Source organism: Fundulus heteroclitus, unplaced genomic scaffold (assembly GCF_011125445.2).
Source record: "Fundulus heteroclitus isolate FHET01 unplaced genomic scaffold, MU-UCD_Fhet_4.1 scaffold_98, whole genome shotgun sequence".
Taxonomy (NCBI): Eukaryota; Metazoa; Chordata; class Actinopteri; order Cyprinodontiformes; family Fundulidae; genus Fundulus; species Fundulus heteroclitus.
In genome coordinates, this window is record NW_023397450.1 from 835,892 (window position 1) to 907,980 (window position 72,089).

A 72,089-nucleotide genomic window follows, 5' to 3' on the forward strand; every position below is an offset into this window, starting at 1 on the left:
AGATGAACCGTGTCACAGTAGCCATGAAACATATGATGATAAATTTCTATTGCAGAGATCTTTTCAACTGTTGGACAATTGTAAGTAAACAAGGCCTGGTGTCTGCCAACCATCTCAACAGAGCATTTTCCTGGGGATAAAATGCTTATTGCCTGAAAAAGGACAGGACTCTCATTACCATCCAACTAAATCGTTTTTGTCCATGCGGAGGAACCAAGAAGAGGACTGGGGATGAAGAAGCCAGAGAACTCTGATTCCTTATTCTTCAACGGGAGGAGTTGCCTGAAGAGACCCTAAGCGCGATTAGATTATTTTCTGCCTTGTGCCTGAATGGCCTGAAGGCTTCCTTAACTTTGCGTTATTGACGTACAGACTCTTGTATATATCACTATATATTTATATCACTATTTATATCACAAAACTGATTTTTTCCTTTCCCTTCTCCACTGACTTCCATCACCATGTTTGATTTTATGTGTTATGGTGTTTATACTGTGATGTTGCATTATGTTGATCACTATGGCTTTATGACTAAGAATGAAAACTCTCTGTTACAGACACACACACCAAGACCTACAGTTCTTGCAATCTTTTTGCTTTGTTATATAGAAAACCAGGATCTGATGGCTATCACAGATCCATAAATTACTTGGTAAGGCTAATTTTTAGATTCAATACAGGGTGTCTTCTCGCTCAGATTGGCCCAGAGTGGGATTCCCCTAGACTGGGCTCTATCGGGTTTTTTACCATTTCTTAGAGAGATGGGGTTTTCCTGCTTGAGGCTCAGCCTGCCCTCTGATGCCCCCTACTGGTACTCTTGGATTTGTGAGGTATGAAGGTGATGGATGGTTGTCCATAGGAATGGAGAGTGGAGGACCGAGTAGGAGGTTTCTTGGGGTGGGGGTAGAGTAGACGAATTTGGCCTTGATTAAGGTACATCTTTAGCTTATCTAGTCTAAAGTAAACTTAAAATAATGTGCGCATAGGAACCTAAAACAGGCCTAGCTCAAATAGCTGAACCCTAAATTGTAGTTAAAATGCTTGGACTGTGGTGTTGAGTAAAAAATGCTGAATTATGATGTATTCATGCTGATTGATGCTAAGATGTTACCATTGTGGTTTGTCCGGCCCATTCCTTGGAACTGTTTTCGTTGTGATGTGCCTTTGGGGCACACCAACAGGGGGGGCTAACGGACAACTGGACTGGTTTTTACAAAGTGCTTTTCAGTCACACCAGCAGAGATTGTGTGACCCCAGAGACTGAACCGCACTATCGACTGCCATGGAGATCACAGATGGATGGACTCTGGAAGCCGGAAGCTGACGTGATTGATTGCTTGGACTGGACGGAATGACCGACTGTTCTGGGAGAGGGACAGACTGAGAGTTGTCGTTCCACTGGTTGATCATCTTTGGTGATGTGCCATAATGACACATCATCAGGGGGACTGTTAGGATATCAACAAGGTCAAGTGGAACGAGCTGTTTATCCCAGAACTGCATGGCACACTTAGATGGCACTGACCCAAAAGATTGGCACATATCTATCAGATACCACCCCGGAGGTGACACAGCTTCCCTGCTGATGTCACAGTTTGGATGTGTACCGCCCTTGTATGGGTGTGTCCCGAGATCCCTTTATAATGTTTGTGTGATGAGCACTCGGGGCCTCCTGCCGATCAGGGGCCCATCAGCGCTGGTGTGACTGTAACTATTTCTCTGTCTTTACTTAGATAAAATATAACTAAAAGCATACTTGTCTGTTTTATGCGTCCTACATTCAAGGTAATAAGTAAGTGGGGGTCGCCTGACTGGGTAAAACGAACTGGGTCCACCGAGGGTGCTTCACCGTAGACGGGACACGGTGAAACAGTAACACTGCCATCTACAGGGCATTTCTGCAATACTGAGGATATTAAGAAGGGGACAGACTCTTTAAGTTTTGATACAGCATTATCCGATAAAAATCTACTATAATGGAACCCTCTTTTGGGGGTGGAGAATTCAGTTAGATTAAACTCAAATGTTATTAAAAAATGATCAGACAGGACAGGGTTGTGAGGAAATACTGTTAATTCTTCACAATCAATGCCATATGTCAGCACAAGGTCTAAAGTATGGAGCCGAGAGTGCGTCGGTTCATGCACATTTTGAGCAAAACAAATTGAATCTAGGATAGTTTTAAAGGCTACACTAAGGTTATCACATTCAGTGTCAACATGGATGTTAAAATCACCCACTATAATAACCTTATCAGTATTTAACACCAAATCAGATAAGAAATCTGACAACTCATCCAAAAACTGAGTGTAAGGGCCTGGTGGACGATACAAAACAACAAACAGAAGAGGTTTTATTGCTTTGCAGTTTGGATGAGGGAAACTGAGGGTTAAATGTTCAAAAGAACTGTAATTATTAGTTGGCCTGGGACTAATTAATAAATCAGACTGAAAGATAGTTGCCACTCCTCCTCCTCTTCCCACAGATCTGGGAATGTGGAAATTTGAATAACTGGAGGGGGTTGACTCATTTATACTAACGTAGTCCTCTTGTAGCCAGGTTTCTGTGAGACAAAACAAATCAATCTGATTATCAGAAATCAATTCATTAACTAACAAAGTCTTTGGAGGGAGAGACCTTATATTTAATAGACCACATTTTATTATTTTATTTTTAGGTTCAAGGTGAACCATATTGGTTTTTATTAGGTTTTTATGATTTGTTCCTTTTAGATCAGTTTTTGATCTGTTAAGTTTTGGCCGTGGCCGTGGGAAAGACACGTCAAAATATCAGAAGGCCACGTTACATGCGTCATCAGTTACAAAATCATCTGATGTTATTAGTTATGCTGAGCTGAGGCAAGCTTCAGAGGGACAGTTTAACCTGAAGCAGGACAAAAGATATGATAAACAAATCTGACCATGATGTAAACATCTGAATGTTTATGGCAAGGCTGGGAGCACACAAAGTATGTCAGAGGGAAAAAATAAAATAAAGCCAGCTTGTGAAGGGTTAGATTCTACTTGTAATCTCTTTGTTTTTGGGTAGCCTTCTCAATGTGCTGAATTACGGGGAAAACTCTTATCATGTATAGAAAAACACTAGAGACTCAAAAGCCTGAAAGAGAAAATGGTTGCTTTAAAGTTTCACCCTTGACCATTTAAGATTGAAAAGCATTAATAACTAAGTTTGCATGATCAAAAGAGCTAGAAAGAAATCAAAAAGAATGCTATAAGATATTGGAACACACAGATTGCACTCCTTGGGAGACTTTTTACTTTCGGGTTTTTATTGTTTTGTGCATTTTTGATTATTTCTTTGTTAAATGATTCCTTTGCTTTAATTTTTTTCACCAGTGGCAAAAAAAAAAAAAAAAAAAAAAGTGACAACATTCAAGGTTGTTCGGCAGATTATTTAAGAAAAGGAGTTTTAATACAAAACGCTGAAAGAAAAGGAACAAGAGATTCCTACATCCCCTGGACCAACCAAGAACTTAGACACATCACATTAAGAACCGAGACACTAAAAAGACCAGGTTTTCTTTTGTCACCTAATACACTAACAGAATTGTTTTTCTCTGAGTTACTCCTTTCAGATGATGGCAGATGAGGCCGCTAAAACCACCTTTGTTCCAACAGAAGACTCTGGAAAGTGAGCTCTTTCAGGTCGTATGGTAAGAAGTTATGATCTAAAATTGACATGCAGGGATTGACAAAGGTGACTAAATTATGCTAAGCTTTAACAAACTTAGAAACCAGGTAATATGGAGACCTTCTGGAAGAGAAAGGTGGCTTTAGAAGTTTTTTCATGTACCCCTTCCCACTGTTCCGCTCTTCACTGACTCACATTAACATTTCTACCCTGTTTTCTGCCTTTTTCTTGCAAAGAAACCTGGTCAAATACATATAATTGGAATGTGCTAACAGAGAGATTTTAGTCTCTTTTCTTAGGCATTCTCAGAGACAAGTGAGTACCAAGCGGTGCCACAGTGGTCCAGGGGGCGGAGAGAAAAAGGTGATGTACTTGACTCCTGCCTAATCCAGTTTTTAATCAAATTTTGGACAAAAAAATCAGTAATTTTTGCAGACGCTGCATAGAGGTTTAATGGGGAATGTGATGCTACAAGGTTAAGAGAAATGTTTTTTATTATTGAACTTATACAAAGAGGTTGAACTGTCTGTAAAATATTTTGCTTGGATAAATTTGTAAGGGATCAAGATCTGGGGTAAAGGTGAAGAACTTCAAGAATAATTTTGTTTTAGAAGGAACGATGTGGTTGATTTTGTTTTGAGACAGTTTTCTTGTAATTTTTGTTTTGATTTTTTCTTTTAAACTTATTTACACTACACTACGGATGAAGATGGACAATTCTTGTATTAGACAATTTGATTTTGGACAAAATCCATATTGGCAAAATACTGGCAGAATTCCTTGTGGTTTCAGACACAACGATTGGAGAAAGAAGATTTATAAACAATGATCGTCCTGGAACGATGTTGTTGTGCTGAACTGAGACATGAGGACTGAAAATGGACAACTAATTGCGGGGGCAAAGACAGAGGCATCGGATAACCTTCAATGGACCGCAACACGAAACAAAGATGAGTTGGCAGACACCCCTTCTGCATTTCACATCAGATTTTCCTGCACATAATTAAAACACAAAACACACATTAGAAACATACACATTGGCGGATGCGCTTAGAAGAAAACTTTCAGATTCAAAGCAATCAAGATTATTATTAAACCCCTAGGATGTTAATTGTTTTAAGTCAGAGCTGTTATTAGCGAGCGATAAGAGGGTCAAACGCATTCGGACAAGTGGTACTGGTCTGGAAACAAAGCTGGTAGAGATTTTGGGCCGCTGATAAGAAGGATTTTCTTTTACTTTTCTAACAAGGTTTTTATTTAAATCATTTAAAATACATATAGATATGTTTTGGAATTTTATTAACCCCACAAGGGGTTTTGAAGTAGATTCAAAGAGGCACCTTTAAGATACAATAAGCTTCATAAAATACATCATGCATGAGAAGAAATAGGGGGAAACCGCTAAAAGACATCCATTTTGCACCAAAATATTAAGTTACGGGATGAGAGCATAGAGCTACTTAAGTAATTATGCTAAACCTAAACAGGTTCAACAACTTCTGAATATTGGGGATTACAGTAAGGAGTGGGATACATAGGGGGGCCGTTTAATCGTAAAAGGAATATGGATGAGGGGCGCGTTATGGAGTAGACGTGCAAACCACGAGGTCCCAACATTTTTGTAAAAATAGTTTAAAAATCGCCCAAAATAGCCCAACTCTTGGATATTCTGAGTTGTAACCGGAGAGTCGACGTTATTGTGCATACTTCCGTCTTTTCTGGATCAAGATGCCACCTAAATCTTCTGCTAAAGGAGCGCAAGCTAATAACCCGGAGGGTGCTAGCAAAGCGGCTATAGACCAGGCCATGTTGCTTACATTCCGCGATATTGTTAAAGAAGTAATTTGAGAGGAAAACAAAAACCTACGAGGTGAAATTAAAGAAGAAATCGCCAAAGCCGTTTCACCCATTCAAGCTGCTGTTGACGAATTCACAAAGAAACTGGGTGAATATGACGAAGGCCTGGAGAATTTGGACAAGCGCTTGGAAGTTGTGGAAACCAGCTATGCGGACCTAAGCAACCAATATAAGAAGTTATTGGCAAAAACAGACGACTTGGAAAATAGGGGAAGACGTTGTAACCTTCGCATACTGGGAATACCTGAAGGAATGGAGCAGGGGAATCCCACCAGATTCATCGCAGACCTGTTATTCGGCGTGCTGGGAGGTCCCGACGGCCTGGAAAAGGCTCCACTCCTGGACAGTGCTCATCGGGTGGTAGCACCGGTACCTCCGAAGGGAAAACGCCCGCGGGCCTTTATTGTGCGGATCCATTACTACCAGGAGAAGGAGCGGATACAACAGCTCGCTAGACGGAAAGGCAAGTTGGAGTTTCGAGGGGAGCAGATCTTTATCTTTCCCGACTACAGCATCGACCTGTCCAGACGTCGTGCTGCCTTCAGTGGAATAAAGAAGCTACTTCAGGAAAAAGACGGAGTTCGCTACGGCCTTATCTATCCTGCTCGTTTTCGGATCTCCATGAATGGCGAAACAAAAGTGTTTGATTCCCCTGAATCAGCGAAATCCTTTATTGAATCCAAGTTTGGTCACCGTCCTGAATGAGCAGGATACAAGATTCGTTTGGAACATTTTGAGCGACTCTCCTGCATCTGCAGACTGATGCATACGGATGGTACGTTTGTTTGTATTTCTGGGCAGCTGCAAACTAGTAGTGTTGTTAAATTGGGCACCAAACGAACTGTACCGTCCGAACTAGCGTATATTTGATGTTAAACAAACGCATCATAGGTTATGTTGTTTTAGTTGTTATAGAAGTTCGTTCTGGTTTTAAAAGTAAAACTACACACATTGTTTGATGTGACTTTCTCTAATACGCTTCAGGGCAAATGGGTGATTTATAGTTTAGATTCCCCTTTTTTTTTTACTTGGGACAGTGGTTGAGTTTATGGTGAGAGGTTCCTACAGAAAGCAGAGAGGCTTTGGGGATGTTGTGTTTGTCAGTTGGGGACAACACTGAATGTAAAAGGATGGGTGGGTATTTGTCTAGGTACTTGTCTTTGGTTTTTTTCTTTTCTTCTCTTGCTTTGTGTGTGTGCTTTTTGTTTTCTTTTTGTCATTTATTATTTGTACAGATGCTGGCTAACTACAAACTAATAGTGTACACCGTGGACAGGACTAATCAATGTGATCTGGACCATTTTCTCTCATCGTGTATGTAGATGTCAAGTTCCACTAACTATACCTCTGTGAGTAATGATTGCAATGTTAATTTTATTAGTTGGAACGTAAAAGGATTGAATCATCCAGTGAAACGAAATAAGGTGCTCTCTCATCTCCGCCGCCTTAAGGTACATATAGCATTTCTGCAAGAAACGCACCTTAAAGATATAGACCATTCAAGACTTAAAAGAAGTTGGGTTGGGCAAATTTTTCATTCTAGTTTTAATGGTAAAGCACGAGGCGCAGCAATTGTGGTCAATAAAAACACTCCATTTATAATGTCAGATATAATGACTGACTCGAATGGCCGGTACGTAATTGTGACCGGGTCACTTTTTAACACTCCCATTATTTTAGCAAACATATATGCCCCTAACTTTGATGACTCTAAATTTTTCAATAACCTGATTCACTCCCTTCCTCTAACTGATACCCACCAACTGATACTTGGAGGAGACATGAACACTGTCATGGACTCAGTTTTAGATCGCTCTTCGACCAAAAACTTTTCACTCCAGAAGTCTTCAATAGTTTTACAATCTTTTCTGCAAAATTACGGTGCTGTAGATATTTGGAGATATTTATATCCACATTCCCGACAATATTCCTTTTTTTCTGCAGTCCATCAAACATATTCACGTATAGATTATTTTTTCATAGATAAAAAACTACTTCCTAATACAAAAACTTGCAGATACGATAGTATTATTATATCTGATCATAGCCCACTTATTTTGGCTTTCCAGACAAACGTTCAGTGTATTCTTGGCGACTCAATCCTCTTCTTTTGTCAGATAAGGAATTTGTACAATATGTTTCGGAACAAATTGAACTTTTCTTAAAAATAAACATTTCACCGGGTATAGCTTTTAGTACAGTTTGGGAAAGCTTGAAAGCATTTTTACGTGGTCACATTATTTCCTATTGCTCACATATTAAAAAACAAAAGGTAAAACGTTTATCTGAATTGACAGATCTGATTTCACAATTAGACAAACAGCACTCTATAACTCCGTCTCCGGATTTATATAAACAAAGATTGACCTTGCAAACTGAGTTTAATCTAAATTCTACTGATAAGTCTGAACGTGCGATCCTTAAGTCCAGGAGTATGTGGTATGAGCACGGGGAAAAAGCGACTAGACTTTTGGCACACCAGCTCCGTAAATCCGAAACTGCACATTTAATTCCTGAAATTAAAACCCAATCTGGACAGATTACTACAGATCCACAAGACATAAATGAGAGTTTTAAAATGTTTTATTCTAACCTTTATAAATCAGAGTCTTTAAGAATGCCTGGCTTGTTTGACGAATTTTTTGAAAAAATGACGATCCCAACTTTAGACTCTACACTTAGGGATCAACTGGAGGAACAGATTACTGTAGAAGAAATTTAATTTGCAATTGGCTCAATGCAGAATGCAAAATCTCCGGGACCAGATGGTTACCCGGTTGAGTTTTTCAAGACCTTTAAAGATAGTTTGTCTCCTTTATTACAAAACGTGTTTGTTGAATCATTCAATTGGCAATGTCTCCCCCCAACGCTTCGTCAAGCCACTATTTCTTTGTTATTAAAGCCAAATAAGGATCCAACTGAATGTTCATCATATCGTCCAATATCGCTGTTAAATGTGGATTTAAAAATATTATCTAAGATCCTGGCTCACAGACTAGAACGATGTTTACCTCATATTATTTCTTCTGATCAAACAGGATTTGTAAAGGGAAGACATGGCTTTTTTAACTTGCGTAGATTTGTGAACATATTATACACGGAGTCAACTGCAACCCCTGAAGTCGCCGTGTCACTTGACGCGGAAAAGGCTTTTGATCGGGTGGAGTGGGACTACTTATTTTACTTACTAAATAAATTTGGATTTGGCCCTAAATTCATCTCTTGGGTTCGTGTACTTTACTCCTCACCTATGGCGTGTGTTCGAACAAATTCATTATATTCCTGTTACTTCCCACTCCATCGTGGGACAAGACAGGGGTGCCCTTTATCCCCTCTTTTATTTGCGTTAGCAATTGAACCATTGGCGATTAAGCTGCGAGCAGAAGATAAGGTTAAGGGCATCTACAGAGCTGATCAGGAGCACAAATTATCTTTATATGCTGATGACCTCCTGCTGTATATTTCAGATCCTCTGAGCTCTCTTCCCCATGCTCTTACCATACTTGAACAATTCGGCACTATCTCGGGTTATAAATTAAATTTACATAAAAGTGAACTATTTAGTATAAACTCTAAAGCCAGGAATATTTCATTTGTAAAGTTCCCTTTTAAAGTTAAATCGGATTACGTGACCTATTTGGGGGTCAAAGTTACTCGCAAATATAAAGATCTCTTTAAAAAAAATTTATACCACTTCTTGAGCATACTAAACTAGATTTTCGGAGGTGGAGTGATCTGCCACTATCGTTAATGGGCCGTGTCAACTCTATAAAAATGAACATACTGCCCAAGTTCCTTTATTTATTTCAGTGTATTCCATGTTACATCCCAAAGGAATTCTTTGTGACACTAGATAAACACGTTTCAGCTTTTATTTGGAATAGCAAATCCCCCAGAATTCGTAAAGATTTTATGCAGAGACCTAGACCTATAGGCGGTTTAGCTTTGCCAAATTTTCAGTCTTATTACTGGGCAGCAAATATACGAAACATGCTATATTGGATGAGTGACTTTTCTACAGAAACCCCGTCTTGGCTTCAAATTGAGTCGTCTTATTGTGGTCAGACTAGTTTACCTGCTTTGTTGACCTCTGCTCTCCCGTTAGAGGTTTGTACCTATAAATGCAATCCTCTGCTATATAATTCCCTGAGAATCTGGGTGCAGTGCAGGAAAAAATTAGGACAACATTTTATGTCAATTAAAACTCCTATCTGTTCAAATCATATATTCCCACCCTCTATGTCTGATTCTGCCTTTAAAATCTGGAAAAGAAATGGACTCAGTGAAGTTAAACACCTTTTCATTGATGGGATTTTTGCTTCGTTCACACAACTCATGGAACAGTTTAATATTCCGCATACACACTTTTTCCGCTATTTACAACTGCGGCATTTTGTGAAAAATAGATATCCCACATTTCCTGAACTACCTGAAGAAACAGCTCTGGATAAAATCATAGGTATAGACATCCATCAAAGGGGGGCGATTAAAAAGATTTATACCATACTGCTAGATCTACAATCTCCTTCTCTCTCTATTATTAAGTCGCATTGGGAGAAAGACCTTGCAATTACATTAACAGATGAGCTCTGGCAATCCATTCTTCACAGGGTTCACTCTTCTTCAATATGCGCTAGACATGGACTCCTTCAGTTCAAAGTCTTGCACCGGTTGCATTTCTCTAATGAAAAGCTAGCTAAGTTTTATCCAGGGACTGATCCCTTATGTAATCGATGCAGGTCAGAGGTCGGCTCCCTTATTCACACTTTCTGGGCATGTTCAAAACTTCACACCTATTGGTTGGCTATATTCAATACATTCTCAGAAATATACAATGTTGCATTTGAACCTTCTGCTCTAACTGCAATTTTTGGAATCATACGCCCCCAATAGTTTACTCTCCAAATATAATTCAAATGCAATAGCTTTTGCTACGTTGATTGCGAGACGCCTGATACTATTGAGGTGGAAACAGAAGGCCCCACCCACACATGAACAGTGGCTCTCAGAGCTCATGAGGTTCTTACATTTAGAAAAGATGAGGTGTACACTGGCAGGTTCAACTGCTAAATTTTTCAAAACTTGGCAGCCATTTTTACTATACATGGAAACATTTAAAATGAGTATTTTATCATAACTAAACTACTGTTATATTCTTTTAGTCAGCTATGAACAAATTTTTGTGTTTTTGTCCTTTATTATTTATCTATTTATTGTATTGTTTTTACTTTATTTTTTACTTTTTATTTTTTGGGTATGTGTGTTTTGTGTAAGGGTTATATATGTTAAGTAAGGCAGCGCTGTATAAAACATGAATGCTGTAAAGAATATGCTGTGAAAATTGATAAATAAAGTTTAAAAAAAAAAAAAAAAAAAAAAAGGAATATGGATAAGAACAATGTATGCAATTTAGACAACATGAAAAAAAAAAAATATATATATATATATACACATCTACATCAATGAGCGATAATTATGATCATGAAAAAGACTAGTGGGCGAAAAAGTTAAAGTAGGCATTACAGCAACAGTTAATAGCATAAACGAATGAACGAACGAGTGAGCAAGCTAATTTTTCAATATAAGCAGAATAAACTCTAAACCTTTTAACCTTGTTCAAGCAAAGGAGAAATTGTGAGCACAGCATTTACTGGGTATCTTAAAGTAAGCAGAGGCGCAACTAAGAAATTAATTATTAGGATGTAAAGCACCACAAAGGTTAAGGACTTAAATGGATAAAACTGCAAGTTTAGAATAATGCCTTATTCTAATAAATAACTTGGGTAAATTAGGGATTAAAGCACCAGTGTAAATAGTTTGGAATTGTACGCAGTTACCTAAAAGGTGTGAGGAGACTTAACAACTATCTGTTTGAACACAAAATAGCACAATAGTTGTCCTTTAACTAGATGTTAAAACATCCAGAAGGAAAAACACATAAACAGAGTTTAGCCAACTATTTTCGTTTAGACCAGGATAATCTAACGATTGTCTTCTTGCGTACATGCAGAAAAGTAATGAGGTCAATTAGATTAGTTGTACATTTGGTATCTGGTCAGGACAGCAGAAGTGACTCCTGGACACAAGATGATGATGATAGGAGGATAACAGCTTCAACATGATATCAATGCATGAAGGTTGGCTCTGAGGAACATCAGAGCTGCAATGGCATCCGACAGTGAAACTCCTGCTGTGATAACAAAAAAAAACAAAAAAAAAAAACATCTTGAACAGGACTATGCATGACTGCTTTGCTTCACAGGTGATGGAATTCAACTACAAGGTTTCACGAACATGACATGGAGAGGTTGGCGTTCAGGAAACGCACCTAGAACACAAACTTGGACTCTTTGGGGTAAATGGGCTCTAAAGGGGGACACTTAACAGGAGATAAACTGAAAGCCTGGGCTTACGACGAGAGACAGTTCACAGACAAGGGGTGTGGACACCCAGGAATTGCTGCTGTGGTTTGAAAATGTCAGAGATTTGTCGCAGGTGGTGGAGTGTTTCGATGACCCAGGCGCTTGGAACCAGGTTGAACAAAGGAGACGACGTCGTGTTCCCACAGGGATTACCTGTAACCTAACACTGACAGTGAACAATTTTATGTTTGGGTTTGCTGGGATTGCCAAAAGGAGCATCGGAGATGACTTTCTCTATCCTGACCAGGTTCACACTTAAAATGCAAAGAACAAAATGATAGAGGCCTAAACAAATACGGAGACAGAGACGTGTTCAAACAAAGAATTAAAAGAGGGGCAAAACTTATTGCTGATCATTTATCAACGGGTGGTCAATATTTAAGAGGGTTTAAAGGAACTGCACAATTTCTTCAATAATCACAACAGACAGTGATTGATGAAACAAAAAAGCAAATTCTAGAATGGGAATTTTTAATCTGCTGGGACAAGACGGTGCAAACATAAAATAAGGATTTATAGATCACTGGGCGATATAAGATCACAACGGTAATAATAATAAATGTATGAAAATGTAAGAAAATCATTCGGAATAATGTCTGCTTAAAGTTTTTCAAGGATAAACTAAACACATGAGAACAAGAACTAGATACTTGTTAAAGGGTTGATTTACTTGGGGATAAAATTATGCTTGGAAGTATTATCTATTAAACTAATGTTGGAAGACTAAAAAGGGTTTAAAGTCTCATAAAAAATCTATTTAGAAGCAGCATGGAGCTTCTTACATGGTCAGGGGGCGATGTGTTTAATAAGCAACAATGAGTTACTCATAGCTCTCAACTCTCACGCATTGACCGTGTGACACACGCATTTCACTAACTTCACACGCTCACACGCAACACAAGACATTTCACACGCAAACATGGAATTTCTCACGCATAAAAATCACAAAGCCCATCTGGGCTGCGGACGACAAAACTCCGCCTTCTGCTGAGCTGTTTCGGCTTCTTTCACAACTTGTGGCCATCAGTAATTCCTGCTGCAGTTCGTGTTAACAGAGCAGCAGGAAGAGTGATCAGAGTTATGAATAATTTTAGTCTTAACAGTGGTGAAAGTGAGCCGGTAAGGTCCTGTACCGCGTACACCGGAGGGGAGGGGGCGGAGGGAGAGCTGCTGCAAGATGACTGGTTCATTCAGAACCAGTCATGGCTGCACACTGATCATAAAAACAGTTCTGCTAACCAGATGCAGTTTAAAACGCCACTTGGTCAGTTTATAAGTTTCGTTTTTATTAATTCTGCATTTTTTAACTACATGCACCGTATTTCTGTGCCTCCGCGCTTGCTCCTCTCCCTCCCCTCCTTTCCCTCGGAGCAGGTGCTTTCTGGGCGCCCAGAGCGCACTGACGAGAGCAATAGAGATTTGTCTGGTCAGCGCGGCGACTGACTGAGAAACCTGTCGCTGTGAAAGGTGATGAGAATGTTATAAACTGTAACAGTCTAGAAGTGCATTGAGCTGAAAAGAGGGAGAGATCAGCAGCTGGATCGTGTATAAAGACGCAGCGGGAACCTCTGTGTGCTTCAGTGTTGCTGCTGAGGGGATCATAAAGGCTTGATGAAACTCAGCCTGATTTACCAATCAGGTTATAGATTTACAATGATAAACAACCCATAGATGAATGTGTAACAGTATAATAATTCGGTCAATAATTAAAATCTACTTAATTTTATTCAGTATTATTTGAACAATTGTGTATTATTTATGTTTTAATCCATTAACTGAACAATAAAGTATTAATATGTCTCTTTCTCTTTTTAACACAAGTAATACATGTCTACTTCATTGTCTGGTGGGATAAAAATGAGATGGAGTTGACTCCACCGACTCTTCCAGGGTCCGGTTAGCCCCGCCCCCAAATTAGCATAATCTCACTCCTAACTTTTGATAAAAGTTGAGAGGTCTGGTTACTGCTCACAGCATACTACAGTTTAAAGGTTTGTTTCAAACAAGATTCAAACAGGGGGACATAAGATAAAACCAGGGTTGTTTACAAAAGCTGTCTGTTAAAACAAGCAGACGTGATTAAAAAATCAAGAATTAATGGGGTTAGAATTGCTCTTCGCTTCAGGTGGAGGGCGCATTCAACTACAAGTCTTTTGGGTTGATGCACATCAAGCTGAAACTGATTCACAGAACTACTTCCTGTCTCCGCCCTGGGCTACACCCACTTCCTGAATAGCAACCAATCACAACTCCGTGTGGGCGAGGGGCATGCACACACTTCCTTTTTCTCAGCTGAGCTTTTCAAAATAAGATAAGAAGTACATAGGGCTGCTTCTGATTAATATCACAACATTATTCTGCAAATATACATAGTGGAGCTTTCTTTTACAAACTTAAGGGTTTTTCTGTTGGGCTTTTTAGAAAAATGTGAAGTATTGTAGAGCTGGTTCAGTACGAAGTTTCTGAAAGGTTTTAGTACAATTCCCTGTGTGCTAGATAAATTGAGATGAACCGTGTCACAGTAGCCATGAAACATATGATGATAAATTTCTATTGCAGAGATTTTTCAACTGTTGGACATTGTAAGGTGAGACACACATGGGAAAGAATTATAGAGAAATGCTGCTGCAGATAATGTTGAACTTTCAGATTTTTTCTTTAATATAAGAGTAAATGCAAGATCTAATTTTTACAGTAAAGGAGGTTAAGCTAAGAGCACAACAATTGTGAACGGAAATATCTGGATGTGAATGTTAATCCAAAGAGAACTCCACTTTAAGATGAGTCCAGGAAAACTTTTATTTTCTTTTTACTCCAACATACGTACAGGCAACGCCGCCATGTAAACACCAACAACGAACAAGGAAGCCGTAGGCTATCCTCCAGAGCCCCCTAGTGGCCTGGCATGATATGTGAACATAAACAAAAGACTAACAATCTCACTCTCTTCTTTAAAAAAATAAAAAATACTTAAACAAATGAATGAATCAAATAAAGAATGTATGCATGAAAACAACACATAGCAAAGCACAGCTATTTAGTGCTACTGTGAAGCCAACGTTCCTTTTTTACAACATAGTTGAACAACACAGCTTCTTGTTAAATTTATGATACAGTCCAACAGCCTTCATAAAGAGCCTTAAGTAACAAGGTTGTGGATGCTCCCTTCTTTGTCAAACAGTCAGCGAGCTGTTCTTTTGTTTGTGACCACAAAACCTGATGAACTCTTTTAGTTTGGATCTGTTCTTTAATAGAACTGATTTCCAGGCGTAGCCTTTTCTCAGCAACAAACTTAGTTGACTTAAGTGCATCTACAAGAGAGAAGTTATCAGTGACACATGTTATTGGCAAGGATGCGTGGTACTACCAGCACTTAGTTCAGAAAACAGTGTGGAGATAAAAATAGCATTATCAATCCCCTCTGACATTGCCAATGTTTCACCTGCAAGTGTGCTTCTGACAATTCTCTTAATCCTTTTTGATTGCCATGAAATGGGAGAGAATCGACCATTGTCACCCATCAAGACAATGAGATGCCCACCCTGAGTACCTCCATCTGAAAGGTTTCCAAAAGACGCATCAGTAAACATAACTATCTTTAAGTTACTGTTTTCTCCAAGATGCTGAAAATTCAGTTCAACTGACTTGGCTTTGAGTTTACACACAACTCTGTTTGCCTCACATATGGTCTGTACTGTGGCCTGTTTGAGACTAGATGCCAAATGACTTGCATCAAACATGACATCAGGCCTGCTCTGTCTTGCCACCCACAACAGTTGGCCTATCTTTGACCTGAGCTGCTCTCTCTCCTCCTCAGTGAGGGGGGAAGCTGTCTCTGCTGCTCTAGAGGGTGAGAGGTTGATAGGTTGCAGGTTTTGAATGTATGTCTTTTGATGTATTTTTACCTTGGTACCCAAAGTAACAAGGTCCACACCTACATAGGAGAAGGTATCATGAGCTTCATGACCAACATTAAACTGTGATCTAAGGTTTGGTATGACTGACTCTGAAAAGAATTGGGATCCTCCCCATATAAAATCATCAACATGACAAGCAAGAACACCCATAACATTGTTGTTCTCATCAGGCCAGTAGAAAACTGCAGGATCAACCTTAGACACAACACCCCCTGCTTCTAACATGATGCTCTTTACTCTGTTGTACCAATACAATGAAGCATCTGCCAGACCATACACACACTTTCTCAGTTTCCAAAGCACACCTGTGCTATGAGCCTCCGGAGGTGGTTTGATGAAAATGTCTCTGCACAGTTCCATTCCTTGTAGGAAAGCAGATTTAATGTCCATGGAGTCAAGTTTCCACTGTTTTTGACATATCACTGCCACTAGAGTCTCAGTGACTCTGAGGCACAGGTAGGTGAGTCCTTTTGTAAGTCAGAAACTTGTAGTTCCTCAAATCCTCGTGCAACAAGCCTTGCTTTTGGTACTAATCCATTTTCACCTTCTTTCATAGTGCACACCCAGCGAGTGGAGATGCACTTTTGACCTTTGTCCTCAACTTCTTCAAACACTTGGTTTTGTTTCCAGCTTTTTATTTCATCCTCTTTTGCTTCATCCAGTGAAATATCTTTGCTCAGGAAAATATCCTCATGTGTATCCATTTCAGCAACATTAGGCTGAATACAGAGGTTTTCCAACTGTGATAGATCAGCTGATTTACAGTTACCAGCCCCCTCTGTAGGCTCAAGTTGTTCCAGGTTAAACCAGTTCTTGTATTTTCTTGTTGTTTTACCAGCTCGTCCCAACACCTTTGCTGTGTGTGATACACCCTTTTCATTAGTGAATGTCACAATCTGACCAGGCTTAATGTTGATGCTGTCAATCTGCTGTCTTACGTTTGTCGTGTGCTGTCTTTCCATATCCACAGCGTCTCTGTCCATGTCTGCATGCTGTGTCTCTGTGCTTGTATGTCCAAGATTTCCTTCTGTCTCTTCTTCATTAATGTCCATTGTAGGTTGTCCTTGAATGTTTTCATCACAAGTGGTCTGAGATCCTTCATCCTCATGAGTAACCTTTCTCAACCTGAGTCGGTGCACTCTGACACAGGTGCCTCCATGTCTAACAAAAACAACTGAACCATCCTGCCCAATAACCACTCCTGGTCCTTTCCATTCTGGGCTGTCCACTCGTTTGTAGAAGACTTTGTCTCCAGGTCCGTATTGTTCGTCTGTGGGTCGCAGTTGTTTCTTTAGAGCTCTGCGTATTCTTTCTGAATACTCTGCTTCTGTAAAAGCTCTTCTTGCAGCATGTAGGGCAGAAATGTGCTTGGCCACCCATTCACTTTTAGTGGTTCCTTCTAAAGCTGGGGCTTTATCTATTAACACTGAAGGTAGGTTGGGATTCTGTCCAAACACTAGTTGATGTGGGCTGTATCCATGGACGCTTTGCATACAGTTCTTTGCCATTAGGGCCCAGTCCATGGCTGTGCTCCAGTCGCACCCAGTACTTGTTTTTACTTTCATTATGATCTCAGTCAGAGTTTGATTGTGCCGTTCTAACAGTCCATTGCTCCAGGGACTGTAAGCAGGTGTTGTCTTGACTTCAATATTAAAGTTCTCAGCCATGTCTCTCAGTTCTTCGTTATTAAACTCACCACCATTGTCGCTGAATAACTTTTGTGGTGGTCCATGTACACTAATCCAGTCATGAATAAGATGTTTGATGATCTCAGAGGATCTTTTGCTGGTCAAAACACTACCAGCACTGAAACGGGTAAACTGGTCAATAATGTGTAAATACCACACTCCAGGTTCAAGCTCATGTAGATCTACAGCTACAGTCTCATTATATGTTGACGCTAGCGGCAGGCCAACAGCGGGCTTAGGTTTGGTCTTGCGGTATTTCTGACAGGCTGCACACTGGTTTATAATGTTTTGCAGGAGACTGTAACATTCTGTGTCTTTGTTGCCAGAATTGTTCAAAAGCTGTTGCAGCTTGTCAGCAGAAGCATGTCCAAACTGTTTATGAAGTTTCTCCAGAACTTTGATCTTCTCACTTGGGTTCATTTTATCTGTTATAGCCAGTATTTCTTCCTCCACCAATATTTGCTCAGGGTGAATAGGACTTTTACTTTCTTTATCCACAATGTTCACACAGTAGTGTCCAGAACTGGTGAAGTCCAATTGCACAGGCTGGTTAAACATCACTGCTCTGTCTCTTTCCATATCCAGAACTGTTTTTGCTCTCTTTAATGACGTTTTACTCAAAAGCAGTGGAATGTTGACAGGAACAACTTCAGTTTCGATGTTACACTGCGTGTTGCCAATCTTGGCTGGTATCTTTACCTTTTTGATGGAGTAGACTATTTTTCCATCTCCAAACTTGAATGGCCTGCGGCTTTTCGTTTCTGTTTCTCTCATAGTCTTGACCCCTTTTTGCTGCAACGTAGTTCTGTAGTTATCCAGCCATTCTTGTCCACAAACTGTTCTAGTGCAAGCAGTGTCTATAATTGCTGAGCCAAAACATTCAGTCATGAATATTTCTGCATCTGTTGGTGATTCTTTGGTGTACAGAGTAATATTACATTCTTCCACATCTGTGTTTTCTTCAGTGATTTTTACACTTTCTGCTTTATGTGGACAATCTTTGGCCCAGTGATACGTACTTTGACACACAGCACATTTAGATCGTTTTCCATACCTGTCCAATGGGTTGGTGCCAGGCTGTGGAGTCTTTTGCCATGGGTTGGGCCGCCAAGTCCTGCCCCTTTGTCTTTGTTCTGTTGCAAATACTGACTCCTGGTTGATGCTCTCTGCTGATCCACCTTTTTTCTTATCACCAAATATTCTTTTTAAAGCGGATTTCATTGAAGCAAATGTCACGTCTGAGCATGCTGTTAAAGCTAACTGCCTGTCTTTCACATCCAAGCATGAAGTATCCAAAAGCTTAAATGCCAGAACTGCATCGGGTAGCTCCATGTTGTATTTTTCATGCGCAAATAGCGCTGTTCAAAGTCAATAATAAAATCCACCATGGATGTGCTTGCATCTTTTTTGATCCGATCAAACTCTGCATATGCTTCGTAGATCATGTCCCTTTCCTCTTTTAGGAACAAATCATCCAATTTATTCAACAACGTGACCATTCCAGTGTCTTTATTTAAATCATCTACCGGAATTTCCATCGCCGTGTCTCGCGCCCTCCCGGATAGCGCCAGGGCGACTGCGAGAGCTTGTTTCTTTTTTTCCAAGTCGGTAACTCTCGTCCACATATTGACTTCATTCTTCCAGCTTTCATAGGACTTTCCTTCTTCAAATGTTGGAGGAACTCTGTAGTTACTAACCATCCTCTGCTACCAGTGTTAATCCAAAGAGAACTCCACTTTAAGATGAGTCCAGGAAAACTTTTATTTTCTTTTTACTCCAACATATGTACAGGCAACGCCGCCATGTAAACACCAACAACGAACAAGGAAGCCGTAGGCTATCCTCCAGAGCCCCCTAGTGGCCTGGCATGATATGTGAACATAAACAAAAGACTAACAGTGAAAGTGTTTGAAGAAGGTAAATGAAAGAAGGATTGGGAGTCTTGATAAGAACACTAATTACACCTTGTTTCTGTTATCCAACAGTAAACAAGGCCTGGTGTCTGCCAACCATCTCAACAGAGCATTTTACTGGGGATAAAATGCTTATTGCCTGACAAAGGACAGGACACTCATTACCATCCAACTAAAGCATTTTTGTCCACGAAGAGGAGCGAGAAAAGGACTTAAGAAGTTTGGGAGTAACATGCCAGAGACCTATGGATTTTTTTATGTTTTCTTCTTTCTGTTTGCCATGAAGGAGCAGTGCCTGAGAACTCTGAGCTGACCACTTATGCGCGAATAGATTCATCTCTGCCACGTGCTCAGACTGGCCTGACGTTTTTACTTGCGTTATTGACGTACAGACTCTTTTTATATCACAAAACTGATTTTTTCTCTTTTCTTTCTCCTTTCTGTTTTCGACTGACTTCCATGTTTGATTTTATGTGTTATGATGTTTATACTGTGATGTTGCATTATGTTGATCGCTATGGTTTTATGATTAAGAATGGAAACTCTCTGTTACAGACACACACACCAAGACCTACAGTTCATGCAATCATTTTGCTTTGTTATATAGAGAACCAGGATCTGATGGCTATCACAGATCCATAAATTACTTGGTAAGGCTAATTTTTAGATTCAATACAGGGTGTCTTCTCGCTCAGATTGGACCAGAGTGGGATTCCCCTAGACTGGGCTCCATCACTTTTTTGCCATTTCTTAGAGATGGTTTTTTGTGATGAAGACTCAGCCTGCCCTCTGATGCCCCCTACTGGTACTCTTGGATTTGTGAGGATTGAAGGTGATGGATGGTTGTCCATAGGAATGGAGAGTGGAGGACCGAGTAGGAGGTTTCTTGGGGTGGGGGTAGAGTAGACGAATTTGGCCTTGATTAAGGTACACCTTTAGCTTATATAGTCTAAAGTAAATTTAAAATAATGTGCGCATAGGAACCTAAAACAGGCCCAGCTCAAATAGTTGAACCCTAAATTGTAGATAAAATGCTTGGACTGTGGTGTTGAGTAAAAAATGCTGAATTATGAAGTATTAATGCTGATGATGCTAAGATGTTTCCATTGTGGTTTGTCCGGCCCATTCCTTGGAACTGTTTTCGTTGTGATGTGCCTTTGGGGCACACCAACAGGGGGGGCTAACGGACAACTGGACTGTTTTTACAAAGTGCCTTTCGGTCACACCAGCAGAGACTGTGTGACCCCAGAGACTGAGCCGCACTATCGACTGCCATGGAGATCACGGATGGATGGACTCTGGAAGCCGGAAGCTGACGTGCTTGGATTGCTTGGACTGGACGGAATGACCGACTGTTCTGGGAGAGGGACAGACTGAGAGCTGTCGTTCCACTGGTTGATCATCTTTGGTGATGTGCCATAATGACACATCATCAGGGGGTCTGTTAGGATATCAACAAGGTCAAGTGGAACGAACTGTTTATCCCTGAACTGCATGGCTCACTTGGACAGCACGGACCCAGAAGATTGGCACATATCTATCAGATACCACCCCGGAGGTGACACAGCTTCCCTGCTGATGTCACAGTTTGGATGTGTACCGCCCTTGTATGGGTGTGTCCCGAGATCCCTTTATAATGTTTGTGTGATGAGCACTCGAGGCCTCCTGCCGATCAGGGGCCCATCAGCGCTGGTGTGACTGTAACTATTTCTCTGTCTTTACCTAGATAAAATATAACTAAAAGCATACTTGTCTGTTTTATGCGTCCTACATTCAAGGTAGTAAAGTAAGTGGGGGTCGCCTGACTGGGTAAAACGAACTGGGTCCACCGAGGGTGCTTCACCGTAGACACGGCACGGTGAAACAGTAACATTCCCTTATATAGGATTTTTTTGACCAATGTGTATAATCTGACCCAATCTGTACAATCTGATTGAGTTTGACTTTGTAAAGTGCCTTGAGATGACATGTTTCATGAATTGGCGCTATATAAATAACATTGAATTGCATCATCTCTTTAGACCAAGTAAACTATCACATTTTATCAGACAGTTATCTCATTTTAAAGATATAATCATCTAGCGTTATTACTCTTAGCAAGTTAAAGCTCCATAAAACTTTTAGACCAGGTTTTAGTTCCACTCTTTTATTTTGCACATCTAGGCTACCTATAAATATAAAGTATGGCATGCCAAAAAACATTTTCAACAAAAGGCAATTTTAGTAATTGCCTTGCAATTTTATATCTAAGCATTAAAAATGATATATCACCAATTTTCACAGCAAGATGGAAATAACGACTATCCAACATTTTAAGATTTTATAAAAACTTTTTTCCTTTTTTACCTACCTTTTGAAATTAATACTTGTTTCTACTTCTCCAAAATTATACCTTAAGAAAACTATTGTGCTGTCCTGGGGCCATATGCAGCTAGACAGCTAGGACAAAAGTTCCCCACACAAAGCTTCCTTTTCTTGCGTTCTCTGAATAACCTTTATTCACAAATCTGGCTTTAAACATTCTTTTTGTAAAAAGACGAATATTTTCCAAGGCAGAAGCGTGTAGAACAAATTCAACTTCAACAGGTGAGAGCACTCAATCTCATGTAATTCACATAGAGATCTAACAAAGTTGTGATGTCTCATTGATTAAATATGAACCCAAAACGTTTCTAACTGTTTTGACCATGGATTTCCTCTGACTAAGAATTAATTAATATCTTATTTATGTAATGTATTCACGACATGAATTCCTTACTGTCTTAACAAAAGGCAGAACAACTATAATGTTACTTTCTATAATTATTACAGGTTCTGCTGAGATGTCAAATTCTGGAGAGTGCTTAGACACCCTGACACACAAATATGGGTTAACTTAATTTCATGTGCACTCGTGAACTTGTTTTAGTTGATTTAGTTTTCTTGATGTACTGTAGAGCGTGATGAGGTCTGTTGTGGTATTGTGTGCACTGGATTGAGGGGACAGTTGGTGTTGTCTGTCAAACCCAATCTTCTTAAGCTGCAAATTCAGTAAAGTTACAAGATTTCTTGCAACCTCTCATATGGAACTAGTCTAAAAAATAAATTATGCATTTTATTGTAAATATAAAATACTTAAAAACAAGATAAACATAGAGTATACAAATGTTTACAAATAATTATAAACATTGTTTTGCTTTGAGTCAATCTCCAGAAAAATATTTTACAATTCTTTTTAAATCTTTGTTGTGCTCTGCTCCGGCCTATTGGCCACCGCAGGGGTTTGCGCACCGCCGGCCGCCAGCCACGGCAGAAGCTGTCACGCATTTTCCCCGCCTGTCCACCGGGCAATACACACAAAGGCATTGAGCAGCGCTCCCCCATGACTCGCAAAAAATCTGGTGCAGATCAGTTGGTGCAGCGATGCATTTGGCCACCGGAGGCAGTGGCGACCCACCAGCTTAAAACCTATGTATTGACATCTTAAAAATGGTCTTATAGCTTAAAAGATTATGCTGTTTTGGTTGATATTGTAGCCGAATAGAAGAGATTTTCTCAAAGCATTAAATAAGCCTTTTGACTTTTAAAAATGTTGTCTTTTTAAAGGTAATTTTAAGTTACTTTTTATTCAATTTGTCAATATCCTATGGAAGTCTGGACCAATGGCAGCAGCGTTTCAGGTGACTTCGCCACGCCACCACACTGCTCCGCTCCATCAAATCTAGTTGATTTTGTAGCCGAATAGAAGAGATGTCCTCAAAGCATTAAATAAGCCTTTTGACTTTTAAAAATGTTGTCCTTTTAAGGTAATTTAAAGTTACTTTTTATTAAATTTGTCAATATCCTATGGAAGTCTGGACATATGGCAGCGGCGTTTCAGGTGACTTCGCCACGCCACCACGCCGCCCTGCTCCATCGAATCCAGTTGATTTTGTAGCCGAATAGAGGAGATGTTCACAAAGCATTAAACAAGCCTTTTGACTTTTAAAAATGTTGTCCTTTTAAGGTAATTTTAAGTTACTTTTCATTAAATTTGTCAACATCCTATGGAAGTCTGGACATATGGCGGCGGCGTTTGAGGTGACTTCCCCACGCCACCACGCCCCCATGCTCCATCGAATCCAGTTGGGCCTGAAATCCACAACACACCGACATGTCTTCTCTCTATGGGCACAGTTTCATGTTGATTAGCTCAGAGGGGTAACATAGCAACCGCTTGCAACAAAACATGACACTTCCTGTGGTCAGGGGGCGTGGTCTAAGCAATGTCATCATTTGACCATTGGATATTATAGGAGACCGGATGGTGATCAATTACTGAAAGTTTGGTGGCTCTGTGAGTTTTTGTGTATGAAATATAACCCGTGCTAATCCCCCATCACCATGCTCAAAAACTCACGATGAAGTAAATGAATAGCAAAGGGTCCTTTGAAAATTGCTAGGTGGCGCCGTTGAGCCATTTTACTTTTGATTTTTGTGACGACCTTAAAATACAAAATTTTTAAACAGTCTTCATGCATCTGCCAAGTTTGGTGAGTTTTTGAATATTATAAAGCCCTCAAAAAGGCCCCTCTTTGGGGTGGCAGATTAATAATAATAATTAAACACTACAGATACAATAGGCCTTCACAGCGCTTTGCTGGTCGGGCCTAATTAACACTACAGATACAATAGGCCTTTGCAGCGCTTCGCTGCTCGGGCCTAAATATGGTTCAAATGGTAGTGATGCTAGAGCTATACGCTTATAATGATTTATACTACTAATGCATTTATTAATTAGCTGTTATGAACTCGGTTGTGCTGGAACACAATGATCTATTCGGGTTCTGACCGATCAGATTTATCCAGCAACGGTGATAACTCAACTTATAACTGCACTTAGAGTTTAAACCGTTACCCTTTTTTATCACTAATCCAATGAAAATGTCTCTATGTTAATATCGGATGTTAACTCCAAAAGGAGGTAATTCTGAATTCTGAATAACCATGCAACTGTGAGTTGGAATTAACACAAACAATTACTGTTCCGCAGTTGTTTTTATTGAACCAAAGGCAATTCCCTGTTACAGTAATTCTCTTATTCAACAACCTTGGAATTCTACTCACTACTAAACTAAACATGCAAAATATATGTGGAAATAAAAGTCAACAATGGATTAAAATGAGAGGTAGCAAATCTTAGTTCAACTCATAGTTGTTTAAACATCACATTCAAGACGTGGGCACTGATATCGCAGCATTGAGAGACAAACAGCTTTGAGAATTCAGCTAAACACTTCAATGTTTTCCAATAAGCTAGTTCAGCATAGCTAACTACACCGTACCTTCCCAAGATGGCAGCTATGACGTCACGTCCCCTACGACCTTACGTAATGCATGAGGGGAGATCCTAATGATGCAGTGAGCGCTTACACTAAAGTGGGGCGGTGCCTCGGCCAGAGGGGGAGCGGCTGATTGAGGAGTTTAAAACAACTGCAAACTGAGTTCTAACAAAGAGATTGAACTGATAAGCGACAGCAAAGATATAAACAAGGAGATAAGGAAAAAGATGGGAAAGAGTTGAAGAAGCAACCTGCGGCGGAATCACTTATGAACCACAAAATCAGCACAGCCAAAATCACTTTCAAAATGCATGCACATACAAACAGAAAATATTCAGCAAATAAAAACAACTCCGTCTTGGAGTAAGAAGCATTAAACTAAGTCCTAATAGGTTCTCTGCCCAGGCACTCAAAGAATACCACCTTATAAGTGAAAAGAGAAATAAAAGGGGAAATTCCCATTTACTTGTGTTGTCTCCGGGGAAAATCCCAGAGCGCTCCCAGAGCGCTCCCAGTCCGCGGCGTCCTTGGATGCTCTTCGGCGTATGCAGGTGTCGGATAGTGGGGGAAACAAGAGGGGAAGTCCCTTCGCCTTTCTCGTTCTCTGGGCGTTCAGACGCTTTGTTCAGCCAAAACAGAAGCGTGGTCCTCTTTCGATCACTGGGAGATAAAACGGCTCTCAGTCTTTGATCAGAGGGAATTCAAAAGTACTTTTTAGAGTCAACCTCCTGTTTAAGCAATACAGGGAAGAAGTTGCTTCAGTAATCTTCGGTCCACCAAAGAATTATGGAGCACATGGCGTGCGGGGGTTGAAACCCACGGAGTGAAACAGCTGTGGTGTCTTCCCAGTCTGGCGGTACGCCAAGTAAGAAGATCGCCGTGTGCGGCTGGGTTTTATACTTATCACCATAGCAACCTTATCTTGGTCAGCGGCCATTTTGGGCCATGTTGCATGATGGGAGTTGGTGGCCATTTTAACCACATTGCATCATGGGAAATGCAGTTTGTCATGTCCTGTAATGGCATAACAATACTGAGTACTACACTTCCAGACCTTTTTTTTTTCATCATTATTTGTCCTCCGCGAGATAGACCTATTAAAATGAAAGGCCTCACATCTGATGATCGTTTGGTATAATGATTGAGATCTTCTTTCAAATCTACGTATGTCTACATAGAAGTCAGGAACTTAAGCTTCCCTGCAGCTTTCACCCACTACACTAGTGGGCAGCCTCTGTCCAACTGGACAGAAGGACTTCCATTGACCAGCCGCAAATCGCTCAGCCCGGTCTTCTCTTCCCCAGGTGAAAATCGTTCTGCCCCTCCTCATCTCAGCGGGAGAGTCCGTATTTCAGCTGACAACGCATTTTAATTAAACTTTTAATTTTAGTTTAATGTTAAAGCCTTCGTCAACTGATCTGTATTGTGAGTCCTGTTTTACTTGCCCTAAGAATTAAATATAATTTATTATTTCTATAGATTTTCTTTATTTCTATTTTGTAGGGTACAGTTTTGCAGCATTTGTACTGTTATTGAAAAAAATCAGTATTTTTTAAATGGGTCTTAAATTTTAAGTTACCAAGCTTCCACCCCCCTCTTACATTTTTTTTGGATTGCTTACACACTAAAGTTAAAAGTAGTACACTATTAGCAAAACCTTACACTCAAGAAGCAAAACATCAGCCCATATTTGCACAGCTATAAGCGCATTGTCAACCTCACACTTGTTGCAAAACTCTACACACAGTGATTTGCAAAACACTAAACACACTTAACATAGATTACACACAAAAATCTATTATGAAGTCACTTCCTTGCAATACCAAAGCACTGACTGTCAAATTACCGCACCTTCCAACCAATTGATTCAACACAGTCATCAGGTGTGCAAACACTTGTTTGCTTAATTGTAGACACACCAATCAGGTGTATAAGCACTATAAAAAAACAGCAGGTGAGTTCATCGGTCTTCAAGCACAATGGAAAGACGAGGTGAAGGACGAGGTGGAGGAGAAGGAGGAGGACAAGGACAAGGAGGAGGACAAGGACAAGGAGGAAGAGGAGGAAGGGAAGAGGAATCAACAGAGGAAGAATCAACGGAAGAGGAAGAGATGGAGGCCATGCTGGAGGTAGAGGAAGAGGAAGAGGAAGACAAGAACGTGCTCAAAGAGGACCGAATCTGACAAATGAGATCCGTGCAACACTGGTTGACCACGTTGTCAACGTGGTCTCCCTTATCTGGGAGAACCATTTGTTTTCCCTGTCTGAAGTTAAAAATAACAGAACCTTCCTGAAAGCAAACTCTTAAAACAAACCAAATGGCTGTAACTTAATAAAAATAAACTGATTACATTCACATTTCTCTAACACTAGCATACATAAACAACCGGGTAAAGAAGAAGAGAGGCACCAAAGAAACCCCCAAAAACCTAAAGGTCACACCAGCTTTCTAGTCCGAACAGAGCAGGTTTTTGTATCTTCTTACTGCAAAGCAGTTAGAAGTTCACAACCGTCACCTCTGGCCCACCAGAACTGAAGCTCTGGGTTCCCTGTGGCTGAAGATATCCCTCAAATGAGCTTATCAGAGCCCATTAAGCTCAAATGGAATAATTTATTATTTATTTGGCTCCTGAAGCCTCCTCCTACTGCAGGTCCCCCAGTAGAGCTAATTATCACAAACCTTTTGTAACAATCTACAGTTCATTAATCATTTAATCAACAGGGCGATAATACGCACATCTGAGGCGTAGACAGACATATTATTATAAGACTACATATGAAGATAACTGCTCTTTCACCTTTTTGTTAATTTCTGTTTTGAGTTGTGGAAATTATTTAAAAAAACAACCAGAGCCAAACAAGTTGATTACCAGAAGGACAGCTAATATTATTTTTTACCAACCTTCACAGAGCTGTTGAGTTTCTGTCAGGATCATTGTAGCGTCCCTGGGTTGGGCTGCTGCTCTCCCTCTCTTTCCAACAGGTGAAGGCTGATTGCAGAGGGGCGGAGACCCGCTGGTGTTCTCCATCACAGACACCTCTGGAGTAGTTCAAAAGGAGATGGCTGCCAGCACCTCATCGGGAGAATGTTACTGCCCTTGTGGTATGGCTCAGTCGGTCAACTCCTTAACCCGTAATCTTACTGTCGCCTTACAGAAGTCATTTTAAACCTCTGCTTTGTCTTTTTTTTCTCTCGATCCACAGTATATATGTGGAAGCACTGTATATACCTCATGCACCTTTTCCTCCTTTTGGCACCTTCTTTTGATTATTGAGCTGATGTGACAAGTGAATTTCTCCACTGTGAGATCAATAAAGTATATCTTATCTTACCAAGTAGCCCCCTAGGACCACATGTGGTGCCTATGAGCCTGTTCTAAAAAAAAAGCACAATCCACCAGTGAGCTGAATCAACACCTTTATTTTGTTATGTTACTGTACCTGTTTAATGGCACTTGCATTTATATAGATAGACAATATATATTACAAAGCATGAAAAATGTGTTTATTTTACATAAAGTTAAGGTGAACTCTGACTCTCATATTTAAGATTAAAATATTATATAAGAGGGGAAAAAGGCTATACATAAAAGTAGTATAAGTGAAAAAATAACAACTTGCTTGGTTGTTATTTTCAAAGGCACTTTTAATCTAAACAAGCTTCATTGGAACGCATATTCTAATTTACTGATTATGACCATACAGCTGTGGACAGCTACAGTTACTGTTTATGTCAATAGTCAGTTAATCAGTCAATAGTCATAAAACGATTATCCTCTCTTATTTTTGCAGTTCATCTGGCTCTCTCTATTGTCCTTTTTTGTCAGTCTTTTGTTTTTCTTTATAAATTTATGAATTTGTCTCACTGCCATGTCATTTTGTGAACAAAACAGCAACCCCGGCATGGTTTCATGGAAAAGAACATTGACATCCAAATCAACGGCTGGGATTGTTTCACACCAACTTGTCCCAGCAGTTGAGTAGTCAGGATCTCGAGTGTGGTGCATCAAAACCAGGATGATTCCTTTATCCGCTAATGAAAAAAAGAAGAAACTGAGATTAATGATAGACCTCTGGAACATACCTTCCCTCTAGGTTTAAAACTTACTCAGAATTAATTTCACAGATCTTAAATAACAGCAACACTTTTACACTTGAGTTTGAAATTTTCTATGCAAGTTATGAAAACATCCAGGACTTCATGCACAATTATGATAAAAAGGTCTTGGATTAGCTGATAACATAAGCAGGAGATCAACAACTGTAAGCTCTTTTGTGACAGTCTTGAAGAACCACAAATGTGAAAAATATTTTTTTGGTGTAAACAGATTATTCAAGTAATTGCTTTCAATTCAAGTGTTTATGAGCAAGTCTAAGTCAGGCCTTAAGTATTTCACCACAATTCAGAATCAGGTCTCATGTCCTTAACAATGGAAACAAACATTTTCTCATCAAAACCACATCTAGGTTACCTCTAGCCCTAATTATATCAACAAATTTCACATTCATTATTTGTCCTTCAATCTCTCCAATGGACCGGCGACCTGTCCAGGGTGTACCCTGACTCTTGCCCATTGAAAATATTTTCTAAATGCACATTTGAAACATTTGTTCTCATTCTGAATGATAAATTAAAGGTAGTTATTTTCAACATAATGAACGAGAAAAAGTGTGGTAAGTGAATAATAAACTAGTGTTAAATATCTGAATGAATGGAGCAGGACTTGCTCTTAGTATGATATTTTTAGTGGTCAATGTCCTTGTAATGATGCAACTAGAATAATGGTGAGTGAGTGTCTGAGGCTAGTTTTTTATATATATATATACATATATACATATATATATATATATATATATATATATATTTATATATATATATATATATATATATATATATATATATATATATATATATATATATATATATATTAGGGCTGGGCAACGATTAAAATATTTAATCGCGATTAATCGCATAATTAGCCTGATTATTCATGATTAATCGCATTGTATTTACAAACTCCAAGAATTAATTCAAAAGTAGTGTAAAGAGCACTTTTATTTTAATGCTCTGCTGCCATATGAACAAAAGTGTTGTAACATTTGTAGCACTTATCAGTAACACATATTTAGTGTAAAGCTCAACTTAGACATGTAAAACAAAAAATAGCAATAATAATAAATTAAATCTTATTGCCAATGACAGGGAATTCTCTTTATGGGGAAAAAATCTTCCAAAAACAGGCAATTTCTGAGGTAACCGCAGGGAGCAGCATTACCATTTTATGTTCAATACCAAAGTTTAACTTGGCAGTGGTTACAACTAACTTGTTTCTGTCATACTCGCTGCTGGAAGAACTTTAAACTGAAATGCTTGCTAACACGATATGCGTGCATGTTTATTTGACGTTAACACGCGGTTTTTTGTTGTTGCTTTCTTGCGTGCATATAGTGAATGGCAGGGAAAAAATAGGCAAAAACACATGGATACTTTGAAACGCGAAGCGACTTCATTGACGGCGTCGATGCAGACCCCGCTCCGCTCCGCACAAAACTTGTTCCGGCCTCCAACTCACCGCCTCGCCTAAGCAAATTCCTGCGGGAAACACCGCCTTCCGCATGTCGGCTTTGTTTTTTTTCCGCGTTTTCATTTAACCAGCCAGCACCTTTCTTCTTCCTGCTTGAATCCGAGGCTGGGCCGACAGCGAGGTTATTGGCGCATTATCGCCACCTACTGTTCTGATTCAAACCCTACACCGCAGCAACAGACCATCACAAAATAAAAGCATGTGAGCAACATGCGGTAATGCGCGTTAAAGTAAATATCGCCGTTAATAGTCTAATGGATTAACGCGAAATTAACGCGTTAACTTGCCCAACCCTAATATTAGGGCTGTCAAAATAACGCGTTAATTTCGATTAATAAAAAAAAAAATAACGGATTAAAAAAAATTACGCAGATTAATCGATGAGGCGCGCCTCCCCTGGGGGGGCGCCAAAGAGTCACAGGGGAGGCGCGAGAAGACAGAGAAGAAGACAGCGCTGCCGCTCAACTCTGTGAAAGAGTGTAGCGATATTTGTGCCTTCTGTTTGAGCGCGCAGGAACCAATCCAAGCGCGCAGTGAAACAACTCTCAACGCTCAAAACCGGTCTGGCACGGTCTGAAAAACTCTTCTCAACCCACTGTGCTCGCGGTGAGTTCCATCTCTGCTCGCGCACACCTGCTCAACACCAGCTGTGTGCTCGCTCGGCAGTTAAAGCCAATCACAGACAGTTTTTTTTATCCAGAGTATGGCTTGCAAATACTGCATTCAGATTAATTAAATCAAAATGCTGCAGCCTTTGGCAGAAATTACTAAACATCACCGAGGGATTGAAGAAAAACAAATAAAAAGTTTCATATTTTAGCCTAAAATATTTAGGCTGAAGTATTTAGACTAAAATATTAGAGTTAGTAAGTGAGGTGTGAAAAAGAGACAAAATGTTTTTGTCGCTTTTCTTTCCAGCTTCTGTGAGGTGATGGAAAAGTTTATTCTGATTATAATCATCATGAATGTCATCATTATTTAAAGAGCACTTTAACACGAGGTAAAACAAAGTGCCAAACATCAGAAATACATCAGATAAGAGATAACAACTAATAAAATAGCAATAGGTCTAAATTGTGTATAATTAGCCTAAAAAGTAGATTGGAATATGGAATATGTTGACGTCTGTTAAATTCAGGTTATCTTTTTTTATTATTATTTCAGTTAATGTCTCCTGTTGACATGAGTTCAGTTTGACATTGGTGTCTGTTTAGTTCAGTTTGTCTGCTGTTGAAAACAATTGTTTATGAATTTGATCTAATGACAGCTCAATTTTAAAACTAAGCCCTCTGTCCGTGATGTTTCAGTAAAAGTAGCTGTTAAGATGGAAATATTTGGATGGATATTTTATGAATAGGCCTTTTTTATGAATGTACTTTGTTAAAAGAAATACAATAAAAAACACGTGTTGGGCTATCAGTAGTTTTTGAAACACAGCATTCTAGGAACACAAAAGAAAGATGCATTTACTGCAGGGACCTGTGTGGGGTAGGTTTGTGGTTTGGGGGGGGGGGGGCGTGGTTATCTGTACCTATTCCAAGGGGAGGCTCACATTCAATGAATTTGAAAAGCCCTGGTATAGGGTAGTTCACTGCTATTGTTTTCATCCGGGTTTTTCGCGCCTGTGCACCGGACTGGAAGGCAGAAGGCGAGCACAGTGGCAGACGCAAACAGAGGAAACGACAAGTTCTCAACGTATTTTTCTTCTTTAGAGAATGTATCACAAGATCGTTTTAAGAGTAAGTTGATGGTATCAGATTGCCAGATACCGTCCAGATAGCGAGTCTGTGACTGCTGGACAAACGATTTAGTCCGGCCCGGTGGCCAAATGCATTACCAGTATTCAACGGATAATGCATTAGATACAGCCGATACTTTAATGTATCTAATGCTGATTATTCATTGAATCATTTGAATTTAAATATTTAAAATACTTTCATAGCAAAAATTATATGCGATTAATTTAGATTAATTAATTACAGAGTATGTAATTAATTAGATTAATTTTTTTAATCCATTGACAGCCCTTATATATATATATATATATATATATATATATATATATATATATATATATATATATATATATATATATATATATATATATTTGATGTTAATTTGGATGTCAATGTTCTATTCCATATATATCAAGCTATTTAATAAAGGGTTTATTTGGTGAGACACTCATGTGGTCATTATTATGAAGTTACAGCAAACATGACAGGACGGTTATGAGCTATTAACATCCCGTAATAACCCACTAAGATCCCTGGCTGATTATTAAAGGAACCCTTTCACTCATCAGTCACAGTCTGCAGCTCAAGTCTTTAAGGCTCAAATTGAGTATGCAAGTCTTTTATTTTTGTGACTATATCTTATATCTAAAAAAAATTGTTGCCATCTGTGGTATTAAGCGTGCTCACATTCAACTTCAGCAAATAAGAATAAATCATATGCGATAGCATAAAAGATTTGTTTCTCTTAGCTTGAAAATCAGATCTGGATAACATGGACTTTGGTCAACAAGGCTTGTCCATTGTCCATTGTAGAGAATAACTGCAACATAAATGCATACTTGCATCTTACCATATATTTCTTACTGCAAAGTTTTAAAGCATACTGTATGCTCAACATTTTTTTGTTGTTGAAAAAAGCACAAGAATGATGCCTGACTTCCTTACTGTTCACAGATTCCAAAGCTGCTTTCACGTCTGAGCCAACACGAGTCGTGATTGGACAGAAAATGATGATGTGGTGCGTAGGCTTTTTAATTTCCTTGTTCTTGAGCTTTTTCCTCAGTTTTACCATGAAAGCTTCATCCGCCCCAAAGGTTTCCCCCGTAGTAAATTTCTGAAACTAAACACAGAGTGATGCAATAGCAGAAAATTACAATAACACTTAGGCCAACAGGTTAGTTATGAGAAAAGGTTTTCGGGCTGTTTACACATCTGGTCGTACATGAGAAGTGAAAAAGAATTTGCTCTGCTTGTTTACACCCATTACCTCTGGCTCCTTTTGGTTCGTCGAAGCATCACTAGCTTTATTGGTTTCCTCTTGGTGGACTTTGGCTTTTTTGAGTGTTTTGCAAAAATATTAAAAGCAGAAAAAGTTAACAGGTGCATGTAATGATTCATTGTCAATTTAAATGAGGTGAGATGCTCACTCACTGTTTTTAGGACCCATCTCGTGGCTTCCTAGTAAAAAGAAACTATAACATGAGTAGATCTATCCATCCATCCATAATTAAAAAGACTCAAGAAATTAAGTAAAGCAGTGCAAAAACACACTGGGACATAAGTGTTTTAGTAGTAGAGTGTTTAAACCTTAAAGAGTAAGTAGATTTTTTAAAACAGCTGATAAGAAATTATAATCAACCTTGAGATATTTTAACATCAAAATTAAAAAGGGTACCTTGTTAAAAAAAGAGCTACAGATTCATGCTCATTGTGAAAGGGGCAACATTCTAAAATATACTTAGAGAGACTAAGGAAGTTCTGGAACTTTTTAGTGCAAATGGTAAATAGTGTAAAACAAAACTAACAGTTACAATTGCAGATGGCTGCTGCACAGCTTTAAGATTTCAGTTTGAGGCACTTGTATATAGTCAAAAACACAAGGGAGTGTCACATTTTTTAAGAACAAAAGCTTTCTCTTATCAGCTTTGTGCAATGGCGCCACCTCGTGCCATGTCCTGGCCACCACACAGGCCACCCCACTCACCAGTGTAAATTGTAGTAGCATCAGTTTAGTATTTCGACCCATTATGCACAGCCAGCAAGGCAGCCAACTTCTATCGCACTTTTATTTGTATCTGCCAGTTTCTGCTTTCCCCTAGTAATTGTTTTGTTTTTCAATAAATAAATAAATGCACACATTATTCCTAATATAATTACACAATGAAAAGGAATTGTCATTCAGCTCAAATGTTAACTCTACCGTTACTGGTCTATAAACATTAGATCATTAGTAACATTAAAAATCAAACAATAAACCAAAAGATATTAGTAGGCATTTACTTAAGTCTTTTTACTACAGCAGTAGAATAAATCCTGAAATTATGGGTTTTAGTTTTAGTGTACCATCCTAAGAGTTTAAGTGGCCCCATCTGGCCACCCTACAAAACATTTCTGGAGGTCCCACTGGCTTCATGACCCACATACAGTCCCTTTCCTTTTTAAACACAAACCACCAACATATCCACAGTGAAATAGAAAAAGAGCTGGATTCCTACCTTTGCTGTTGGTGCTGCTGTAGCTGGGAATGAGATAAAGACATCGCAGAATGAACACGCAGTTAGCAGAAAATTCTTTCACTTTCACTTTGTGATAAACAACCAGCTCAACTTTACAGATTACATTGCAGGAAAACTATAAAGACATAGCTATATACTATGTATAATAGAATGAATAACATTAGAAGAAAAAATGTAATCAAGATAATATATAAGGAAAATCTAGATAAATGAAAAGATCATGGTAGGATTCTGGGTGCAGCTGTTTGTGTACCGTTCTTCCCTCCTTCAGCGTTCAGTGGCAGGGTCCTGGTGGGTGGGGCTTAATCTGAAACCTGGAGTAGAAGAGGAGCTGCGTGCTGGTCATTCAACACCTGAGTGTCAATAAATGTCGTACCTCAAGCCCTCTGCGAGCCTTGTAGGGAAGTTCTCTTACGAATGCTATTTGTTACTGTGCTTGCCACTTCTCTCTTCCTCCACTCAAGGTTACCTCCTGAAAATTGCTGCCCAGTGACACCTTAGACTTAGACTTACACCACTTTATTTGTCATTTTGTTTGCACAGAGTGCATACAGAACGAAATTTTGTTGCATACAGCTTGTAGATTGCAGTAAAAGTTAAATTACAGTTTTGGGTGCAGCAGAGATTTAAAAGTAAACAATTTAAATGTAGACAATGCAGGGATGATGGTGTTGAACGTTGAAGGAACAGCATCCGCACATGGGTGTTCTTCTCCTCCAAGTGTGCTAGGCTCAGGTGGAGCGGTTCCGCCGGTAGGCAAACTGGAACGAGTCGAATGTTGGGGCGAGTCTGGAGATGATCATACTCAACTTTAAGGTATATTTGTGGTTACAAATATACCTTTCAAAACCAGGCAATAACAGATTATTTGTAATACCTGTGTTTCCAGAAGTGGGAGCATTATGAATGTTTAGCGGATGGAACATGGCAGGGCAGATGTATGGCTTTTGTTTTAGGCACAACACAACAATGCACAAGACAGTTCTAAAAAGTTCAATAAAAAGAAAGAACGGATTGTATTGTATTATTTGCACTTTTATTTAACCAGATTTAATACAGTTGAGCTCTAGCTCTTTTAACAGATACAGTCCAAGGTAGGTAACAGCTCTGATTATACCTATAGAGAATACACAACGCATAGATATGTATGTATAAGGGATATTGCCCAACAAGGTGTCCGTTATCAGAAATTACTGTCACATGGTCCATTAATTTCCGATAATGGACACCTCAAAGGGCATTATCCCGCTTTTATTATGGTCACTTACAAAAGAAACAAATATTCCATCAAATATTAATACTTTAATGTTTTTTTCACCTGAAAAATCAGCTGCTTTTCATAAGAAGCAGCTGAGAGAACTATTTAAAGGAAAAGTCCGGTCAAAATCAGAATTCAAACTGCTGAAAGTACTTATAAAACTATTACATACTGTTCAATAATTGATAAGTTTTTTTTTAATTAAGAGTAATTTTCATTTAATCATGTTTATGAGGGGGCGTCCGTCTTGGTCAAGAATAGTACTGTCACCTCCCAGTTTGTGACGTCACATCGCGGGACCGGTTGTTGAGCAAGTCCCAAGGCTCTATCTGTTTGTCACTACGCGCTATTATCCAAGATGGCGATTTAAAGGAAAAGTCCTATTTAAAGGAAAAGTACGGTCAAAATCAGAATTCAAACTGCTGAAAGTGCTTATAAAACTATTACATACTGTTCAATAATTGATACGTTTTATTAATTAAGAGTAATTTTCATTTAATCATGTTTATGTGGAGGCGTCCATCTTGGTCAAGAATAGTACTCTCACCTCCCAGTTTGTGATGTCACATCGCGGGACCAGCTGTTGAGCAAGTCCCAAGGCTCTATCTGTTGTTTGTCACTACCCGCTATTATCCAAGATGGCGACGACCAGGGGGAGTCACGTGACGCGCTTGGCGAGTATGGCGGCTTGAGAGTGAACTGCGCTTTCCCCCGTGTATATTTTTTGCTCAAAACACAACAAAGAGTCTTGAAATCTGCGCTACAATATCTTGGATAATATTTTTTTTTCGTCGCTACCATGCCAAACGTCACCAGAAACTCTACTAAACCTGCCTCTGGGGCGGGTGCGAACAAGGCGTGCGAAACAGCTAGTGCTAACCAAGCTAGCCAGAAGGCCTCGCCTTTGCGTGATGATATTGAGGAGACTGAGGCGGTGGCAGCGAGGCACATTTCCGGTGAGGTGGCTAAGGAGTTAGCTAGGCTCTCAGCTCTTATAGTGGAGAAGTCTGACGGCCACGATAAGAAACTGGAGGAAATACGGATTAGCACAAGCGCTACGGAGAGTAAGATAGCTGATATAGCTGATCGGATTGGTGAGGTGGAGAACCGGCTGTGCTTTTTGGAGGACGAGCACGAGAGGCGAAAGGCTAACCCTGCGGCCACAGCTGAAGAAGTTGCGGTACTTCAGCAGAAGCTGGATGACATTGAAAACAGAGAACGAAGGAATAATTTTTGTGGGATTCCCTGAGGGCTGTGAGGATAATGATGCGGTGCATTTTTTGGAAGGAATCATACCGAAGATCTTTAACCTGGATTTCCCAAAAGGACTGGAAATTGAGAGGGCACACAGAATTGGAGCTTTGCCAAAGAGGTACGACGGTGACCAGCCTCCGCGAGCGAGACCACTTATTGCTAGATTTCTGAGATTTCAAGACCGTAATCGGATCGCCGAGGCTGCACGTAAACTGGGTGACGTTTCCTGGGAAAAGCACCGTGTTATGGTTTTTGCGGATTACTCCAAGCTTTTGAGTGACAAGCGTGTGAAGTTCAACGAATGCAAAAAACTTTTACACAGCAAACATATGCGCTTCTCCCTGATCTACCCTGCGGTACTCGTCGTGAAAACCCCTCAAGGACCCCGCCGCTTTGAAGACCACAAAAAAGCCCTGACTTTTATTCGCTCTTTGGAGTAAAACGCGCCCTTTTGCATTTCTTCTGGACATGTTCGTGCGATCTGGACTATACCCACAACGCATATGGATACTGAAAAGATATTGACTGTTACAGACCTTATACAACGGACAGACATGGACCCTTTATTTTGTGTTTTTCTTCATCTTCCCACGAACGACTCTGAGAGTATAATACGGATCTGGTACTTGGCGGGGGCAAGGTGAGCACGGCTTTGATGTGTCTATGTAGTATTTGGTCTGAATTTTGGAGTTTACATTACTTGTACTTTCTCGTTTGCGTTGTGGGTCTGATCTGAAATGACATACTGATGTGGTGGCGACTCTTAGTAGACTCTTTGTTGTTGGTTTATTTTATACTGGGTTCAGGGATTTTTGTCTTCTCTTTTTATACATGTATGGGCATGTATGCTGATGAGTGTATGTATGTGTGTGTTTGTACATACATATATATTTACTCACCTGACCCAGAGTTCGGGGAGCAGGGGGCTTAAAGGCGGTACAAGTTAAGTGTATGATCACGGACCTGGGTGAGGGAGGGATTAGTGTCTTTTTTTTGGGATGCTATTTGGGTCTTGTTCTGACAAGTTTGTCATGCGTGTTCATATTGTTGTTTTGTTCTTTTGATGCCAAAAACACTAACTCGTTTTGTAGGTTACTCTGCATTCGGTTTTATATGTGTCATGTGCTATACCACTTAGTAATAATAACTTGAGCTTTATGAGCTGGAACGTCAAGGGCCTTAACAATGTTGTTAAGAAAAGGAAAGCATTGTCTTTTATGAAATCTAAAAAATGCGATATTGTCTTTGTCCAAGAGACACATCTTTCGCCTCTAAATTCTCAGAGGCTGGCTGTGGGCTGGGTTGGCTTTGTGGGTGCAGCCAGTGGCAGTAGCAAAAGCAGAGGGGTGGCAACGCTGATTAGTAAACACCTACAGTTTAAATGTCTCAAACAGAGCAAAGATGACGCTGGGAGGATGTTGCTGATGCTGTGTGAAATTCAAGGGAATACTATAATTTTGGCCAATGTATATGCTCCGAATATTGACGATCCAACATTTTTTGGACAACTTGAGAAAAAAATAATTGATATGGGAGATTATCCAGTTATTTTGGGGGGTGATTTTAACGAGGTTATGGACCCACTACTAGACCGAAGCTCTAAACTGGTACGGGTCTCTAGGGCCCACACTGCTCTTAAGGGGATGTCTGAGGCATGTGCTCTAATAGATGTTTGGCGGTTGCAAAATCCTTCTGGGAGGGACTATACCTTTTTCTCTTCTCCCCACCACTCCTTCTCGAGAATAGATTTTTTTCTGGTGTCTCAATCACTGATGCCGGCTGTTGCATCTAGTACTATTGGCAATATTCACAGGAAGCTGGCTCCTTGGTTTAATTCAGAGCTGCGTTCCTTGAAGCACAATGTTAGGAAATTGGAGAGAAAATGGCGCTCTACACACCAAGAGGAATCCTACTTAATCTGGAGGGACAGACTATTGTTGTATAACAAGACCCTCCGCAGAGTTAGAGCAGCATATTTTTCATCATTAATTGAAGAGAATAAAAATAATCCTAGATTTCTCTTTAGTACAGTTGCCAAACTTACCCAGAGCCACAGCTCTGTTGATCCATCCATTCCCTTAGCTCTTAGTAGTAATGATTTTATGGGATTCTTCATAAATAAAATTGATGCCATTAAAAATAAAATAATTGGCATCCTCCCAAACATGATTACCTCGTCCTCAGTAAGTGAGGCAGCATTGGAGGAATCTTTAGAATCTGCGCAGTGTTTGAACTGTTTAGAAGCAGTAGAACTTTCTGAGCTATCTAAAATTTTAGCTTCATCTAAACCTTCTACCTGTATGTTAGACCCAATCCCAACCAAGTTGTTTAAGGACATATTCCCTTTGATCAGTGGCACTATTTTAGACATGATTAATCTATCCTTAGTAAATGGATATGTACCACAGGTTTTGAAAGTAGCTGTTATTAAACCTTTACTTAAGAAACCTTCTCTTGATCAAGATGAGTTAGTAAATTACAGACCTATATCTAATCTTCTTTTCTTATCTAAAATTCTTGAGAAAGTAGTTGCTAATCAACTTTGTGAACATTTACAAAGTAATGACCTACTTGAGGAGTTTCAGTCAGGCTTCAGAGCTCATCATAGCACTGAAACAGCTCTGGTGAAGGTCACTAATGATATTCTCATGGCCTCAGATAATGGACTTGTGTCTATACTTGTCCTGTTAGATCTCAGTGCTGCGTTTGATACAGTTGATCACAATATTCTCCTACAAAGACTTGAACATACTGTAGGGATTAAGGGGAAAGCATTAGGCTGGTTTAAATCTTATCTGTCAGACAGATTCCAATTTGTTCATGTTAATAATAAATCTTCCTCAAACTCTAGGGTCACCTGTGGAGTACCACAGGGTTCAGTCCTTGGACCAATTCTCTTTACTATATATATGCTTCCGATAGGCAAAATTATCAGACAGCATGGGATTAATTTCCACTGTTATGCTGATGATACTCAGCTATATTTATCCATAAATCCTGATGAATCCAATCAATTACTTCGACTGCAGTCATGTCTTGATGACATCAAAAGCTGGATGACTTTAAATTTCCTGCATCTAAATTCTGACAAGACCGAAGTTTTAATCTTTGGGCCAGAGTCCTCAAAAAATAAACTTCTTAACCAATCACTTAATCTGGGTGGCATTAATCTGGCCTCTGGTAGTAAAGTAAAAAATCTTGGTGTTATTTTTGACCAAGACATGTCATTTAAATCCCATATTAAACAGGTTTCCAGAGTTTCCTTTTTTCACCTCCGGAATATCGCCAAAATTAGAAACATTCTGTCCAGGAGTGATGCTGAAAAACTGGTCCATGCATTTGTTACTTCAAGGCTGGACTATTGTAATTCTTTACTATCAGGAAGTCCACAAAATGCAGTTCAAAGCCTTCAGCTGATCCAAAATGCTGCAGCAAGAGTTCTGATGAAAATCAACAAGAGGGATCATATTTCTCCAATTTTAGCTTCCCTTCATTGACTTCCTGTTAAATCAAGAATAGAATTTAAAATTCTTCTTCTAACGTATAAAGCCCTTAATAATCAAGCTCCATCATATATCAGAGCTCTGATTACCCCGTATGTTCCTAACAGAGCACTTCGCTCTCAGACCGCAGGTCTGCTGGTGGTTCCTAGAGTCTCTAAAAGTAGAATGGGAGGCAGATCCTTTAGCTATCAGGCTCCTCTTCTGTGGAACCAACTCCCAGTTTTGGTCCGTGAGGCAGACACCCTGTCTACTTTTAAGACTAGGCTTAAAACTTTTCTTTTTGACAAAAATTATAACTAGTGACTCATGTTACTCTCAGCTACCTTTATAGTTTTACTGCTATAGGCTTAGGTTACTGGAGTATATTAGGATCTAATTTTCTCACTATATTGAGTTCTACTGTTCTTCAATTATGCATTATGTGTTGTCATTTCTGCTTTAACTTTCTGTTCTCTCTCTTTTCTCTTCATAGTAGGTACACCTGGTCTGGCGTTCTGTTAACTGTGACATCATCCAGAGAAGACGGCTCACCCGCTACTACCATCTAATGTAGAACAGATTACTAGATCAATGTGTGCTTCTGTGCTTTTTTGTTTCTCTTGTTGTGTCTCTGTTCTGTCTTCTGTAACCCCAGTCGGTCGAGGCAGATGACCGTTCATACTGAGCCCGGTTCTGCCGGAGGTTTTTTTTTCCCGTTAATGGGTGGTTTTTCTTCCCACTGTCGCTTCATGCTTGCTCAGTATGAGGGATTGCAGCAAAGCCATGTACAATGCAGATGACTCTTCCTGTGGCTCTACGGTTCCCCAGGAGTGAATGCTGCTTGTCGGGACTTTGATGCAATCAACTGGTTTCCTTATATAGGACATTTTTGACCAATCTGTATAATCTGACCCAATCTGTATAATATGATTTAACTTGACTTTGTAAAGTGCCTTGAGATGACATGTTTCATGATTTGGCGCTATATAAATAAAATTGAATTGAATTGAATTGAATTGAATATAATCCTCTCAGACCACAGCCCTGTCTACCTTCATATGTTTGCTTTCAATGCTACCATTAGGACCCCTAGATGGAGACTAAACTCCAGCCTCTTATTAGATGAAACATTCAAAGAGTCTCTTAAGTCTCAAATTAACCTGTATATAGAGACCAATGTGCCCAGTGCCCCTTCAGCTGGAGTGGCATGGGAGGCATTGAAGGCCTTTTTAAGAGGACACATTATTCAGTATGCTTCCTTTAAGAAGAGAGAGAGCCTCGCCAAGCTCCAGCATCTTGAACAACAGATTGCTAGCACTGAATCTAGTTTTAAAAGAAACTCCTCTCTATCAAACTTGAACAAACTGACCAAACTGAAATATGAATTTAATGCAATACTGTCACAAAAAGCAGAATTTTCTTTATTTCGTGTGAGACAGAAGTATTTTGAAGAGGGGGATAAGGCAGGTAGGCTCCTGGCAAGATATATTAAGCAGAGGGAGGCCCTGACCACTATTTCAGCCGTTAAAGATGGTAATGGTCATCTCCTTTTTGAGCCCAAGAAAATTAATACAGTATTCAGTAACTTCTATATTGATCTGTACAGCCCGGAGTCAAATGCTTCAGAGACTGATATAAGAAATTTTATGCTACCTTTAAATCTTCCCAAAGTCACAGCCGATCAGCTTAAGTATCTGGATTCACCCATTACTATTGAGGAGTTAGTTGGGGTTATTAAACATCTTCCTTCAAGTAAGGCTCCAGGCTTAGACGGCTTTACAGCCGAGTTTTATAAATCATTTCCTGAAGAACTGGCACCTTTACTCCTAAACACCTATAATGAAGCCTATGAAATGGGCAGGCTTCCACCTTCGCTGTCAGAGGCCATTATTACGCTCATTTTGAAAAAAGACAAGGATGCTTCTGATTGTAAAAGCTACCGTCCCATAAGTTTGACCTCTTATGATAGTAAAATTTTATCTAAAGTTCTGGCCAATCGATTAAATCGAGTTATAACCTCACTCATTCATGCGGATCAGGTTGGATTTATACACTCGCGCTCCTCAGCAGATAATATTAGGCGACTGATTGACATCATGTGGGCAGTTCAGGATAGTCAGTCTCCTGTGGCGGCTATCTCGTTGGATGCCGAAAAGGCATTCGACAGAGTTGAATGGCGATATTTATTCACAACTCTGGAATGCTTTGGCTTCAGCAAAAGCTTTATTGACTGGATTAGGCTTATATACGTTCACCCCAAGGCTTCGGTACTTACAAATGGTATTATAGGTCCCTCATTTGAACTAGGCCGCGGCACTAGGCAGGGGGATCCTCTTTCCCCCCTTCTCTTCGCTCTTGCTCTTGAACCATTGGCAGTTGCTATACGCAGAGAACCCACAATTCCAGGTGTAGTCGTAGGGGGTGATTGTCATAAACTTATGCTGTACGCCGACGACATTCTTCTTTTCGTATCGGACCCAGAGCATTCCTTTAACTCTCTGTTCACAATAATTAACACTTTTTCAGATATATCTGGCTATAAAGTAAATTGGACCAAGTCGGAGGCCCTACCTCTAACTTGCTACTGCCCTAAGACCCTTTTTCCAACTGGCATGTTCTCTTGGCCTCAGAAAGGCATAAAGTATCTTGGTATCGTCTTCCCACCGCTGTTGTCAGACTTAATAAAAATAAATTTTGAACCTCTATTAAGTGGGATGAAAGCTGATGTTGACCGCTGGAGTCAGCTTTATCTCTCTATGTGGGGGAAGGTAAATATCATAAAAATGGTCTGTACACCCAAGCTTAACTATTTGTTGCAAGCTCTACCTGTCCATGTTCCTTTGAACTACTTTAAACAATTTGATCAACTTTGTAATTCATTTATTTGGAGCAACAAGAAGCCCAGACTTAATTTGAAAAAGTTACAGAGACCAGTGGATAAAGGTGGACTTGGGATGCCTAATTTACTCCATTATCACTATGCTTTTTCTCTCAGGCACTTGGCACATTGGTTTCTGCCCCCTGAGAAAGCACCCCCTTGGTTCCACCTTGAGAGCATGGCTTGTTTACCCTTTACACCGCTCTATAGTCTATCAACTAATCTTGGCCTTCTTAACCAGTCACACCCTATTCTGTCTCACTTGAAAGGAGTATGGAAGAAAATGTCAAAACTTTTTAAATTTGACCCCCACCTCAACCGGTCTGCTGGTATTTGGCATAATCCCAAACTCTGCATAGCAAAGTCGCCATTTTTTTGGAAGTCCTGGTATCAGAAAGGTATAAGAGTGTTGGGTGATCTATACGACAACAATGTATTGAAATATTTTGAAAAACTCATACAAGATTTTAATTTACCCCGGCAGGATCTTTAGAAATATTTGCAATTACGACATCTGTTGGTAAATACATTTGGCTCACCCACAAAGCCCCCCTTATGCTGTGATACTCTGGAGCACATTAAAAAAGTGTTTGGACGCGGACATGAGGCCTCAGTCTATTATAAGATGTTACTGTCATCCACAGATCTCAATATGCTATCCCTTAAAAGAACATGGGAAACTGATTTGAATCTCTGTTTTACGGAAGAAGAATGGGATAAAATTCTTAGGAATATGGCAAAATTGTCACGAGAATTACGGTCTAGATTGGTCCAATTTAAAATCCTGAACCGCGTATACTGGACCCCTTCTAGATTGCATAAAGTGGGATTAGCGGACTCTGATGCCTGTTGGAAGTGCCAGCATGATAGGGGCACACTTTTGCATATGCTCTGGGAATGTCCTAAAGTTCAAGTGTATTGGTCTTCTGTTCACACTGTTGTGGAGAGAGTCGCTGGTCAGGGAATTCCCTTTACTAACAAGCTGTATGTACTGGGAGATCCTTCAGTTTTGAGTTATTTGCCCTCCTCTCTCGCACAGTGGGTACAGACAGCCATCATGCTGGGGAGAAAACTTTTAGTAAGGGATTGGAAGGCCCCATCAACACCTACTTTCACCCAGTGGCATACCTCACTTAGACAACTGGCAGCATTTGAAAGATTATCATACAGACTGTTAAATAGAGTAGAGGATTATAATGACAAATGGGCCCCCTACTTTTCCTATATGGGTCAATGACGTTTCCAGCTCAGGTTTAACTTTAATCAGTAAGGTCAGTTGTAACCTTGTATAAGTGTATTGTTGGCATCTTTTTTGTTCTTGTTCTTCTTTTATGGTTTGTTTTGCTTTATATTGTCTATGTTTCAGTGCTTGCATTCCTAATTGGTCTAATGTGCAACATGGTATACTTTGTATGTTTTATTTTGTTAAAACCTAAATAAAGTTCAAGTCATAAAAAAAAAGATGGCGACGACCAGTGCTCTATATGTAGTGATGGATTAATTAGCGACAGCGATGGGAGTTATCATCATCTGATAGCGATATGGATTTTTTTAAAAGAGTTTCTTGACAACTACCAGACTTTTCACGGAATCCAGCCGTACTAGTTTGAGCCAAGGAGACCAAAAAGGGATGATGTCAGTTGAATCTGTCTGCTGCGGCACCACAGCCGTTGTAATGGTTATAAAAAGAAAGATTCAGAAAGTAAGAAACAAATGTTAGCAAAAGTATATTATTGTATTATCATTTGGAAATTTCATATTCTTTTATGCTTTTAGCACATGGAAGATGTATATTTGAAAGAACACCATACTTAATGTCTCTAATGGAGTAAGGTTAATGGGAATCAGATGCACTGCTGATCGGGAGATCTGTGATTCTGTGATCGATTATTCCGGTCTGGAAACTCAAAAGCCACAGAATGATGCAGTTAAAACATGCATAGGTTAAAATCACTTTAAAATGCATTTTATGTAATGTTACTTTTGTAGCTATGGTTGTGTTTAGCACTTAAAGAGTGTTGCCTTTTCAGAATTTATGTTTTAAGCGTTTACTTGTAGATCTTGTCTCGATTGGTTAAGTCTGAACTGAAAAGGGGGAAGCGCGTTACTTCTGCTCGTTCATTACGGCATTGGAAACGACAGAAGTAACACCGTGTCCGTGTCGGTTTTATCATTATTCCCCTTTTCAGGTAAGAGTTTTGACTGTTACAAGTTTTACTAACTATATGTGTGTTTACTAAGTTTGGAAGGTGAGCAGGGAATGTTTGTAATGACTGGAACAGCTTGAGTAAATATGACTTTGCTTAAAAAGTTATACTAGCTTAGTTTTCTGGTTAGCTGTGTCCCAGGTCATAGTTGCTGGCACTGTTGCGGGGAATAAATGTTTGGGTGAAATGTGGGGCATTCAGGGAGGAAGCATGCTGTGATTTATGAGGACATTATATTGTTTTAGTTAAAACAGAAATGTTAATGACTGTAATTTTTGTCAGAAAACAGTCCCAATTGACATGACTGATGTATTTTTCCAATGTAGCATATATATACGTGGCCTCTATATGGTATTGTTGTCATATAATTTTGTGTAAATATGAAAACATGTACCAGTCTTACTGTGAGGCACAAGGACATTTTTAGTAGCTTATGTGATGTATTTTTTCCTCATTGTATTATCATTTCTTTATTTGTCCATGTAAATTGTTTTTTTTAAATAACATTACGGCATTGGAAACGACAGAAGTAACACCGTGTCCGTGTCGGTTTTTTCATTATTCCCCTTTTCAGGGGTGTAACATTTCTGGAGGCACCGCTGGGATGAGTGAGGCAAGGGTTGACTTCTGCTAGGACCAGACGTCTCCAGCTCTCATTCAGCCCCCACTTTAACTTACCCAGGTAGACGAAATCTAGTGGACGACTGTGTGGTGGTTTGAGTGTCTACAGCCACCGGTATTGGCAATCTGAGGTGAACCAACGGCACCAGGAGGGCTACAACCAAGGTTTAGTAAACAAATTACCGCTATAACAGAACACTAAGTCACTACTGCAAAGAAGATGGAGTCAGCTGAGATAGAAACATTACAGCTGGAAATAATGGGACTTCTGTGTACACTGCCTGTCGAAAGCTTAAAAGAACTGTGTGATTTCCTCACCATTGCTGGTTCAAAATTTGAACATGTGAAAGGAAAGAACAGAGCATCGCTCATCTTAATGATTAGTAATCATCTACAAAGAGAAGAGTTAGAGACATTGGAGGATTTGGGAATGGCAGAGCTTCTCTGTTTTAAAGACAAATTAATTGAACTCCACACAGAGGCTACAGATATGCAAGAAAATAAAGTTGAAGCAGCACGATATGAAGAACAACTTGAATCTAACGAGACACAGGAAAATATTTCAACAGAAACCAGACCTTCCCATTCTCGTTTACCACTGCAGCCAAAAAGTACTCACGAGGAGAATGGAAGTAAAGTTCAGCCCACTGCACCCACCTCCAGAATGGTAGCTTCAGCTTTAGTTCAGACCCCTCCCCTGTAGCATAAAGAATTTAAAATAGCTGGACAAATTGGAGAACCAGGACAGAAAGATCGCCTCACATTTTCCAGCCTAGCACGGCAAATTGAACAAGGCCTTGTCAAAGGTTTTCCAGAAACAGAGATTGTTGATGCTGTCATAAGGGCTATTGTCCCAGGGATGCAGTTACATAGCTATTTAGAGGGGAAAAATGACCTTACACTGCCCACCCTGAGAAGAATACTGCGCTGTCATTATCAGGAGAAAAGCGCGACAGAATTATATAAACAGCTGTCATCAGAAGTACAGGGCGTTAAAGAGACTCCCCAGAGCTTTCTTATCTGCACTCTAGACCTAAGACAAAAGATTCTGTTTGCTTCCCAAGAGCCGGAGTCAGGCTTACGATATGATCCAGTATTGGTGCAGAACATGTTCCTTCATACAGTTATGACCGGTTTGCTGAACGAAAGCATAAAACGTGATCTCCAGCCATCCCTGGAACAAACTGGTGTTTCTGATGAACTTCTGTTTGAGAAACTAAACATTGCATGTGCCTATGAAAGTGAGAGGCAGGACAAGAAAAAAATGAGCGCACCAGAGCGGTCTGTAACAGTTCACTCTGCCCTGTCTGACCATATTGAGAAGAAAGACAGAGTAAGCCAGTCGAGCCACAGTAAAAGTCAAAAGTCTTTCAGAGCTGCAGGAGATGAAAGCAAATATAACTCTTCTTAAAGACCTCAAAGCTGAAGTGTCTTCTATTAAAGCATTCATGCAGCAACCCTCTTACTTACAGAGGCAGCACCCAAACCCAGTAGCAGGACCGGACTGCACACCACCTCAGTCTGCATCAGCCTACCACAACCTATCACTGGCACACGAGACTGCAGTACAGCACGGTTACCCTCAATCCCCTCCTGTGCAATACAGTTACTTACAGCCCCCTTCACACCACCACTACTCACAAGCCCTTAGAGGACAACATGATCATGCCCCACCCAGCCAGAGGTATGGAGATCGACGTCCTCTCTCCACAGTTCCACCGCGGCCAAGGAGGAGATGTTATGCCTGCCAGCAGGAAAACCTGGAAAGCTGTATTCACTGTTTCAGATGTAGAAGCAGTGAACATTTCTCAGCAGGTTGCAGAATGAGGAGATCAGGCCAGTTCCGAGGCAGCGCTTTAAACGAGCAAGGGTTACCCCAGCGGGGCAGGGAGTCTGCAGCAGAAATGAGGAGAAAAGTCTGCAGCAGAGATAGAAGAAAGTCTGCAGCAGAGATAGAGAAAAGTCTGCAGCAGAGATAAAGGGGAAAAGTTTGCAGGAGATAGGAGAGAAGTCTGCAGCAGAGATGAGGAGAAAAGTCTGCAGCAGAGATAGGAGAAAAGTCTGTAGCAGAGATGAGGAGTAAAGTCTGCAGCAGAGATAGGAGAAAAGTCTGCAGCAGAGATAGGAGAAGATTCTGCAGCAGACATAAGATAAGACTATGCAGATGAGAAATAATTACACATTCCCAGAAAATAAACGGAGTGGAAAATGGCCATTCTGGAACACGGTGCTCTGCATAGCTCTGTACAAGTAGTGGCTCATGAACAACAACAACCACCACAAAAGGAAAGTCTGCTAAGAAAGAGAAACAAATTGTGCCATAAAACATATTGAGAGCAGTCATTGCTCAGCAGAAAGTTGCACAAGTGCAGGCTCATGGTTAGACTCAAACTATTAAGAGGGCCTTAACAGTCAACTGTGCTATGTGATTAGGGGACTATTAAATCAAGAACAAAGCAACACAGTCCTGCCCAATCACATTTTCCACGTCACAAAGTCAAGGAGAGGCAGCAGCTGAGAAAGAAGACAAAATACAGTATACCGGGTTGTGGTAACTGTAATACGTCTGCAACACACCTGACTGGACACAATATTCTGGGCGAGATATGTAAATGTGATCAGTCAGGGTGCGCTTTTCCGTTGTTGGATCCGAGATAAGCTGAGTGAACCCTTTGCTTTCAAACAAGTCCTTGATTGCCTTTCTTCCCGGAGAGAGAAGATCCTCATTGATGTCTCCCAATACAACAACCAGGTGAATATCAAAAGAGTTAAGACCATCTAAGAAGCTCTGAATGTTTTTCAGGAAGCTGGCAAGATCATAACTGGGTGGCCAGTAAACCGTGGCAACAAGGACTGATATCGGAGCGTCCAATCTAATCACATTGTACTCAAGATCTGTAACATTGTGAAAGTATCTCCGTTCCTCAGGTTGGAGAATGCTCCTGCAGTAAGTTGCTACTCCCCCCCCTTCCTTGGTAGCAATGTCAGCTCTGCTAGAGTAGGAGACATGTCTGTTGCGTGCAAACAAACAATAACCCTCCATATGCAAAGAAGCTGGACAAGAAGATCCAAACAAATGACTTTCCGTAAGACACAGAATATCGGCCAATCCCAGTTCATGATGGTGCTTCATGTCCTCATAGTGACACACAAGACCTTCGACATTGTGGTGGACGATTTTCAACGTAGTGTGCTGAGGACTTGATGGGAAATGCAGCAGGGGGCTGGTGTTCAAGAACGATGCTCGCCTCATCGTATCCATAGCTGCTGTGATACTTTCATCAGCATAGATCTTCTTCTCATCAAAGTCGATGATTTTAAGCCCTTCCAAAGAAGTGGTACGGCTTAATGCCACATATGCCATGCCAGGTTCAAAGATACGTTTTAAAGAAACAACTGCCGACTGCATGGTCATCCCCTGTACTTTGTGTGCCGTACACCCAAAGGCCAATTTTAGTGGAAACTGCCGTCGCACCACTCCTTTTATGCTGCTTTGCTCCTCAAATCTCTTAACGTATACCAAGTCGTCTGGTTTACCCCGCATCCTTTTGGTCCGTCCAGCTGTGGAATTGTCCAGTCTCAGTCCGATCAGTTTCACAGTTACCGTTCCGTCTATGGTGTCCGTAACGATGTCGGCTATCGTTCCAAAGGTTCCATTCACCAGGCCATCCTCTACATCCAGGTTCCTCGTTATCATAACTCTAATACCCAATCCAGCTTGTATGTGGTCGCGCAAATCTCGACTTTTGCCCCTAACGCAACTGCCCAAACTAACCATGTTTCCTGTTTTGGTTTCTCTCCTGTAGTCCTCTGCGTGAACATCCACAATCGCTGTACCTAAAGAGGCAACCACTGCAGCGTTGTGTGCGTCCACCTGTTTGTTGGTTGCAAATATGTGCAACACATTCAAGGGACAATCCTTGGGATCTTGCAACACACCGCGTCAGCAAAGCTCTGTCCTCTTCACTGAGATCATCAGCTTTCCTTTTGACGCGAAGCCGGTTAAGCAGCTCAGCAAAGACTTTGTCATCCTTCTGCCGCATGATTTCGGTTAGACTTACTAGGCAGAAATTCTCATTCCAGAGATCAAGTACACCATCCTCCATTACACAAAGAGGTCTTGAAGCTCCCAAGGGGGGCAGTTGGTGAAAGTCTCCCACCGCAAGAACACAGACCCCACCAAACGGCCTTGTGTTCCCTTTGATCTGCTGAAATCTCCAGTGAACATATGCCAATAGTTCTTTAGAAACCATGGAGATTTCATCAATAATCAAGATTTCCACATTGGAAAGAACTGCTCTGACCTCATCCAGGGCATTTCCAAGTCCCTTATAAGGTAGCTTCAAGCTTTTGGGGAGCTTCAAGATGGAATGCAAAGTCTTGCCTGAAATGTTGTATGCCGCAGTCCCAGTGAAAGCGGTGAGGAGCACAGTGGGCTGAGACATGTCACCGACATCCCGCAATCTAGGAAGCTGACGCAAAAGCTTAGTTGCCTCCTGGTAAACGCATTTGATGACATGTGATTTACCACACCCGGCTCCTCCCGTCAAGAAGTAAAAGAAGGGTTCTGGGTTCTGACCCCAGACACGCTGCAGGCACCAATGACGAACGGCATAGAATATGGATGACTGAGTCTGGTTTAAACTGCGGAACATTTGTCGCACAAAGTCAGGGCTCAGTTTAGGTACTTCAATAGCCGGCAGGGTTACATCCATTTGGTATTCGGGAACCGGGTCCTGCTCTTCATCGTGTTCCACCACTGGTCGCTGCGCAACACATTCCAAACGCTCGACTTCAACCTCGGGCGCAAAAGTGTTCCAAGCATTCCGAACTGGTCCTTGGTTTTTCATTTTCTCCATGATCTTGTCGATTTTTTTCCCTTGTCCTTCATACCTCTTCCGATTAAAGTCTACCCATTGTTTGACACTCCACCTACGGTGACGTCCATTGTTGTAGAAGGCTTCATAAGATGGGTGTTCCTGACTTTTGAGATCCTCGTCGCTCCTGTGTGGCAAGTACAACTTCAGGAGCCGCCTGTAAAATTTTTCCGGCTGTTTTTTTTTTCCCGGAGAAACGAGTGAATCTAATGACGGCTGGCTTCCCCACTGTTCTCTTCTGGATGTATCCGGCTTCGTTTAAGAGAGGGATTGCATTGGGTCCTTCAATTTGCCTACCATACAGGACCCTGTATTCAGAGACAAATACAGCCAAACACATGTCTTCAAATTCCACATTTTGAGGTCTGTTGATGTATTTGTCTGGCAATCCTTTCATCCAGATATCCTCCTCATCTGAGCCCATGTTCATGAGTCTGCTCATTGGAAGACTCATTTTCACAGCGTCTTCACCCGTTTGAATGAAAATTACACTACGTGACGACTTTTTAAGAGGTAGACTGCAGGTGCGGGCTACAGACTCCTGAGCACTGACCTCTCGTTGTTTTGAATAAGCCTGCATAATTTTCTTCATCTCATCCTTCTGGTTGACATTGGACTTCTTCAGATCCTCAACGACAGACTTGAGGTACTGTGCCATTTCATGCTCTGGCTTGGCTATGTAGGACATCATGTACTCGATGCAGCTGTACTCATCAAGCACATACTGAATGTCCATGTTGGCATAACACGCACGGAGGAGAACTGGGTTGTAACCGTTTACCCAAGCGTCCCTGGGGTCTCGCCTCATTATTACCACCATCCCAGAAGTGAGAGCATCAACATAGTACCTGTATTCCTGCCTGGTCATGTTACAAGCCTGGAGTAGCTCCGACAAATCCTTGAAAGATGATTTTTCGTCCATAAGTAAATCCCTTACAGGCTTCAGCTTCTTCTTAGCCACCGTTTGTAGTGTAGAGATGATTCTGGATCTGGATTTTTTGGACTTCTTCCGACCTTTCTTTTCCTTTACTTGCTCTGCTTTTTTCTCGTCATCGTCCAAATCCAAATCGAACTGAGGGACAGTGATTGTGGTTCTTTCCATCGGTAGTTTGGGGAATCCAAATCGGCATTTGACGTTTCCTTTCTTGCACGATTTCGAATGCTTTCTGTTGTGCATCTGAACCTCCTTGACAATTTTATGGAGCTCGGGGTCTGCGGTTTCATCGGGCATTTGACAGCATATGTAGCGGTCAATGAAATTTATGACTCCATCGCAACATGCCGGGTCTTCCATCTCGGGTGCATCCTTAATCCAAATCACTGCATGTATATGAGGTGAACCCCTTGCCTGAAACTCCACACGATAAAAGTAATCCTCAACAGGTCCAAGAGGCTGTGCCGGGGAAAGAATGAGGTCTGTGAAAAGCGCGTCCACTCTCTTCTCAAACATGCGCATGACAGTGACTGGATTGCTTCTAAGAATATCGCATTTTGCATTCCAGTCAAGATCTGAAAACGCTACCTGTTCTCCATGCTGAGCTTTGGTGGCCTCAATGAACTCTGGCCATCTCATTTCAGCCGCGGAGAAGGTCACAAAGAAGGTAGGTTTTCCAAGCTGCCGAACCATGGCATGCAAATCACGGAGGCCTTTTTCCCAATAAGCTGGAGTACCTCGTAACGGTTGCATGAAACGAGTAGCCTCTTTATTCTGGATTAGCGTTTCCACCTCTTCTTTATCCTGGAGCATTTTACTGGAAATGTTCCGTCCATCTTTGGTCATCGGTTTCCCTTTACGTGTTTGGATAGACATGCTGTTGTTGGCCATGTGGGTCTCAGTGACAAACTGAGCAAAGAAAAGATAGCTCTGGTCTGCCGCAAACCTAGTGTCTACCGAGAAAAGACGTACATTGAAATACATACTCGGAGACAGCTTGACTCGCCTGGCTTCATCCAAGGTGTTTCTTCCAGTGGGGAATTGGACAGGGTAAGCCATGGATTCAAGCCTGGGAACACTGAAGAAGGAAACAGGTTTGTTTCCTTGGGCAGGAGCGATGCTGAAAATACCATCTCCATAAGAGAGGACCTCCTGTGCCAGGTCGGGGGGCTGCATACAGGTGTCCAAGACTAAACCAGGCCGAAGAGCCTGATGCTCTTCCCCTATGTGCTCAGGTTGTTGTTCCGTTGCCGCATCCGAATCATGGTCAGATTCAGGGATAGACTCCTCGGTTGGCTCATCCTCTTGAAAAACAAAGGCAGCACTTTCGTTTACAGTAACATCCCTGTAATCGGGATGGGTCCGTTTAAGTGTGGCCAGACCAGCCAGCACATTCTTCATGTTGACGGTGTAGAAGTACTGATGTCCTTTGAATTTTATTTTTCTCTTCAGCTTGACCTGTAAGAGCTGGGCTTCTGTGCTGGGCCGTGGGAGACTGTTGACAGTTGTTTCCATCTCAGAAGGAACACATACAACAGCTCCATGTACTGCTTTTTGCTGTCCTTTTGGCAAAGACACGATCTTTGCAAATGGGATGATTTTGGATATTAGCTGCCTTTCCAGCACATTCAGCTCAGCAAGCTCCGGGGGAATGGGTGACAGATGCAAGCCATTTGCAGCAGCGATTGGTGGCATCCCTCCTCTAAATAGGTGGTTGTCACATGTGAAGCAGATCCATTCCTGCATCCTCTCCTCAGGTGCAGAACATGGGGCAGAGCATGCAGATCCACAGACGTGTACATAAGTACCCGTTAAGCACTCAGCCACCACTTTCATGTTCTTTTTATACTTCCCCCTGTTACAATGCTTCACTTGACCTGGGAAGAGAGCTCTGTGGCACACCGTGCAGACGTATGTGGGTCCATGGCGAATTTTGTCCTGGAATTTCTTTATTGCTGCGTTCATGGCAAATTTTTTAATATGTTGAACCCGAAACGCTAACTTGGTGTGATACTTTTCCCTCATATATTTACTCATGAGTGTTTTGTGTCTGGCTCTGAAGTCGGGATCTGCATATCTTACTTTGACATAATTTTTCTGCCGGCTTTGGTAGGCAGGATTGTTGCTGTAATGTTCTGTCACGTATTTGTTCTGTCGGGCGCGGTATGTGGGATTGTTGCTGTAATGTTTCCTGAAATATTCCCTTTTTTTGCTTTGGTAGGAAGGATCCTTGTTGTATTTTTCTCTTAGATACCTCCCTATGTACGTGTTCTGTCTTGTCCTGAACGTGAGATCATTTCTGTACCTTTCCTTTACATAATTAATTTGTCTCCAACGAAAGGCAGGTTCATTCTTGTATCTGCTGGTGATGTTGTCCTTTTTCTGCTGTTGTTTACGGACATATGTTTTTTTTAAGGCTCGTAGTTTACTTAACTTGAATGCTGGACAGGATTTATACCTTTCTTTTTCAGATGCGTTTTGTTTTATCTTTCTAAGTAAACTACTGTGCTTGGATCCTTTGCTTTACCTTTTGCCTCTTGGCTTTAGGCATTTTGGACACATCTGGGACTGTAGGGAAGGTTTCTTCTACAGTGTTACCTACATCACAAAGCCAAGGTGGCATTTCCTCTTGATCAGAAGTGCTCTCTGGTTTTTGCACCTCTGGTCTTGCTTCTGTTGGTGCTGGTGAAATATTAACAGAGTCCAAGGCGGAAGGAGCAGCATCGTCAAAATCATTGACGAACCCTACTGGGACAAACTCATAAGTGGCACGGGGGCCTCGGTTTTTAAAGAGCTTGTAAAGATGCTGAACCATGAATGTCAAGTTGCTAAAGGTCTTCATTATTGCTGTTCTGTTGGGGTGGGGCAAGCCTGCTGAATTCCGTGAGTGAGAATCGAAAACTCCAAACTTACCATCTCTGTCACGGAAAACCGCAATGAACTCTGGAGTGACCAGAAGGAAAGCATGGGTGACATTTTCAGACAGGCACTCCAGTTGTGAGGCAAGATCCAAACCCAAGCGTCGTGATGTTGGAGGGCTGTCATTATGACGGAAGACAAAACCAACTCTAATACCTGTTGTGTGTACAGTGTAGATGTCCCTGTCCGTCAATACCTGCTTGGGCATCTCTTCCACTGTCAAGTGATCGTCAGCAAACGTACCATCCAACATGTGCTGCTGTTTTGTGCCAACATACAGTGCATCTCCTTTTTCAAGCACTCTGTCAAGTAACACTTTGTCACACTGCAACCCCTCATTGTGATAAGCCAAAAAGGTCAGAGCCATGCATGCACACTGATGGTTACGTGAAAAAATACTATATTTCCTGTCCGCCTGGGAATGTGTAGCCCTCACAGACCGGACTGGTGAACCACAAACGCCAGGTTCCAGCGCACAGTCCTGTGTGAACATCAGAAAAAGGGTGCATATTAATTTTTGGTCAATAACATTTAGGTACTGAAAATTTACAAATCATTTTTATAACTATTAATAATGATCAGAAATATTTTAGGAGCCAGGCAGGGTTAAAACATTTGTGTTTATTACAAAGGAGTGTGCATGCAATGTGACTGGCTGCTCCCCTCCAGAGAGAAGGCAGAGGGCATAGCTGGAGCACCTACCTCGGTCGTGGGGACTTCTCTCCTTGGCTGGTGACGGACGGGCCTGTTCTCATCAGGCATAGTTCCCTCGGCCTAAAACATGTCCACAACATCCTTCAAAATTTAACATTCAACTTAAATTTTTACAGAGATTTCAACATTGACATAGAACGTATAATGTACTATCTGCATGAAGCGAAAATAAACAAAAAACATTCAGTCCAGCTGTAACCATAGAAAAAAAATATTTTTGCAATCATATATGGAAAGTAAGAAAGAGGGTCACACCTGCTGCTCCTTCAGTGTGTCTTTTAGAACAAACGACATGGTTGCTACATAATCCCTGGTGGTAGGAGTAGAAAAAATATATATATCAGAAACACACCTTCTTCCCCTTCGGAGCACAAGTGGGTTCCAGGAAGTCGCAGCCAGACGAGGGGACGATCCGATCCATCTCCTCCAGCAACGCCGGGCTGAACCACACAGGATTTGGAGGAATGGAAAAGTCCAGCAGGTCTCCCTTTAAAAAAAAAATGCTTAAAATACATTCATGCGTACATAAAGTGCAGACACGGATTTAGTAAAAGATTAGCCAATACTGACCTGTTGGTCAACCATCCTCTTACTGGTGTGTGGACCATCACCCTGGACCTGCTGCTTCATGGATGTTTGAAACCACAAATCACTCAGAGGCACAAATGTGCTAAAGCATATAAGAGCTAAAAAGGAAAATTAGGTCAAATAAATAAGTCATTACCTTCTGGCCACCTTCCACGAGTGTCCATTCGAAGGGGTTGGAAGTACGTGGAGACGCCACCTCGCCGACCACCACCAGCCTAGGAGGAGGGGAATGTCTGACCGGGGGAGGGGAAGCCGGCACAGGAGCTGGAGATTTCGGTTCACTTGCATCCAGCTGCGTGTAGGTGGCAACCCACAGCAGCTGGGCAAGAACCTCCATCCCAGGACTGTCGCTCAGGTGAACCTGCCACAGAGGATCAAACATGACCACATGAAAACATTTCCAGTAAACATTCATTACCATTTTTATAGTGATGTTTAACATACGCCATCCTTGCTCCACAGCTCCAGACGACTCAGAGGGAAGTATTCAGCAACAGAAAGGTACCGAACACCTCCAAAGAGAAAAAAAGAAAGAAAAAGTTGTAATTTTTTTGATTCCTGTCATTCCAACATAACTGTAATGTGTAGGTAACGTCAAAACATAGAGGCATGAAAAGCAGCATTTGAAACAGAAGATTTATGTTACACTATTATCAGTGAGATGACAACTAAAATGATAACCGTAATAAGCAGAGGTGGGTAAATGTTGCTTTGGAAAGTGAAATGTCTGTCTGGTTTTCCTTCATGCTGTTTACTTAAGCAGGTGATTTTTAACCAGTGGTCTCCAACTGAAATCCTTAGGGGCTGATGTCCTGCAGCTTTTAGATGCGTCTGTTGTCCTATACACATGAATTAATGCATTTGTATGTTATTAACATGCAGCCCAGCTCTGCTAATGAGCTCCAATCTCAGTCAGGTGTTTTGATGGAAAGACGCATGTAAAGGTTGCAGGATACCGGCCCTGGAAGACTGCAGTTTGGGACCACTGTTTAAACATTACTCCCTCTCTGTTTCATGGAGCAGGACATTCTTAGAAGTAATCTCTGCACAGTTGTTTTACTTTCTGAACCAGGATTTCCCACCTCTTACCATTAGCAAATGCTATCAGTCATCAGCAAAACAACATGAACAGTAGTTTCAGTGTTAAGAAAAGCTCAGCAAAACACTTACTTCTCCGAGTAACCACCCGTTGGTACGCCTGCCACAGCAGAAGCTGCAGGCTTTCCTCCACAACAAGACGTGGAGGAAAGTCCACAACAACCACCTGCAGTTTGAATCCGGAGACAGAATAGGATAAAATAAATTAACACAACTTCACATTAATGGCTTTTAATGTACATGTGGTTGATAATATCTAAATGCAATCTTAATTAAATGTACGTTAGGCCATCGGCTGCAGATGGTGGCCAGCAAGTCGTCAAAGTCCACAGCTGCCTCCTCCGGTGTCCTGCTGGCGGTCAAGTTGTTGCTGGGTGCTAACAGGCAGACTACCTCGGGAGTCCGTGGTAGAACTGCCTTCTGCACCTCACGCCTCAACTGAGCCGCAGAGGCCCCGGGGGTTGCAAGGAACCCAAAGGAGAACTTGCCCTCTGGCATGGTGACAAAGCCATCTACGATTGCACGTAAATGCGAGTCACCAACCAACAGAGCAAACTAAAAAAGAACCCAAAAAAGGATTAATAATAGTGTTCTTAAATTGATATTGTGATTAGGGCTGGACGATAATTCAACAACAATATATATCGATCAGTAGACGTGTGGCGCGATAGGAAAAAATAGGGTCGATAAAACTTCGATAGAGAGTTCTCCTTCCTGCCTTTCAGCCTATCATATTAGTTGATGCTACAGCTGTGCAGCCCCGCGCTGCTGCGCGTTGTCTTCCTAATAATGTTCTGGAAGTTCTTCCAAAACAAAGCAGGTACAGCAGCTAAACTGGGCTCCCTTCTTTGTGATAAAATGAAAAAGCGGCATAAGGACATCACGTATGCAGTAACATGCTTCATAGTGATGGATATGCTGCTGTTCTCTGCAGTTGAAGAACCTGGCTTCAAACAACTACTCGCCACTCTTGATCCGCGATATAAAGTTTTTCTCTAACAGCGCTCCCTAAATAGAGCAAGTAGTTCAGGGAATCAGTGCAAAATGAGCTGCAACTTGTGTCTTCCCACGCCACAACCTCGGACCTCAGCCCTGCGTCAGCCTCTCAATTATGAAACCTGAGAAGTAACTAGTATACTATTCCCACCTAAATAGGCTATTTTATTTATTTATTTGGTATATTTATTTTGGTCATTTTACTGGTCACGTTAGTTTATTCTTTGTCAGTATTTAATAACATAACTCAGGTCTGGTTAAAAAAGTTGGTTAAATAAAGATTTAATTGGAATTCTGTGTTTGTGTTCTTTATTACAATTAAATCATTTAGCAATATCATAAAATGTCCAGGCAGAGCTGCACATAAAATATGGTTTTAAATATTTTCAATAATTATCGATATCGATCAATTTGCATTTTTTTATCGATAAGCTTTTTTTCTATATCGTCCAGCCCTAATTGTGATGTTTGTGGATAAAGTAGAATGTAAAACTACCTTCTTCTCCGGAGCCTCAGCTGGGAGGACCAACTTGTGACTGAGCCCAGTCACATCGGAGCGCGGCCACTGCTTCACCCGATGACGATGCCCCGTCCCCCGGCCTGTTTAGAGAAGCACAGACAACAGAATGAAACTTAACAGCTTTTGGAAAGTAAAAAGCACAAATGTAGGGATTTTTAACTACATACCTGCACCAAAAAAAGGTCAATGGCTCACGTAGCTCCTCCTGGCACACCGTGGCAGTCGACGACGCCTAAGTTTTAACAAAAACTTTCGTTTAAATACAATCCAAAACAGTCATAACTGCAAATTTTGCAAAAGGTTACTTTAAGTAATACATAAAAGACAAACTTTGTTTTTGTATTCTACTATCATCTATATCTTACCTTGGTGCGATCCGATGAGGTGGACTGCAAATCCTCCTGTTTCAGACGCCTCCATCTCCTCTTGGCCCCCTCCGAGCGCCTACCCCTTCTTGGCATCCTGGGAAGCTTTCAGAAAGACTAAGACTTGGAAGGAAACTTATGTTATCCAAAAAGCACACAGAAAAATATTCCTTAAATATGTATTGTAAAACAGTTGTATTTGTAAGGATGCTAGTAATTTGTGCTGTGTATATGTGTCAATAATGGTGTCCGTGTCCGTGTGTGTGTGTGTGTGTGCGCGGTTTTGTGTTGTAATCGAACATGCAAATCAGGGATGCGGTTTGTCAATGATGGGATTCTGATGTAAGGTGCCTTTAATGTGTTGATACAGAATAATAATGTCTGTGTTGTAATTTGTAACAGCGCTGGTAGCACAAGGAAATTTCCAAAATGCAGAAGTCTCGCACAAGTGGAAAGCTGTAATGAGAAGCAAGGAAAACTGGAATTAATGTTACTGAAAGAATTAATCCGTTAAAGAAAACATTGAGATAAAAGACATGAATTGGTATTAAGCAAATATTTTGGGGTTTATCTTCCACTTTGGAGCCACTTTAAAGCTCGGTAAACTGGCAGGTCAGAGGTGTGGGACAACCCACCGTACTGCATGTTGCCTATTTTGGAATAGAGCTGTAAAACTGTGAACCATCAGATAGGTAGTAAAACTGAATGTAGTAATGTTTTTTTTTTAAATTTCCACCCTTTTTCCAGGGCTGAATACTTGAAGGACAAATAGAAAAAGGACTTTCCCCAACTTCAATTTCATCGCCTATCCAGGAAAAACCTAAGTGAAATTGCCCTCCCTGTCATAGATGTATGGTCCCAGAGTCTGACTTAATCAACAACATATACTTTTATGTTATCTTGCTTAAAACGAGCAAGACGGAGAAAGGCAGGACGGGAGGATAGAGAAGAGATACAGACAGTACACACAGACAGCAGAGACATACAGAGAGACAGAGAGAGAGACAGAGAGACAGAGAGACAGAGAGAGAGACAGAGAACAGAGAGAGAGAGAGAGAGAGAGAGAGAGAGAGAGAGAGAGAGTATATATACATTCGATATATATATATATATATATATACTATATATATATACACATACATACATATATATATATATATATACACATACATACATACATATATATATATATACATATACATACATACATATATACATATATATATACATACATACATATATACATACATACATACATATATATACATACATACACATACATACATATATACATATATATATATACATACATACATATATACATATATATATATATATAATAGTAATATATATATATATATATATATATATATTATATATATATATAATATATAGATATATATACAGTGGCCGAAATTAACTTTGTTATTCACCGGCCAAGTTGGCCGGTAGATGTAAAAAGCAACCGCCATGCCATATTTTTTACCGGCCAAAATATTAAATTGTTGACCAGACCCTCAACTTTTATAAAAATTAAGAGTGAATTATGTTAATTATGGGGGAGTCGTTGGGGGCGTGGCTGACTGGAACCTGGAAGAGAATCTTTGTTTCCTGAATTAAAAAAATATATATATTGTAGTTGATTATAAAAGACACAATATGAATTATCAGATTCACATCCAGCCGATAAAAAACACTACAGATTAACAGGTCAACATTTCATCGTTTAAAATATTAAGTAAGCCAAAGAGCCAATTGTGGCTCTGGAACTGCAGGTTGCAGACCCCTGATCTTTTCTCAATACAGCGGGAGCTTAATGTGAAACAGCTTGATTTTAATTATTGTTATTTTTTTATATTTATTTTTTTATTATTTTGTTATTTTATTATTGGGTAAAACCATAAACGAAAAAAATGCAACTGATCCAAATGACCAGTCAGTCACGTTATCTTTTGTCAGCATTTATCATCCTAACAAATTTAACATCATGTTTTTAGTACAGGGGCCATAACAGGGGCCAGGAACAGTTCTACAGGGGCACAGGCCCCTGTTGGCCCCTGTTCAGAACCGCCCCTGTGTATGGTTCAAAATTTTCCCCCTCAGCTGCAACACTTAAAGCACTCAGGGTTCACGCTGCGTCTTTACGCTGATCTCGCTGCTGGATTTTACCCTCGTGCGCTGCGCCCCCGATGTTACAGGTTACATGTAACGTAATTTTGCGCACCTGATTTCAAGCGCAACGCACCACGTCCACCGAAGCACCGCTGGTTCTGTGTCGTTAAAAACAAAAGAGCATGAAAAACAGTTACCGACTCTCCTACTGACTTTAATTGGGACATTTTGGTACGAGTGGAAGGACATTAAACGTAGCGATTCACGTTTTGAAGGCTGGCCGCTGATAAAAGCACCTTGCTCTGAGAGGGGGCGGGGGAGGCGCAGTAAGAGCGGTGAAGCACAGAGCCGCAGCGCAGGTAGTTAAAAAAAATCAGAATAAATAAGAACGAAACTTATAAACAGACTAATTGGCGTTTTAGACTGTATCTGGTTAGCAGATCTGTTTTCTGATCCAGCGTACAGCCATGACTGGTTCTGAATGTGAAAGAAGCTGAACCAGCACCGCAGAAGGCGGGTCTAGACTGAGCTCTGGATGGACAGAGCTGTGAACGGATCGTATGGGTTTTGTTATTTTTATGTTACTTTTATTTTATTTGGTACAAACATTTACTCGCCATGTGGCAGCTAGCCCTCTGAAATTCACTCGCCAAACGGGAAATTTACTCGCATTTGGCGACTGGCGAGTGTTAATTTCGGACCCTGTATATATATATGTATATATATATATATACATACATACATAGATATATATAAGATGGTCTTTATTGATCTCACAATGGAGAAATTCACTCGTCACATCGGCTCATACAAGAAGGTGCAGAGTAGGGAAGGTGCATTCAGTTATATACAGTGAGTCTTCATATATACAATGGGTCAGAAAGAATACCAAAAAATAAAAATACAAAAAAGGAAATAGGAATGTAAATGTCTCATTTACATTCTTAGTGGTCTATATATATATATATATATATATATATATATATATATATATATATATATATATATATATATATATATATCTATGCGCCTACATACATATGTACCTACGCGTATATATGTGCATATACATTGTATACATTTGTACATACATACATACATACATACATACATACATACATACATACATGTGTACTGACTTATGTTCAGGTGTTGATAGCAGCAGAAGTCACTACATCAGGATTATTGCACGGGTTGTAGGACAGTGTATTAAATAGATTATTGTACCCTGGTTATTGCACATTAATTCACAGTTGCAGTTACAGTGCAGCATTGGAGAAGTCAAAGAACATGACTCTCACAGCGCTCCCAGTGGTCTCCAGGTGGGTGAGCGCCCGCTGCAGCAGGTAGATGATGGCATCCTCTACTCCGATGTTTGGCTGGTAGGCAAACTGCAGTGGGTCCAGGGTGGGGCTCACCACGGTGCGCAGGTGTGCTAGGATGAGGCGCTCCATGGTCTTCATCAGGTGGGAGGTCAGGGAGACTGGTCTGAAGTCGGCCGGTTCCCTGGCGTGCGGCGTTTTGGGAACCGGTACCACACAGGAGGTCTTCCACAGGGTGGGCACCACCCCCAGGCTGAGGCTCAGGTTGTAGATGTAGCTGAGGACCTCACAGAGCTCATCTGCACAGGTCCTCAGTAGCCTGGGGGGGATTCCGTCCGGTCCTGAGACTTTCCTTTGTTTCAGCCTCGTCAGCTGTCCTCTCACCTGCATTGGTGTGACTGTGAGGGGGAAGGAAGGTAGGGCTGAAGGTGTGGATGGGTCAGTCGTTGATAGGAGTGGTGGTGGGGGGGATGGTAGGTCTCTGGAGGGCTGGTGGTTGGAGACGTATCATACACTGGATGTAAACATACATATATATACATATATATATATATATATATATATATACACATATATATATATACACATATATACATACATATATACATATATATATGCATACATATATACATATATATATATATATATACATATATATACATATATATACACATATATATATACATATATATACACATATATACACATATATATACACACATATATATATATATATATATATATATATATATATATATATATATATATATATATATATATATATATATATATATATACATACATACATGTACATACATACATGTACATATATATATACATACATATATATATATATATATATACACATACATATACACATATTTAATCTGAACAAATAGTGTTAGTAAATCCACTGACTGTAGAATTACCTATGAAACGTTTTCACACAGCCAGAAAACTGCTTGTTGTTGCAACCAAATGTTATGGGATTCAGTGAGAGTAGGGAGTAGCAAGATGGCGGCCAGTGACTTCAGTTTTTCGGCAAAATTAGCACTCCAGTGTATGATATTAACCTGACGCCGCCAGATAGATTTGCTTCGCATATCCATCTGGAAACCTTCCGTTGAAGTAATTTTGGGAAGGGGCGAAAATACTGGTTAGCTGATTGGCCTATGTTGGTGATAGACAAGCCAAATAAACCAATCAGATCAACGAAGCATATGACGTACTCGTCAACATGCTTCGTCGTCGCTCGTAACAGAGCGGTGACGAAAACACAACCACAAGCCAAGCTACTCTTGCTGTAGGTAAAGGCTCGTTAGCTCAGCAAAGAAATACTCTGTAATTCTGATAAAACTTGCTCTATAGCCACGCTAACGCTAGTTTCATCGGCTGAAGCCGCCATGTTCTTTAGACTGAACTGTCGATCTTCTCGTTGCGTCACACCTCAACCCGCCTCAAAGACAACGCTGATTGGACGTTCGTTTGGTGAACGGCTCCAAATTCTCTTTAACGGAGAGTAGCCAGACTGATCTGCGAGTGAAACCTTGAAAGCTCGCGAGATCAGGATGGTCTCACGAGGCTAGTATGATATAGCTCAGTGACCTCCACCCGTTTTTTCTTCACAAAAATGGCTTAATCTAGGCCTCTCTCAAACCAATGTTCTTCCCTATCAAGGATGAGAACATCTTCGGACATGAGAAAGATGTTCCCATTCTTGAAAGGGAAGAACGTTCTGATACAAGCAACTGTCTTTAGCATGCAGACCTGGCTCTGGGTACAAGCTAATTCAAATCAAGCTAGCAAGTACGGTTAAACAGCCAAAGACAGAAAAAAACCCACCAATTTCAAAGCACACACCTAGTCTATCATCCATAAACAATTCTAACAATATTTAAGTCAGAAAAAGCAACGAAACAGCATGTTTTACGTAGAGAGAAAAAAGACGTCTTACCTCGACGAAAGCAGAATTGGAAAGGAACATTCCAGAGAACAATGGCCCATAACTACCGACAATATAGCCAATCAGGGAGCTGCGTTTTGTCACCCGATGTGACGCATGACTTCACATATAAAATACATATTTTAATAAATAAAGTATTAAAGCAAATAACTGTAACGATATACTTACACAATAAAAAACCCGCAAAACGCATAAAAAGAAAGTTTAAAAAGCCGTCGACAGGTATTTCTCTGTTAGCTTAGTTTGTAGCTTAGCTCAGAACCTAAGGCTGACTTAACAGGCATACTGTAGCTGGGTGAGCAGACATCCCCCGATTTCCGTGGCTTGTCCATTTTGGACCACCTGCTAAAGCTGGACCCCGGCTAAAGCTGTCCCCAATGTTAACAGTTTATGTCTGAGGGAGAAAATGTTGCTGTTATTACGGTAGAAAAAGCGCATCAGCATATTGCGCTAAGAAACAGGTTTTACGGTAGGCGTGTGAGCTACTGTTAACATAAAGACGAGGAACAGAGCGCACCACTTGTTAGGCGGTCTGAGGTGATTTGCGAAAAATCTAAAACTGCCACACCAATGAGGGTTACATTTCCCGAATCCTGACAAAAATACCTACGTTTTGATGTATAATTTGTCTACATAGAGTGAAAATTGAGCGAGTAGGCTAAAGTTGTTCGGAGTTTTGAAATTTTGAAAAAAGCTAGAGTGGGCCACTCTGGCAGTTGAAGAATTCCGTCATTGACTTTCATTATAAACAATGATTTCACTGATTTTCGGACATGAGCTTGAGGAGTACTTGTGAAGAGACGATAACAGATATCCACATCCCGTTTTCACTTCTGAATAGCTCATAGATATATCTACAAACTGGAAGTTAAACGGTGTTCGTAGGTGAAAGCATGACGACACAGTACAGCGTTGAAAATGGTCATTTTGAGGCTTTTTTGAGGCTTTCTTTCTACCCGACTCCATTGATTATTATGGGCTTTTTGGGGGTTGGTTTTTCGCTGATATTGTTGCCATGGTAACTCGAAATCCCAATAAAAGTAGTAGCACACATCTCGAGATCGAGCCACAGGTTTTGATGTCTATATTGTGGGGGTGCACACTACGGTTCGGGGCGCATTAATCGTGAAGTAAGAAAAATAAAGAATAACTAGAAAAATTTCTGAAGAAATTTAGCAAGGCGCCTGCCACTTGGTGCGTACCGTACCGTCAGAAATAGCAACAGGAAGCAACACTGCAAATTTCAGCTTCCTACGGTCTTCACAGCCCCCGCAGCGGCCGTTGAAAGGTGCCATGTTAAGTCAATGGACCTCCTAGGAGCCTCTTGCTAGCAGCGTTGTCATGGAGACTCACTGACAGCTACAGCCCTCTCTGTCTGTAAAGGCAGAACAACCCTGGCTAAGCAGAAGTTGGTAGGACCTTCCCAAAGCTACTTCTGGTTAGCAACATGCTAACGGTTAGCCGCTAGCATGGTTGTGTTCAGTATCAGCGGGTGATGTTACTCTGTTAGTTTGGTTGAAATCCTGCACTGAGAAGTGCCTAAAAAGGGAGAAAATCCAAAAATTCACCAAATCTGTCAAGCAGGAGTTTGTACAAGCTTCTTATAGCTACTTCCGGTTAGCAACATGCTAACCGTTAGCTGCTAACATGGTTGTGTATGGTATCACTGGGTGAGTGTACTCTGTTAGTTTGGTCCAAATCCTGTACTGGGATGAGCCTCAAATAGGGAGAAAATACGTCATTTATAACGTTGCCATGGTAACTCAAAATGGCGGGTGGTACAAAAAAATACTTCATGGGATCAGCACACATGTTTTAATATACACACTGTGGGGATTATAACACAAAAATCTTAGTCTCCCATGCCGGGTTTCGATCCCATGACCTCTTACATGCAAAGCTTGCACTTTCCGTCTGAGCTATACTGTGGCGCCATATATGGGCATGCAGTATTGGGACCATAAGGGGTTTGGTCCTCCATTGAAAAGCATTGGATGTTTGACACCTCATAGCTTAGAGATGCTTTAGGCGACGTAGCCCAAATTTCTTGTGGAGCTTTCTCTCATAAGTAAGAACGGACTCTGTGAAGCAAAAGTTGGTGAGACCTTCATAGAGCTACTTCCGGTTAGCAACATGCTAACCGTTAGCCGCTAACATAGTTGTGTTCAGTATCACCGGGTGATTATACTCTGTCAGTTTGGTCCAAATCCTGTACTGGGAAGTGCCTCAAATAGGGGTGCCAATACTTAATGTCACCAAACGTGACCAAAGTTCATGGGTCAGATTGGCCTCCTTTAGCAACTCAGTCTCACCACATCTGGGCCTAGAACTCAACATTTGACCAAAATTGTCAGTAGCGCCATTTCCCACAGGTGGGTGGTGCTGTATTGGCCAATTGGGTCGTGTCTGGTTATCATGCCAGGTCCTGTTGGAAGCAAAGGCCCAATAGGAAAGCATGTGAAATCCCAAATGGTACAGAAAAGTGACACATGGCTGAAAGTCACAAGAAAATTTTAAAATGTTAAGAGGAAGTGACTGTGCGAATTTCAGATTTCTACATTAATCACAGCCGCTGCAGTGAGCGATGAAAGTTGCCATTGTATCTCAATGGAGCTTTTTCCTCTGGCCCTCAGAGTTCCGTCGTCATAGAAACTCACTCACACACCTGCAGCGGCCGAAGTGCAGACACTTTGGTCACAATAAGTCCCATTGGATTATAATGGAGAACTTTGCCTCGAACAACGCACGATTTCTCCGGAACCGTAAATGGTAGAGACGTAATTTTTTCTGTGTTTATTTCGTAACGGATAGGGGAAGAAGACTTGCTATCGGTTTTTGCTGGAAAAAGTTTAATAAAGGCGTAAAAAATTATGATGTAAATGGGATTTTTATGGATTTTCAGAAATCCTCTTAAAACGGTTCCGAACAAATCGCTGTAACTAAAAAAGTATAAGAGATATCAAAATAATTCTTTCACTATGAGTATCAGCAGGCTTTTGATGACCATGTAGCTCATTTTCATATTTTTTTAAAAATCGGTGTAGACACAGCGACGATGTAAAAAAGTGGATGATGTGGTAAAATGCAGCTCAAAAGCGATTTCAGGATTTTGCACATTCGCTACTCCCGAACAAATTGTTCCTGTGGGAAAACCGTAACAGTTATCCACAAAATTCATTTTTCTTGAGTGCCAGAAGGGTTGGGACATTCATGTGTGAAAGTCTCATGCCTGTACATAAAACGGTTTAGGAGTAGTGACGATGCGAAAACATGTGATGTTTTGGATTTTCAGAAGTCATTTTTCAAAACCACTCCATAGGAAATGAATGGGGGAGGTTTCGGGTTTGTGTTGCTCTGAGGTGATTTGCGAAAAATCTATAAATGCCACACCAATGAGGGTTACATTTCCCGAATCCTGACAAAAATACCTACGTTTTGATGTATAATTTGTCTGCGTAGAGCGAAAATTGAGCAAGTAAGGTCAAGTTGTTCGGAGTTTTGAAATCTTTAAAAAAGCTAGAGTGGGCCACTCTAGCGGTTGGAGAATTCCGTCATTGACTTTCATTGTAAACGATGATTTTGCTGATTTTTGGACATGAGCTTTGAGGAGTAACTGTGAAGAGACGATAAAAGATATCTACATCCCGTTTTCACTTCTGAGTAGGTCACAGATATATCTACAAACTGGAAGTTAAACGGTGTTCATAGGTGAAAGCATGGCGACACAGTGCAGCGTTGAAAATGGTCTTTTGAAGGCTTTTTTTAGGCTTTCTTTCTACCCAACTCCATTCATTCCTATGGGATTTTTGGGGGTGGTTTTTCGCTAATTTTGTTGCCATGGTAACTCGAAACCCCAATCAAAGTAGTAGCACACTATTCCCGACCGAGCCGCACGTTTTGATACCTATGTTGTGGGGGTGCACGCCACGGTTCGGGCCACATTAAGCGTCAAACAATTAAGAATATTAATAATAAGATAGAGACGCGTTTAGAGGTGAATAGTAATAGGTGCCTCCATGCATTTGCCTCCTTGCAAATGCTATGGCAGGCGCCTAACTAGAAAAATTTCTGAAGAAATTTAGTAAGGCGACTGCCACTTGGTGCGTACCGTACCGTCAGAAATAGCAACAGGAATAACACTGCGAATTTCAGCTTCCTACGGTCTTCACGGCCCTCGCAGTGGCCGTTGAAAGGTGCCATGTTAAGTCAATGGACCTCCTAGGAGCCTCTTGCTAGCAGTGTTGTCATGGAGACTCACTGACAGCTACAGCCCTCTCTGTCTGTAAAGGTTGAAGAACTCTGGCTAAGCAGCTGTTGGTAGGACCTTCCTAAAGCTATTTCCGGTTAGCAACATGCTAACGGTTAGCCGCTAGCATGGCTGTGTTCAGTATCAGCGGGTGATGTTACTCTGTTAGTTTGGTTGAAATCCTGTACTGAGAAGTGCCTAAAAAGGGAGAAAATGCTAAAATTCACCAAATCTGTCAAGCAGAAGTTTGTACAGGCTTCCTAGAGCTACTTCCGGTTAGCAACATGCTAACTGTTAGCCGCTAACATGGTTGTTTGGTATCACTGGGTGAGTGTACTCTGTTAGTTTGGTCCAAATCCTGTACTGGGATGAGCCTCAAATAGGGAGAAAAAACGTTGTTTATAACGTTGCCATGGTAACTGAAAATGGCGGGTGGTAAAAAAAAATACTCCATGGGATCAGCACACATGTTTTAATATACACACTGTGGGGATTATAATACAAAACTCTAAGTCTACCACACCGGGAATCGATCCCACAACCTCTTGCATGCAAAGCCTGCACTCTCCCTGTGAGCTATACTGTAGCGCCATATATGGGCATGCATCATTGGGACCATAAGGGGTTTGGTCTCCCATTGAAAAGCATTGGATGTTTGACACCTCATAGCTTGGAGATGCTTTATGCCACGTAGCCCAAATTTCTTGTGGAGCTTTCTCTCTAAAGGAAGAACAGACTCTGTGAAGCAGAAGTTGGTGATACCTTCCTAGAGCTACTTCCGGTTAGCAACATGCTAACCGTTAGCCGCTAACATGGTTGTGTTCAGTATGACCGGGTGATTGTACTCTGTCAGTTTGGTCCAAATCCTGTACTGGTGAGTGCCTCAAATAGGGGTGCCAATACTTATTGTCACCAAACGTGACCAAAGTTCATGGGACAGATTGGCCTCCTTTAGAAACTCAGCCTCACCACATCTGGGCCCAGAACTCAACATTTGACCAAAATGGTGTGTAGTGCCATTTCCCACAGGTGGGTGGTGCTGTATTGGCCAATTGGGTCGTGTCTGGTTATCATGACAGGTCCTGTTGGAAGCAAAGGCCCAATAGGAAAGCATGTAAAATCCAAAATGGTACAGAAAACTGACACATGGCTGAAAGTCACATGAAAATTTTAAAATGTTAAGAGGAAGTGACTGTGCGAATTTCAGATTTCTACATTGATCACAACAACTGCAGTGAGCGTCGAAAGTTGCCATTCTATCTCAATGGAGCCTCTTCCTCTGGCCCTCAGAGTTCCGTCGTCATGGAAACTCACTCACACAGCTGCAGCGGGCGAGTCTCCGAAGTGCAGAGACTTTGCTCACAATAAGTCCCATTGGATTATAATGGAGAACTTTGCCCCGAACAACGCTTCATATCTCTTGATCCATAAATGGTAGAGACGTAATTTTTTCTGTGTTTAGTTCGTAACGGATACGGGAAGAAGAAAAGCTATCGGTTTTTGCTGGAAAAAGTTTAATAAAGGCGTAAAAAATTATGATATAAAGGCGATTTTTATGGATTTTCAGAAATCCTCTAAACACGGTCCCGAACAAATCGCTGTAGCTCAAAAAGTATAAGAGATATCAAAATAATTCTTTCACCATGAGTATCAGCAGGCTTTTGAGGACCAGGAAGCTCATTTTTATGTTTGTACAAGAATCGGTGTAGCCACAGCGACGATGTAAAAAAGTGGATGATTTGGGAAAATGCAGCTCCAAAGCGTTTTTAGGATTTTGCACATTCGCTACTCCCGAACAAATTGTTCCTGCGGAAAAACCGTAACAGTTATCCACAAAATTCCTTTTTTGTGAGTGCCAGAAGGGTTGGCACATTCATGTGTCAAAGTCTCATGTCTGTACATAAATCGGTTTAGGAGTAGCGACGATGCGAAAACATGTGATGTTTTGGATTTTTAGACGTCATTTTTCAAAACCGCTCCATAGGAAATGAATGGGGGAGGTTTCGGGTTTGTGTTGGTCTGAGGTGATTTGCGAAAAATCTATAAATGCCACACCAATGAGGGTTACATTTCCCGAATCCAGACAAAAATTCCTACGTTTAGATGTATAATTTGTCTACATAGAGTGAAAATTGAGCGAGTAAGGTCAAGTTGTTCGGAGTTTTGAAATTTAAAAAAAAGCTAGAGTGGGCCACTCTAGCGGTTGGAGAATTCCGTCATTGACTTTCATTATAAACGATGATTTCGCTGATTTTTGGACATGAGCTTTGAGGAGTAACTGTGAAGAGACGATAAGAGATATCCACATCCCGTTTTCACTTCTGAGTAGTTCACAGATATATCTACAAACTGGAAGTTAAACGGTGTTCGTAGGTGAAAGCATGACGAACCAGTACAGCTTTGAAAATGGTCATTTTGAGGCTTTTTTGAGGCTTTCTTTCTCCCGGACTCCATTCATTCCTATGGGGTTGTTTGGGGGTGGTTTTTTGCTTATTTTGTTGCCATGGTAACTCGAAATCCCAATAAAAGTAGTAGCACACATCTCGAGATCGAGCCACAGGTTTTGATGCCTATATTGTGGGGGTGCACGCTATGTTTCGGGCCGCATTAATCGTGAAGGAAGAAAAATAAAGAATATTAATATTAACTAGAAAAATTTCTGAAGAAATTTAGCAAGGCGCCTGCCACTTGGTGCGTACCGTACCGTCAGAAATAGCAACAGGAAGTAACACTGCGAATTTCAGGTTCCTACGGTCTTCACAGCCCCCGCAGCGGCCGTCGAAAGGTGCCATGTTAAGTCAATGGACCTCCTAGGAGCCTCTTGCTAGCAGCGTTGTCATGGAGACTCACTGACAGCTGCAGCCCTCTCTCTGTCTGTAAAGGCAGAAGAACCCTGGCTAAGGAGAAATTGATAGGACCTTCCTAAAGCTATTTCCGTTAGCAACATGCTAATGGTTAGCCGCTAGCATGGCTGTGTTCAGTATCACCGGGTGATGTTACTCTGTTAGTTTGGTTGAAATCCTGTACTGAGAAGTGCCTAAAATGGGAGACAATCCTAAAATTCACCAAATCTGTCAAGCAGAAGTTTGTACAGGCTTCCTAGAGCTACTTCCGGTTAGCAACATGCTAACCGTTAGCCGCTAACATGGT